Source organism: Cyprinodon tularosa, unplaced genomic scaffold (genome assembly GCF_016077235.1).
Source record: "Cyprinodon tularosa strain WSP-4 unplaced genomic scaffold, ASM1607723v1 ctg129, whole genome shotgun sequence".
NCBI classification, from domain to species: Eukaryota; Metazoa; Chordata; class Actinopteri; order Cyprinodontiformes; family Cyprinodontidae; genus Cyprinodon; species Cyprinodon tularosa.
Window position 1 is genome coordinate 795,566 of NW_024038103.1, and position 72,089 is coordinate 867,654.

Genomic DNA, 72,089 nt, shown 5'->3' on the forward strand with positions numbered 1-72,089 from the left:
ATGTCACAACTCTGATCATCAGGAACGCACATGAGGAGACTGGGCATGGAGGGAGGAACCACACCCTCGCTCGACTGAGAGAAAGAGTCTGGATATGCAAAGGGAATGCAGCAGTGAGAAGTGTGCTTTCAAGGTGCGTGAAATGCCGAAAGAGTCAAACTGCAGTTGGTGAACAGAAAATGGCAAATCTACCACCAGATCGTCTTCAGCCAGACCCACCATTCACCAACGTTGGCGTAGACTATTTCGGCCCCTTTGATGCCAGGCGTGGACGAGCGCGAGTCAAGCGCTACGGAGTCTTGTTCACTTGCCTTACAATCCGAGCTGTACACATCGAAATCGCACACTCACTGGACAGACTCATGTATAAATGCAGTGAGACGTTTCATTGCTAGACGAGGACAAGTGAAGATTATGAGATCAGATAATGGTACAAACCTTGTGGCTGCAGAGCACGAGCTCCGCAAGGCTTTGAAGGAATGGAACCAATCCCAGATTTCCGAAGCTCTGCTGCAAAGAGGAGTTACCTGGATTTTCAACCCGCCTGCTGGGTCGCACCACGGCGGAATCTGGGAGCGCCAAATAAGAACAGTGCGCAAGGTACTCAGCAGTGTCCTGAAGCTCCAGTGTCTAGACGACGAATGTCTTCACACCGTGATGTGCGAAGTGGAAGCAGTGATCAACAGCAGACCCCTTACCAAGTCATCTGATGATGTCGATGACCTCGAGCCACTGACACTGAATCATCTTCTTTTGCTCAAGGGAAGGCCAGCACTCCCTTCTGGCACGTTTCACAAAGAAGACCTGTACTGCAAACGAAGATGGAGGCAGGTGCAGTATATCTCAGACATCTTCTGGAAGCGTTGGTCTAGAGAATACTTGTCCCCTCCTACAAGAACGGCAGAAGTGGCTGGAGAAGAAGAGGAATGTGAAAGAGGGGGACGTCGTACTCATTGTGGATGAAAGGGCTCCAAGAGGGTCCTGGTTGATGGGAAAGGTGGAGAAGACCATTCCCGACGCCCAAGGATTTGTTCGTCGGGTCCTCGTGAAAACGAAGACCAACACCCTTGAGAGGCCCATTGACAAGTTGTGTCTCTTGTTAGAGACGGAAGAATCTCATGGACAGTGAAAGACATTTCATCCAGTTAATTGTCTGTTAACTACTGGAATTTAAGTTAGTTTATGTTTAGACTTCAGTACATTTAAGTAATGGGGATTTGAGTATAGAAAATGACTTTTCAGTTTATTTGTTTAGTGTAATTGTCATCCCCATGATGAGCAATTAGGGGCCGGAAATGTTGGTGCCATTTTCTATTTAGTAATTTACATTCATATTTAGTTATTATTTTTGAATATGTTCAGTATTTGCATATTATAGAATATTTCTGATTGCATTAGAAATAAGTTACTGCTTTACTATTTTCATAATTTCCTTTGGTTTCAATTTGCATTTGTTAATGCTTAGAATTATCTTAAATAATAGCTGATAGGATTTGACGTTGAGCGATGACGTTGCAAAGCTGTGCGTCTCTGGAAGAAAAAAAAAAACTTGTGTGCTTTGTTCTGACTGGAAATAAAGACGGGGCGAACACACTGTTTTCTACCGTCGTTCAAATATCAACAAGCGTAGACTCGTTCTTTCCGTCTGACTGAGTGGTTATTTGCATTCATGAGAAGAAATATTTAAGCACGGACATTTAGCCACTATACATGTGGTTTCTCAGCATGTGGCGCTGGCTGTTTACGTTTTTTTATACAGTACATATACACTGCTTGGCCAAAAAAAAAGGTCACTCATTCTAATACTTTTTTGGACCGCCTTTAGCTTTGATTATGGCACGCATTCGCTCTGGCATTGTTTCAATAAGCTTCTGCAATGTCAAAAGATTTATTTCCATCCAGTGTTGCATTAATTTTTCACCAAGATCTTGCATTGATGATGGTAGAGTCTGACCGCTGCGCAAAGCCCTCTTTAGCACATCCAAAAGATTCTCAATGGGGTTGAGGTCTGGACTCTGTAGTGGCCAATCCATGTGTGAAAATGATGTGTCATGCTCCCTGAACCAGTCTTTCACAATTTGAGCCTGATGAATCCTGGCATTATCATCTTGGAATATGCCTGTGCCATCAGGGGAAAAAAAAGTCCATTGATGGAATAACCTGGTCATTCAGTATATTCAGGTAGTCAGTTGACCTCATTCTTTGAGCACATACTGTTGCTGAACCTAGACCTGACCAACTGCAGCAACCCCAGATCATAACACCGCCCCCACAGGCTTGTACAGTAGACACTAGGCATGGTGGGTGCATCACTTCAACTGCCTCTTTTCTTACCCTGATTCGCCCATCACTCTGGAACAGGGTTAATCTGGACTCATCAGACCACATGACCTTCTTCCATTGCTCCAAAGTCCAATCTTTATGCTCACTAGCAAATTGAAGCCTTTTTTTCCGGTTTGCCTCACTGATTAGTGGTTTTCTTAAGGCTACACAGCTGTTCGGTCCCAATCCCTTGAGTTCCCTTCGCATTGTGTGTGTGGAAATGCTCTTACTTTCAGTATTAAACATAGCCCTGAGTTCTAGTGTTGTTTTTCTTCGATTTGATCTCACAACACGTTTAAGTGATCGCCGATCACGATCATTCAGGATTTTTTTCCGGCCACATATCTTCTTTGGAGATGATGGGTCCCCACTATCCTTCCAGTTTTTAATAATGTGTTGGACAGTTCTCAAATCAATTTTAGTAGTTTCTGCAATCTTTTTAGATGTTTTCTCTGCTTCATGCATGCCAATGATTTGACCCTTCTTATACAGACTAACATCGGGATGTGTATTTCCACATTGTTGTTTAGGAAATAAGAAGCAGGTCATTGCACCAGTTGGGGTTAAATAACTTGCTGCCAGCAGAAAGATAATGCTCATGGAGTAATTATCCAATAGGAGGCTCGTACCTAAAGGTTTTCTAAAATCTGTGAATGTTTCCTATGTACAGGCACAGCAGATAGAGTTACAGTAGGTGAAAACCCACTGAGCTGTGGCTCAGTGTTCTCCCGCAGATGAAGTCAGGACCAGCATCCTTACAGACGTAAGCCACGTCTCTGTAAAATCAAGCATTCAAATGTCCATAAATTCCCCTTTCTTCTTGTTCCTGATGGACTGAAAACAAATTGCTCAACCTTTAGCCAACTAGCCTTACTTGTTGCCTTGGCTAAAGGAATAATTCAGATGTTGATTCTCCAGTACCAGTGCTACAACAAAATCTGTGAACCATTGTGTATTGTAACCTAAAAGGGTTGCTTCACGTATTTTACTATAGACTTCTTAAGGTTTAGGTATTTATTTTGTGACCTAAGGTTCAGGTATGAATTCTGTGTAGTAAGGGTTAGAAAATAGCAGACAGGCGAGGAGACTCCATCATAGCAGACGTTTGGCTACAATTAATGATAGGTCACAGATTTTGTTGTAACACCAGCATAACTAATGTGAGACCAAGATGGGCCACTAACAGTCATCTTTTTTGCATGTGAGGAATGGACATGGACAGGGAAATACATGAATGCACTCTAAAGAGCACTTTCTAAAGCAATAAGAGAAAAGAGGTTTCTAGTCTAAAGCCACAAATGATTTTAAAATCACAAAAATTCTCATTATGTGGATGAAAAGGAAGGACAGACTGTACTGTGACAAAACTGAGTGCACCACTGTTTAGATTAATGTTTTTATCTTATTTTATATTGCAACAGAGCTCTAATAATTAATTTGATCTTTCATTTATTTTACTGTCTAATCAATCTTTTTTAGATCTTATTACATCTATTTGTACAAAAGTTAAGGATTTTTATCTGTGAAATGAAAGGGTACTTATTTAGCAAACATCCTTGGAAAGAATGTTTGTATGGGAATTTTTTCGTAATTTTCTACCTTGACTAAGTGGCAGCCATTTTAGATTTAGTTAGGAGAGAATAAGTTCCCTTACTTCAGTTTATTTGAATATGTTAAATAAAATCCTTGTGAGAAGAAGAACATTTATAGATATCATTAAGAATCCAAAAAAGTATAACAACCACAGAGAGGAAAAAAACGTATTCAGGCGGACATTCTGTGTCATAACAATGATGTTAGTCTAACGTGTCTTCAGAGGAGGTCTATTAGATTATTTAAATTCTTAATCTGTCAATGTGGAAAACACTCAATAACCAGCTGGATAAAGGGGCTACGGATGATTTAATTTGCAGAAGATTTTGCTATATCTACCTATCCTTTAAGAAAATATTGCAAAGACCTAATTATATGGCTGATATTTAAATGTTTGCACAATCTCAAATTCCATCAAGGGCCTATTGGACGCAGAAGAAACACATGATTCACCTTAAATAATAAATGGAAAAGAGAGAGAGAAAACAAACACACTGAGAAAAACACATTAAAAATACATTAAAGACCCTCATTGGGACTATTAGAAACTTAGTAATATTCAAGTCCAAACTGTTGGGTATTTCTAATTTATTGTACATCAGCTAGGTAACCATTTTGAAATCTGTCAATTTGAAAAATCCAAAGACTGGATAAAGGGGCTATAGATGATTTAAGTTAGAGAATATTTTGTTGTATCTGTTAACATGTTTTGAAAACTTTGCAAAGACCTAATTATGTTGCTGTCTGATATGTAAATGTTTGTGCAATCTCAAATTCCATCAAGGGCTTATTGCACACAGAAGCAACACATGATTCACCTTAAATAACAACCTTAAAAAACAGAGAGAAAAAAAAAACACTGAGAAAAACACATTAGGAATACATTAAAAACCCTCATGGGACTAATGGGAAGTAGGAACGTTCAAGTATCACAATTATCAACTGTTGGGTATGTCGAAATTATTGTACATCCGCTGGTTGACCAGTGGGGAAATTCTGGTGTTACAGCAGCAAAAACATTATAGCAAAAGTCACACAAACGTGGAAAAAAGAAACAAATAACTACAAACAAATAAAATACTATACTTTAAAGTGAATTTTACACTATAAATACTGTGCACCTGGAGAATAAATAACCAATATTGAGCTGTTGACATTTTTACAGTAATGAATAATTGAAAATAGCAACATCAGAGATGTGCAAAATGACAGCAGCATCTTATTTAAGACAAAAACTGCAAAAATCAGCTTGAATGTAACAACTTCTTGAGGTTGTTGGTTAAATGTTTTTTTTTTTTGTTAAAAACTAGAATAAATGTATTTTTTTTATAAAAAATCTTGGATTAAAAAAAAGCAACTACAATAGCAAGAGCAAGTTACACTTAGTGAAAGACTGTGGGCGCATTTTAAGCTCTGTTTGTCATTTCAAGGAGGAAGTCTAATTTAGTTTTCTAAAGATAACTCAGTGGTAAAAACTCCACTCCTGTGTAATATGACATTGATATGTTTAATTCCATCTCAGGACTTATCTTTAACACAGATATGTAGAGCTATTATACATTTTATTGACATACTCTGAAGTGTTTGACTTTCATTAGTTTAAATGTAATGAAACATGTTAACATGGTTTCGTAACTCTGCTTGGTGGTGTGATTGGCTCTTTTCCTCTGTAACAAGAATGTTCCTGTATTAATCTTTAGTAGAAGCAGTTTGCACTTCTTAGTCAGGCTTTTTAAAATGACTACTGTTTATATAAGAGGTTCAAAACATGTCAGGTATCCTTAGATATCCGTTACTGTGTGGATTCATCTTTATTTTATCCTTTCAATACAGAGATTAAGATATATTATAATACACAACATGTTTTCTCAAAATTTTCTAAAAATCAGCGAAAAGAATTTTTTAATTATTTGTCTATTTATTTAACCATATATAGAAATGAAAGTAATGGAGTAAATACAGAGGCATGGTTTAATGATGATAATGCTAAATTATTACATGAGAACAGACAGAGAAGCATCAAACTACATTCATCTGTAAGCTTTGAACAAATTACTATGGTGTTTCTCTTACAACTCTTATTTTGCAATCATGGTGGGATTTGTTTAAGGTGAGAATTCAGTGGAACCATTAAAACACAGGTCCCTGGATTCTCCATTGTTGGTGAGACATCAGGTTGTTCAGATTTTTCTAATTTCTTTTTCTTCCAAGTGAAATAAAGACAAAGTAGAATTATTGGAAGACTGACAGCAAAAGCACGCAATCCCAAAATGAGCCAAACAGATGGACCTGTTTAAAGAAAAAGATAACATTAGTTTATTGATGACTTTTCTGTAACTTTAATATTTTACTGTACATAATATTTTTAGGTTCAGGAGCTCAAAGATTTGTTAAATATTTATTTATACTTGTACTTTATAAAAATGCACCTAAGATTAAGTTAATTACTTAAATTGGTAACAAGTACTTCAATAAAGTTTGCCTAACTTCATTTATTTAAGTTTCCAACCTATAAACTTAATAAATTAAGTAAATCAATTGGATTCAATTACTTGTTACCGATTAAAGCAATACATTTAAGTTGGAGCTGCATTTTCCCTTTAGAGTGTCCTATTATATCAAAGTTGCATTTTTTTGTCAGGACTAAGAGGTAAAGTAATTGACTGTCTCCTTGCCCACACTATGATGTTTAACTGTTGGAGGGACAGTTGTTGGTTCAACACACAGGGTGTTATTTTCTTTATACACCCATTCAGCTATTGGTTTCCCATTGATGGTACAGTTAATGAATATGAAGCCAAGAATCAAACAGGATTATATGTCATGTAGGATCTTAATCATCAACTATTTTATTGTATTTTTTCTCACTCACCACAATCAGGAATGTTGATCTCGTTGGAGGATGAACTGACTTGATTCCTGACTGAGCAGAAAAGATGCCCTGATATATACGGTTTTAGAACGATGATGTCAGTCTGATGATTTCCAGAGAGGAGTTCAGAGTCTGTCAGTGTTTTTCCATCCAGAGTCCAGCTGTACTGAAGACTGTCCCCTTCAGAGAGACAGGACACCTTGATCTGTCCCTGGGACAAACATTGATGGACCTGCTGGACAGAACACACAGGAGCTGAGAGAGAAAAACACATTGATTAGATTAAATGTCTTCTTTACCTTTTGGTAGAAAACTGGAGAAATACAGAATTTATACTGAAGGCTGTTATAAGATGTTTGGATTTAGAATCAGTACAATGATTAACACAACATTTAAAGTGGTGGAACCAATACAAAAAGTATAAAATGTAAAAAGGTAGAAGGTAAACAGGGAATTACCTTGAACACAGAGCTGCACAGTTCTAGATCCTATTTCCTTTCCATCTTTACCAAACATTCTAAGTTCATATTCACCGCTGTCACTCATCTTCAGGTCATTGATCCTAAATGATCCATTATTTGAATAAAAGACAATTTTTCCATCTTTATAGCTTCGCATATGTGAAACTATAAACCTATAATATACACTGCCATTCTTTTTCAAATCAACACGGCGTAATTGTGAGAAGTCGTTCTCCAGTGGAAGCTCCACTGATCCTCCCAAAGCTCCATAATACTGAGCTCCATCTTGTCGGCCATCACAGGAAACAGCTGCACCTTAAAGAATAATATTAATCATTATCTTCAAGGAAAATAAATACCGTACTTAATCCTGAACAACATCACGGGCTTATTTGTCCACTATGTCTGTATTGTGCAACATCACAGTGACTTTAACTGTTTAATGTTCAACAGCTGAGCATGAAACACAGCTGTGATGGAAAAACAGCAAAGAGCTTCAAGCAGCAGCACTTTATCTTAAAACAGAATAAGATAGGGATTTAAAGAATTGTATTTATTTATTTCAGATTGAGAATCTGTTTCTGTGCCCAAAACTCACGTTATAAAAAAAACAAAAAAAAACCCTCTAGTAAATCAAACAAAAGGTTCTGCTGAGCTCTTTTCTGCTACATGGAGAGAAAAAATACACCTTTCTTTATATCTGATTACGAAAAAATAAACAGATACAACAATTAATTTTTAAATAAATGTGATTAAAATAAAATGAACAGCCTCAACATTTCAACACATGATTATTACTCCTAGAAATATTTAATATAATGTTCAATTGATTTTTTATTAAAGCTAAATATTTTAACTTAAACTTTACATGAAATGGAAGAGGATGAAAAAAGTAAAATTAAATTTGAAAAACATTTATGGCTTTTAAGTAAAGTACATTCTACTCATAAAATAATAATTTAAAAACAGAAAATCAAACTAGCCTTAATGATCTAATCTTATTAGACAAGTTTGGAACATTTACTTTTTATTTTTCTGTATTTTTCCCTACAAGAAGATTAATTTTAGCCTAGTAAACTAGCCGTACCCACCAGCGGCCAAAAAAATTTTTTCCTGCAAGTGGTCTAGCCTTGATCAATGAGTCAGGCCCTACAACTGGCAGGCCAATCATTACGCAGAGATGTGTTTTGAATTTTTGGATGCAAAGCGGCCGGGGTTTTAAGGGCGTGACGACAAAGCTGCGCGACACTGGAGAAAGCACAACAAGGAAGATGGCAACAACTATTGAACAGTAGCATGCAATGCAGCAGCAGCAGCTTTCAATGGAGCGCACCATTGAAGGCTATAAATTTCTGTTGCTGTTGTTCAATAAAAGTACGTTTTAAGACCATTTGAGGCGAGAATATTATACTTTAAAGCATCACTATATAGTCTATTTACCGATTTAATGTGTAATTAAAAAAAGAAAATTGAAAAAAATCCAAAGTTGAGAGGACCGCTGCTAATGGCAGCCAGGGCTAACCGCAGCCCGTCTGCAGCGGCTGTTTGAAGGACCGTTAGCTCTGATGGCGATTTTTGACTCAGCTTTGGAATCAGTTTTGGAAGGATTAGCCTTGGGGTTTACATTGAAACGTGAGCAGGAAGAAATATTTCTTTATTTTTTTCAAACAATTTAAGCTGTACTCATTAAATAATAATAAAGAAAGCAAATCAGACTAGCCTGAATGGTCATTGGACATTTCAATCCTATTAGAAGTTTGGATTTTGTTTATATAATTATTATTATCCTTTTATTTTTAGTTTCATATATTTTTCCCTGAAAGAATTTTAGTTTACAAAACTTTCAAAGTTTAACAGAAACTAAAAAATTTATATTTTAAAACATATTATTTAAATGGAAAGGAACGAATGTGGTGCTCGGTGAAAATAAAAACCTCACCATGAGAGACTCGGAGCAACATCAGTAAGACTCCAACGACGGCCTTCATCTCTGCTCTCTGGTTCACTCAGCTTCCCTCAGATGCAGGATTATTTTATCCAGAATTTAATGTTTGTATTTAGCTCTAAACAGCTTGCAGAGTTTCCTGTTAGTGATCTGAGGAGAACTTCTAAATACGCTGACCAAATAAAGAGCTGTAATGTTCATGTTTTTAACCTCATTGAGAGGAAGAAAGGAAGTGATAGGAGTCTAACTTCCCCTTTTAATCAACAGTAGAGTCTTAGAGTCGATTCTTTGCTGGACATTTTTAAACAGGTTAGAAGATAAGTGTTATAATATGCTTTTATAGTGAAGGAGTTGCATTTATGAAATTATTAAAATGCATTTTAAATATCAATTTATGTAATCAAAAATATATTAGGGCACAAAAATGTAAAATACATAGTAGCAGTATTTAAAAAAAATATGCTGAATGCAATGGACTGGTGACCTGTCCAGGGTGTACACCAGCACCCCTCGCGACCCCACTTGGGACAAGTGTGTCACATAACGTATGGATGGATGGATGGATGCTATAAGGTTTGATTATTTACAAAGATTACACTTAAACACAAAATGAGGTAAATGAAGCATTTTGTAAAAATTAAGATTTTTGAAAACACTATGGGCCGGATTTATCAAGATCCGATTTTGCGTGCAGTAATTTGCGCTTGCAAACTGGAATTTTGCGCGAGGGGCTGAACCATGGTTTGCGGGTGATTTAACAAGAGCGATTGCGTAACTGGTGGCAGGTGCAAATCTGTTGGAGACACCCTATTTAAATGATGGTTTTGCGTGTTTTGCGGTTTGCGGCAAAGTAGTTTGTAGTTTGTATAAACTAGTGCATTAAAAAATTTTTATCTTACAGTGACACCCCCTCCAAAAAAAAAAAAAAATGTATATATATATATATATATATACACTTTGGCAACCTTTATTCCCTAAGAGGTGGTATGTGGCTGAATTTCTACTTCACTGCAGTAAAAAAAAAAACAGGTGTTTTGTATTGGCCTGTAGAAAAATGCTCATACCAAATGGCTCACAAGAAGTGACTGTGGAAGTGATTACTGCGCGTACGCATCCCCGTAGCATTGGCATGTTGCTCCACAGGCGCAAGGGGGAGGTCGGGGTTCTCCGATAGGGCGTCAGGGCGACATGGCATTTAGAACGTCAGACAGCACTTCTGAAAAACGAGATTGGGAGATCCCAGACGCAAAAAAGTGCAATATTGCAAGGAGTTTTGTGATATCTGGTATTGCGTGGGTCCTCCTTGTGGCTGGCTCCAAATCCATTCGGAGTTCCCCCAACAGCTCCAAAATGGCAATGCTGGATAAACGATATGTTTTGATGATCGTTTCCTCGTTCATTCCAAAAATATTCACACTGAGTGAAAAAATGCGTTCTCTGCGTCTCCTTGCTTCATTCCGATGTCTCCTTCTTGCGACAATAACCGCTGCCATGTGTGCGCAATTACGCATACAGACCATTTGCACCTTCTTTTGAAACGTGTTAAATATAGAGTCAGATACCGTTAGCAAAATTGCTTTCAGGTTTGATAAATCACTTTGCGAGTGCTAAATTAATATATTTACATGTTCTCCTCCCACAAGACGCACTTTTGCGTGTAAACGCCCCATATTGCATATTCATTGCAGAAAAAGTACTAAATGGATAAGAGGCGCTATTTAGCACGTTTTAAAGACCAAATCCTTTTAGCACGCAACATCAGTTTGTACATTTTTTAGCGTGCGCAGTGAAATAGCTGACGTTTTTATACACGCAAACCTTTGATAGATCCGGCCCTATGATTTTGTAGTTTTCTGCATCAGATAACTGAAATTCTGCTGTATAAAACTGTAAACATAAACAAGGAGGTTAAATGCTGGGGCATCTTTCATTAAAGTGACTTGGTTTGGAAGCTAGGGGCCCATCCGACGAAGCGAGCTCAATATAGTGGGATTTTTTCCAGTCTATCCATTTTACCCAATCCACAACAAAGGTAATCTGGATCAGTGGTACCACAAAGCTGGTTGTCAAGTTGCTAACTATATTTGGTTTTGACTAATCTTGAATCTGTTAAACGAATAAAGGGGTGGGTTCACAGTTGCAGACCAACCACGATCATGAGTGTAGAATTTAAAGCACCATATTTCTCCTGTGATGAAAAGAAACTCATTTTTTAATGAAATATGAAGAGAAAAAACTCTCAATGAAAAGTCAAACATGATGGCAGAATAAGAAATACATAAAAGGACATGTCAAAGGTTTGGTGACTGTGTAAATGAGCAAGTTATGTACACATCAGGGAAATTTAACAAAGCCTGCATCCCAATTACTATACTGCATATTAATTGGATGGTCCTCTGGTTAGTGGGCAGTGTGAGGGCGTTTTCTAGTTTTTCTATTTTGTTTGTTTGTTTGTTCATTGTTGGTTTACTGTTGTTGAGATTTGTGATGACTGGTGAATACCAGTGACACCCGGTATTCACCGGGGTCATGTCGACTCAAGGAGTTGGGAATGTGGGTCTGGAGAAGCTCACATATCGACACAGAGTTAAACTTTTTGCCTGGTTTTAATTGCTCCGTGCAGGATTGCAGTTTAGCAATTGGAGAAATTGTTGGCTATTAAAGCATGGAATCTTTTTCCAGAATAAATAATGAGTCGTCATCTTTCTGGATAGGACGGACAAAGTCAGCGTGGTTGTAGAGTAAGATACGCTCATTCAGAACACCTTTGTTCAGCTGGTGCTGCTAGTTTGTACAGCAAAAAAGATCTTCTTATTCCAAGTTCCTCCGTTCATTAGTGATGAAAGTCTACAAAGAGAACTGGTGAGGCCAGGGCAGCTAATGTCACGGATTAAACTGATCCCTAAATCACAGCACCTTAAACATGTTGTTTCCTTTAGAAGCCAGGTCTTTATGGTTTTATTTAGCAGACTGTATAAAGCTCTATTATGCTCACTTAACTAGCAAAGACACTCAACATATGTAAAGTAAATATGCATCAAATGTTGAACATGTTTGCATGCCCACATGCACTGCAGTAACTAGTTTAGCTGTATAAGTTACAGCTAATACAGCTATTTCAGAAATATTTAGTAACATATCATAAATTACCATCTCTAAGAGGCAGAACTTACAAGTACTTCTCAAAATATTAGGGTATTGTGATAAAGCTCATTATTTTCCATAATGTAATGAGAACACTTGAAAATTCATATATTTTAGATTCATTGCACACTAACTGCAATATTTTAGGTCTTTTAGATTCTTAATACGGATGATTTTGGCATACAGCTCATGAAAACCCCAAACTCCTATCTCACAAAATTACCATATCATGAAAAAGGTCTCTAAAGGAGCTATGCACCTAATCACCTGAATCAACAAATTAACTCTAAACATCTGCAAAAGATTCCTGAGGCCTTTAAAACTCCCAGCCTGGTTCATCACTTAAAACCCCAATCATGGGTAAGACTGCCGACCTGACTGCTGTCCAGAAGGCCATCATTGATACCCTCAAGCAAGAGGGTATGACACAGAAAGAAATTTCTGAACCAATAGGCCGTTCCCAGAGCGCTGTATCAAAGCAAGGCAAGGCAAATATATTTGTATAGCACAAGTCAGTACAAAGACAATGCAAAGTGCTTTACGTGATTCAAATATAGGAAAATAAAACAGAATCACAGCAAGTAGGGGAAAAAAAGGCACCTCAGTGGGAACTCTGTGGGAAGGAAAAAGTGTGGCAGAAAATGCTACACTACGAGAAGAGGTGACCGGACCCTGAGGAAGATTGTGGAGAAGGGCCGATTCCAGACCTTGGGGGACCTGCGGAAGCAGTGGACTAAGTCTGGAGTAGAAACATCAAGAGCCACCGCGCACAGACGTGTGCAGGAAATGGGCTACAGGTGCTGCATTTCCCAGGTCAAGCCCCTTTTGAACCAGAAACAGTGTCAGAGGCACCTGACCTGGGCTACAGAGAAGCAGCGCTGGACTGTTGCTTAGTTCCGCCTGTCATTTGGAAATCAAGGTGCCAGAGTCTGGGGGAAGAGTGGGGAAAAGAAAATGCCAAAAGTCCAGTGTCAAGCACCATCAGTACGTGATGGTCTGGGGTGCCATGTCAGCTGCTGGTGTTGGTCCACTGTGTTTTATGAAGGGCAGGGTCAATGCAGATAGCTATCAGGAGATTTTGGAGCACTTCATTCTTCCATCTGCTGAAAAGCTTTATGGAGATAAAGATTTCATTTTTCAGCACGACCTGGCACCTGCTCACAGTGCCAAAACTCCTGGTAAATGGTTTACTGGCCAATTGGCCTGTCAACTGTCCTGAACAGTCATGGGCCTCCATAACACTTCAGCAGTGCCACAGGCCGATTGCCTCCATGCCACGTCGCCTTGAAGCAGTCATTTCTGCAAAAGGATTCCAGACCAAGTACTGAGTGCATAACATATTGGTCGGATGAAATATGCTAATTTTGTGAGTTTTGGGTTTTCATGAGCTGAATGCCAAAATCATCCGTATTAAGATAATAAAAGACCTGAAATTAGTTAGTGTCCAATGAATCTAAAATATATGAATGTTCAAGTTTTATCATTACATTGTGAAACATAATGAACTTTATCATAATATGCTAATATTTTGAGAAGGACCGGTACTTCAATCATGAGATGATCACACACCACTCTGAAAGTAATCCCACGTGGGCAGTCTCTGTCATTCACTGAGATAGACTGCCCTCTGCTGGTAAACACCAGTAACTGCTGGTACTGACTTCATCTGTGGGAGAACACTGTGCTGAACATCTCCGTGGGTTTTCACCCAATTCTACAGGCTGTGCCAGCACAGAAGATGCATACCCAGATTTTAGAAAACCTTTACCATTATCCCTTTGCCTAAATCAAACACAGCCAAAAGTATTACATTGATTAAGGCCCATTGACCTCACATGCTCTGTTGTAAAAAACTTCCTCAAAGAATTTATCTCTGGCCTCATTGAGGGCTAAATAAATCAACTACAGTTTGCAAATTAAACAGGAAAGTGAGTGGATGATGCCAAGATTTTCAACAAAATAAGATGCAGACTCATATTTTAACTGAGCACTTAGCATCTTATATTAACCTTTCTAATGAGACTGTACAGTGGCTTTTATTTTTTGTTTAAACAGATAGAGTTCAGCAGGAATGGTTTTATGTCTGATTGTATCATTTCTAGCGGTAGTTTACACCAGGGCTATGTCCTTCCACCTCTCTTGTCCATTATTCAAACCCATCCCTGCAGAGCTGGGGGGATAGCCACCTGGTCCACCTGGTCCAGATGATGAACACCATCCATCAATCAGATCCTGTTTTTAAAGCCCCATTAGTCTTGGTGCCCTCTGGGAGGTGCTATCCAGCTACCAGTAGTAGTATAATTTACAAATTTACAAATCAAAGTATATTGATTTGTAAATTATTTTCCCTCAGTTATTAGACTCTTGAATGCCAAAGACTGTGCAAAAAGTTTGTTTTTATGTTGCTTTCAAAGTTTAATTTACCATAACATTTAATTCTATTTACTATCTAGTTTTTGTCACTTTGCTTAAGATGAGAAAGTCATTGTTTGCTTACTGATTTAAATTATATTATTGCGTGTGTCTCTATCCATTTCTTGATTGCAAAGTTAATTGTAGTGTCTGCAGACTTGGGAGGAGAAGGTTGTGCTGTATGAAGGTAGATGCTCAAATAAAAGCAGGGATGTTTAGAAACAAATCTCTTCATATGCTATTCTTTTAAGAGAAGATGATGGGCAAGAGGAGAAGCAGTGGGTTCAATGATAATTTATACAAAAGCTTCTGTTCTGAACCAGGGGCATTTACTTGTGAATAAAGATTGCAAATTAGTGAAATATGTGTCTCCTGGATACCGAGGATACATCGGACCCGTCCTTCAAATCGGGCAAAAGGAAGGATGCATTTTAAGGCCGCGTAACGAGGATTCTTGGAATCCGAACAGACCTCAGTGCCGCACTATGACGTAATCGTCCTTCGAATCTGGCCTTCTAAGGACGCATCCAATGAATTCAAACAGGGCCTCTGTCTCTGAAAGGGGAGTCGTTAAAGTGAATTGTTGTCCTGGATGAATAGGCGGGTCTTCTGTTCCCTGCAAAGGGGTAGTGGTTGCGATGATAGCAGGAAGAGATCAACTCAATTGCTGCAATTTAAATCACAAATTACAAAATGAGTTTCCCATCAGCAGCAAAGTGACCAGTACTTAATAAGAAATAGAATAAATAGTTATATTAATTGAAACTTTAAAAACAACATAAAAACAACCCTTTGTTTTTCTTTTAGGAGCATTTAGGAGTTTAATTACAGAATGAAAAAAATGTCGACATGGATAGCGCCTCCCAGAGGGCATCAAGACTAATGGGTCTTTAAAAACAGGATCTGATTGATGGATGGTGTTCTTAGTTTCTGGAGTAAATGCCTACTCTATAGTAAGTTTTTCAAAATGATGGTCAAGCTATTTTTGTTCTCAACTGAAAAGTTAAAAGATTCTCAGTAAACAAATGATAAGAGATAAAATAGGTTTGGATAAATTAAAAGATTTCAGTTTACGCAGCAGATAAATAAGTTCTTGTCCTTTTTTTGTAATAGCCTCTGTTTCTTTGTCAAAGTTTAGTGAAGGGTTGAATTTTGAGACCAAATACTTATACATGTCCACAACTTCAACTTTTTCACCATGGAGGATACAGCTATCATGTTGTTCTGGAGATTTTTTTTTTTTTTTTTCCTGTAATCAGTTATGAGTTCTTTAGATTTTGTCACATTAAAGTCCAGATCATTTTCTCCAAACCGAGTGAAAACCTTAGACTCTCCTGTGGCCTGATTCATGGTCCTATAAAAGGTTTAGCAGACTGCTGCCATCAAAGAACTGGACCAGGTGGCTATCCCCCCAGCTCTGCAGGGTCGGGTGTGAATAATGTACAAGAGAGGTGGAAGGACATTGCCCTGGTGTAAACTGCTGCTGGAAATTATACATCTGACATAAAAGCATTCCAGCTGAACTCTATCAGTTAAAACAACAATTAAAAGCAACAATAAAATCTGATTAAAATCATTAAAATAAGATGCTAAATGTTCAGTTAATGAACATTTAGCAACATCCACTCACTTTCCTGTTTGCAAACTGTAGTGGATCTATTTAGCCCTCAATTAGGCCAGAGATGAATTCTTTGAGGAAGTTTTTTTTAGAACAGAGCATTTGAGGCTGATGGGCCTTAATCAGTTTAATACTTTTGGCTGTTTGGATTTAGGCAAAGGGATAATGGTGAAGGTTTTCTAAAATCTGTGATTCTATCCTCTGAAAAAGAATGTTCCTGTATTAATCTTTAGTAGAAGCAGTTTGTACTTCTTAGTCAGGCTTTTTAAAATGACTACTGTTTATTTAAGAGGTTCAAAACATGTCAGGTATCCTTAGATATCCGTTACTGTATGGATTCATCTTTATTTTATCCCTTTCAATACAGAGATTAAAGTATATTACAATACACAACATGTTTTCTAAAGAATTAACTCAAAGAAAACAATGAAATTATAGTTTTCTATTTAACCATAAGTAGAAATGAAAGACATGGAGTAAATACAGAGGCATGGTTTAATGATAATGGTAAATTATTATACGCGAACAGACAGAGAAGCATCAAACTACATTCATCTGTACCATATTTTCACGACCATAAGGCGCACCGTACTAAAAGCCGCAGTCTCAGTTATGTGTGCCATTTCTGTATTTAACACACACATAAGGCGCACCGGACTATAGGGCGCGGGTTTTATATACAGGTACATGTCCTCGATTACGATTAAATACCTCTACTGCGTATTCAAAAATAAAGCGGGAGCAAAACTGAGTATGTTTGTGCTTTATTTATGTATTTATTACAAAGTATTAATCAAACCTGGGAGCTGGCCGTGAGACAGACACATCGCTGATGACACAGAGCGCTGTGATCACTCCTCTGAAACAGCTTATTGACGCATAAATTAACTTAAAATGCAAAAATCTGCCGGCAGAATATGTTCGCTTTTATTATCCTGGTGCCTGCAGTTTGGATTATTTAGATGAAAAACACCTACCAGCTGCCGCAGTGAACCGCAAGGAGGAGACCCGGCCAGAGGCTGCCGCCGGTATGTGGAGGTCTGAGCGCCTCCGACTGAACAAATATTAGAAGGCAGGATCGTAATCTGGATGAACTGACTGCAATGATTACGTTTTCAGGTGGACTTTCTCACTTAACATATTAAAACTACTTTATTTCCCACTGATCACAACAAATATAGCTCTAAGGCAAAGAAAGGCTAGAGTAGCTCCGCCCAACGTGCGTCAGACACACTTTTGCACCGCGCAGCCAGAGCAGCAAAGCTGCTTCAGCCGCATGTCAGAACTAACTAGTACAAGCAGCAAAAATGAAGCAGCAGACGCGTGAACGTAGCATTACTTTGAACGGCCAGTTCACACCGATGTCGAGCGGTTGAAGTTCCTGCACCTGCTGCTCAAAACGCGCTGCGGGACCTTTTGCTGCACCTATACGCACGTCAACCATTTACTTTGCATGTAAACTCGCTGCTTCTGCTGCACCTGCTGGGTCCGGTTCACATCGATGTCGAGCGGTTGAACAGCGAGCACAGCGTTCATTTGTTTCACCATGCTTTTCACATCGGCTGTGAGATGGGCACGCATGGAGTCACAGATTAACAGCGATGGTGATGCGTGAAAAAAACCACCTGGTCTCCTTACATACAGCTCCCTCCGCAGCTCTTTTATCATCTCCTCAATGAGGAGATGAGTTCTGCATAAAGTGCATACCTGTTCTTTTATTCACAATCCACGCCCACACTTCCCCCTTTAACGTTCTCATGGTGGTCTCAACAACGTCCGCAGAAACACACATAGGGCGCACCGCACATTTTGAGGGAAAAAAAGACGTTTATATGCAGCTTATAGTCGTGAAAATACGGTAAGCTTTGAACAAATTACTATGGTGTTTCTCTTACAACTATCATTTTGCAATCATAGTGGGATTTGTTTAAGGCGAAGAATTCAGTGGAACCATTAAAACACAGGTCCCTGGATTCTCCATTGTTGGTGAGACATCAGGTTGTTCAGATTTTTCTAATTTCTTTTTCTTCCAAGTGAAATAAAGACAAAGTAGAATTATTGGAAGACTGACAGCAACAGCACACAATCCCAAAATGAGCCAAACAGATGGACCTGTTTAAAGAAAAAGATAACATTAGTTTACTGATGACTTTTCTCTAACTTTAGTTTCTTGCATAATATGTTTAGGTTGAGGAGCTCAAAGATTTGTTAAATATTTATTTATACTTGTACTCTAAAAAATGCACCTGAGATTAAGTTAATTACTTGAATTGGTAACAAGTACTTCAATTAAATTTGGCTAACTTCATTTATTTAAGTTTCCAACCTATAAACCTGATAAATTAAGTAGATCAATTGGATTCCATTACTTGTTACCGATTAAAGCAATACATTTAAGTTGGAGCTGCATTTTCCCTTTAGAGTGTCATATTATACCAAAGTTGCGTATTGTTGTCAGGACTAAGAGGTAAAGTCATTGACTGTGTCTCCTTACCCACACTATGATGTTTAACTGTTGGAGGGACAGTTGTTGGTTCAACACACAGGGTGTTATTTTCTTGATACACCCATTTAGCTATTGTTGTCCCATTGATGGTGCAGTTAATGAATATGAAGCCTAGAAACAAACTGGATTATATGTCATGTAGGGATCTTAATCATCAACTATTTTATCATATTTTTCTCCCTCACCACAGTCAGGAATGTTGATCTCGTTGGAGGATGAACTGACTTGATTCCTGACTGAGCAGAAAAGACGCCCTGATATATACGGTTTTAGAACGATGATGTTAGTCTGATTATTTCCAGAGAGGAGTTCAGAGTCTGTCAGTGTTTTTCCATCCAGAGTCCAGCTGTACTGAGGACTGTCCCCTTCAGAGAGACAGGACACCTTGATCTGTCCCTGGGCCAAACATTGATGGACCAGCTGGACAGAAGACACAGGAGCTGAGAGAGAAAAACACATTGATTAGATTAAATGTCTTCTTTACCTTTTGGTAGAAAACTGGAGAAATACAGAATTTAAACTGAACGCTGTTATAAAATGTTTGTATATAGTGTTAGTATAACGATTTCCACAACATTTAAAGGGGTGGAAGCAAAACAAAGAGCAAAAAATGTAAAAAGGTAAAAGATATACAGTGGATTACCTTGAACACAGAGCTGCATAGTTCTAGATCCTTTATCCTTTCCATCTTTACCAAACATTCTAAGTTCATATTCACCGCTGTCACTCATCTTCAGGTCATTGATCCTAAATGATCCATTATTTGAATAAAAGAGAATTCTTCCCTCTTTCCAGCTTTCTGTTGGTTTGTTGGTCAACCCCCTAAATACACTGATATTCTTTGTTAAATCAACACGGCGTAATTGTGAGACGTCGTTCTCCAGTGGAAGCTCCACTGATCCTCCCAAAGCTCCATAAAACTGAGCTCCATCTTGTCGTCCATCACAGGAAGCAGCTGCACCTTAAAGAATAATATTAATCATTAGCATTTAAAAAAAAAGCAAAATAAAACCTTTACAACATGATGGGTTTCTTGTGTCCTCTGTCACCTTTTTAAAATTAGGCTCTGTGTATTTTTCCAACATCACATTTGCTTTGATCTAACTAAAGGAGCGCTCAGCCCATCACTGAAAATTAATACAGATTACTTTATTTCGCATCAGGGTTTTATTGAGAGAACTAAATAATCTTTTTTAACCAAAAATTTAATAATGGAATTTTAGAAAAATCTGTCTTTCAAAATGCATTTTTGCCAAGCCCAAAAATGAAACAGACTCAATATTTCACTTTGAACTAATTGTGTTTACACTGACACATAATAAATACGAAGCATAGAAACAAACAGGATTATATGTCATGTAGGGATCTTAATCGTCAACTATTTTATTGTATTTTTTCTTACTCACCACAGTCAGGAATGTTGATCTTGTTGGAGGATGAACTGACTTTTCTCTAACTTTAGTTTCTTGCATAAAATGTTTAGGTTGAGGAGCTCAAAGATTTGTTAAATATTTATTTATACTTGTACTCTAAAAAATGCACCTAAGATTAAGTTAATTACTTGAATTGGTAACAAGTACTTCAATAAAGTTTGGCTAACTTCATTTATTTAAGTTTCCAACCTATAAACCTAATAAATTAAGTAGATCAATTGGATTCAATTACTTGTTACCGATTAAAGCAATACATTTAAGTTGGAGCTGCGTTTTCCTTTTAGAGCGTCCTATTATACCAAAGTTGCATATTGTTGTCAGGACTAAGAGTTAAAGTCATTGACTGTGTCTCCTTACCCACACTATGATGTTTACCTGCTGGAGGGACAGTTGTTGGTTCAACACACAGGGTGTTATTTTCTTTATACACCCATTTAGCTATTGTTGTCCCATTGATGGTGCAGTTAATGAATATGAAGCCTAGAAACAAACAGGATTATTTGTCATGTAGGATCATAACCATCAACTAGTTTATCATATTTTTCTCACTCACCACAGTCAGGAATGTTGATCTCGTTGGAGGATGAACTGACTTGATTCCTGACTGAGCAGAAAAGATGCCCTGATATATACGGTTTTAGAACGATGATGTTAGTCTGATTATTTCCAGAGAGGAGTTCAGAGTCTGTCAGTGTTTTTCCATCCAGAGTCCAGCTGTACTGAGGACTGTCCCCTTCAGAGAGACAGGACACCTTGATCTGTCCCTGGGACAAACATTGATGGACCAGCTGGACAGAAGACACGGGAGCTGAGAGAGAAAAACACATTGATTAGATTAAAAGTCTTCTTTACCTTTTGGTAGAAAACTGGAAAAATACAGAATTTAATATTAAAGGCTGTTATAAGATGTTTGGATTTAGAATCAGTACAATGATTACCACAACATTTAAAGTAGTGGAAACAAAACAAAGAGTAGAAAATGTAAAACAGTAGAAGATAAGCAGTGAATTACCTTGAACACAGAGCTGCCCAGTTCTAGATCCTGTTTCCTTTCCATTTTTACCAAACATTCTAAGTTTATATTCACCGCTGTCACTCATCTTCAGGTCGTTGATCCTAAATGATCCATTATTTGAATAAAAGACCATTTTTCCATCTATCCAGCTTTCTGTTGGTTTGTTGGTATACCCCTTAAATACACTGTAGTTCTTTGTTAAATCAACATGGCGTAATTGTGAGACGTCTTTCTCCAGTGGAAGCTCCACTGATCCTCCCAAAGCTCCATAATACTGAGCTCCATCTTGTCGGCCATCACAGGAATCAGCTGCACCTTAAAGAATAATATTAATCATTATCTTCAATCAAAATAAATAACATACTTAATCCTTCTTCATGGGCTTCTTTTGTCCACTGTCACTTATATTTGTGTATTTGTCCAACATCACAGTGACCTAAACCATGTAAACATGAAACACAGCTATGATGGAAAAAAAGGAAATAGCTTCTAGAAACAGCACTTTAACTTAAAACAGAAAAAGTTATATAGTTTAGATAGTTATATACAGAATTTGTATTTATTTATAGAATTGTAATTTCAGATTGAGAATCTGTTTTTGTGCCAAGAACTCACAATATTTTAAAAAAAGAAACCTGTAGTAAATTAAAGGTGCTGCTCAGCTCATTACTGCTACATGGAGAGAGAAAAAAATTCACCTTTCTTTATATCTGATTAGGAAAAAAAATAGATACAACGTTTCATTTTAAATAAATGTGATTTCAAGAAAAAATTCTGAATCTTTCTCAAAAATTCTATATACAGTCAATTAATAAAATGGGCAGCATCAAGATTTCAACAACGGAGTTTTACTCCTAGAAATATTTAATGTAATGTTCAATTGATTTGTATAATGCTAAATATTTTAACTTAAACTTTACAAGAAATGGAAGAGGATGAAAAACTTAACAAGAAATTTGACAAACATATTTTTTCAAACAATTTTAGCTGTACTCATTAAATAATAATAAAGAAAGCAAATTAGACTAGCCTGAATGGTCACATGACATTTCAATCCTATTAGAAGTTTGGATTTTCTTTCCTTTTTATTTTTTTTCATATATTTTTCCCTGAAATAATGTTAGTTTACAAAACTGTCAAAGTTTAACAGAAACTAAAAAAAAAAAATCAATATTTTAAAACATATTATTTAAATGGAAAGGAACGAATGTGGTGCTCGGTGAAAATAAAAACCTCACGATGAGAGACTCGGAGCAACATCAGTAAGACTCCAACGACGGCCTTCATCTCTGCTCTCTGATTCCCTCAGCTGCCCTCAGATGCAGGATTATTTTATCCAGAATTTAATATTTGTATTTAGCTCTAAACAGCTTGCAGAGTTTCCTGTTAGTGATCAGAGCAGAACTTTAAAATACGCTGACCGAATAAAGAGCTTTAATTTTCATGTTTTTAACTTCACTGAGAGGAAGAAAGGAAGTGATGTGACTCTAACTTTCCCTTGTAACCAACAGCAGAGTCTTACAGTAGATTGTTTGCTGGACTGAGAGGAAGAAATGGAAAACATTTTTAATCAGGTTAGAAGATAATTGTTATAATATGCTTTTGTAGTGAAGGAGTTGCATTTCTGAAATTAATAAAACACATTTTAAATATCAATTTATGTAATCAAAAATATATAAGGGCACAAAAATATAAAATACATAGCAGCAGTATTTAAAAAAAACAAGCTAAAAGGTTTGATTATTTACAAAGATTACACTTAAACACAAAATGAGGTAAATACAGTATTTTGTAAAAAATTAAGCTTATTTAAAATACTATGATTTTGTAGTTTTCTGCATCAGATAACTAAAATTCTGCTGTATAAAATTGTAAACATAAACAAGGGGGTTAAATGCTGGGGCATCTTTCATAAAAGTGACTTGATTTGGAAGCTAGAGGGTTAATGCAGCTTGCTATCAGAAGATTTTGGAGCACTTCATGCTTCCATCTGCTGAAAAGCTTTATGGAGATGAAGATTTCATTTTTCAGCACGACCTGGCACCTGCTCACAGTGCCAAAACCACTGGTAAATAGTTTACTGACCATGGTATCACTGTGCTCTATTGGCCTGCCGACTTTCCTGACCTGAACCCCATAGAGAATCTGTGGGATATTGTGAAGAGAAAGTTGAGAGAAGCAAGACCCAACACTGTGGATGAGCTAAAGGCCGCTATCGAAGCATCGTGGGCCTCCATAACACCTCAGCAGTGCCATAGGCTGATTGCCTCCATGCCACGTCGCCTTGAAGCAGTCATTTCTGCAAAAGGATCCCGACCAAGTACCGAGTGCATAACTGTAAATAATTATTTGAAGGTTGACTTTTTTGTATTGCGAACACTTTTCTTTTATTGGTCGGATTAAATTTGCTAATGATCTCAGATAGGAATTTTGGGTTTTCATGAGCTGAATGCCAAAATCATCCGTATTAAGACAATAAAAGACCTGAAATTACTTAGTGTGCATGAATCTAAAATATATAAATGTTCAAGTTTCATCATTACATTATTGAAAATAATGAAGTTTATCACAGTATGCTAATATTTTGAGAAGGACCTGTTCTTCAATCATGATGAACCCACACCACTCTGAAAGTAATCCCACATGGACACAGTCTCTGTCATTCACTGGGATAGACTGCCCTCTGCTGGTAAACACCAGTAACTGCTAATAATGAAACCATACAGTGTGTAAAGGCACAACACCAACACAGCATTTTGTACATTAATAATGAAGTTTAGAGTGGATGACTTTGTTTAGTTTACAGGAGAGAAACTCACAGAGTACACAACAGGCTGGTTCTGTTAATGGTTTTCCAGGTCCTGATGGTCCGGAACTGATTTTTCAGGCCCTGATGGTTTGGTATGTGCTGGGTTAGTTTCTGATGGCCCCCAGATTCCTAGTCTGGATGCCAGAGACTTTGTTGCTGTTGGTTCTGATGCTGTTTATACTGGTTCAGTAGTCAGTGAGCATTCACACACTGATGGCATTAACACACAGATTAAACAGAGGAGGCAGGTTGTTCTCTGGAGATTTTTCTAAAAAATAAAAAGAGGAAACCGAATGAAGAGTGTGAGTCTTTTTTGAGTGTCATGTTCCTGCTGCTGATGGTTGGGGTTTCTTCCTTTGATCCTGCTTACCTGTCTAACTGGTCCAGCGGCTGATAAACGCAGATAATTTCCACCTGGTTCCTCTGTTATTTATGTTTTTTTTTTTTTGTTTGCCTTCCATCAGCGGCAGGTTAACTCTGGCGTTCTAAATGTTGTTCTGTTTTCCTGGTTGGAATCTGTTTCTGCCCTGTGGATGCCGGGTTTTGCTTTGCCTCTGCCTGCTCTGTTAGTCTGATCCAGTGGTTCTCAAACTTTTTCTGTCATTCCCCACTTTGGACAAGGGGGAATTTTCAAGCCCCGCCTGTCCCCATCGCCCCAACACAATGCTAATGAAATATGAAACAATCTTAAAATGTTCCAATTTTATTGAAGTAACAAGTAGTATCTAAATACAAACTATCTACATCAAATAACAGCAAGCTCAAAAATAAAGAAAATAAAAACAAAAATAAAGAAAATAAAAATGCAGCTCAAAGATAGAAAAAATTAAAGTGCAACTCTGCAATCTGTTAATAAAAGAAAAGAAGTGAAATCCATCTGGCAAGACAGGTCTATTTATCCCTGCATTAGTGGCTGCAATGAGCCTGTTTTGCATTGCACAGTTTATCAAAACGGGGTTGCAGGCTTGATACTGCCACTCTCAAGTCATGCTTTGTTTTCAGTGAAGCAACAGCTGAAAAGCCCATCTCACAGAGATATGATGTGGCAAAGGGAAGACGAATGCACACAGCCCTCTGCCCGATGAGTGGATACTCCCTCTCCACTCCAAACCAGAATTCACTAAATAAATTCAGTTATTTATGATCAACCTGCACCGTCAATCCCGGCGCATGTGCGCTTTATTTGCAGTCTGGACGCTGAGGGTAAACATGCTGTGACTCTGACTGCAGCGCTGAGAGGGACTCCTGTGATAGCGGGGGAGAACGGGGTTGGGATTGGATAGGCGCCCCACAGCAGCACCTGCCGCTGGAGGACAAGAAAAGGAACGATATGTGCTTTCACGTAAGAGCCTCCAAAAGTCGCTAGATTTGTCGCTAGTCGTTTTTTTGAAAAAGAGTCGCTGAAGGGGTCTGAAATATAGCGACAAAGTCGCTGAGTTGGCAACACCGGGGCGCGAAAGTTTATTCCGTTACAAATAATATGCCGTTGTGACAGATCAACTGGGGAGGAGATCAACTGGTTAGAATCTATGCGCACCGCAGATGTTACTGAAGCTAAGGTGGCTGTGTTGATGCCTGGCGAAAAAATATTCCTAACGTAACAAAACTGTTCGCCCAAAAAAATCAACCGACATATCTAATGAATTAATTTCTGTTTTGTTTTGTTTTTTCAGATTAGAACGATGTGGTAAAGAACTTGTATACTCAGCAAAGCAGATAGTGCAAAGAATCCCACACAGAGAACAGCGTCGCTCACAATTAAGAAAAAATACAAATTAAAGTCTGTCTCACACTGGAGTGTAATTTCTCCTGTTGAACGATAAGCTATAAATGAAAACCTGTAGCTTGGAAAATAAAGTCTGCCCACTTTATAAATTCCTGAATGTAAAAATAAATCCTTTAATGAGGCCTGTCATTCCGAATGCACGTGTGTAAGCAGCACATTTTCAAGAAAAACTGACTGCAAACGGAACAACTGGGCTTCTCATCCTTCCAACTATTCCCACTTTATTTTTTGAATATTGACAAAAAGTAATTTTCTTAGATTCAATGCTCTCATATTTCCTTTATTCTCCTGTCTGGACACAAATACAAGTCTCTACTGCGGTGTTGTTTTTTTTAGTGGATCCCTAAACTTTGTTCCGTATGATGAACTGTATCAGGTCAAACACCTTTATTTTTATTGCTATTGTGTTCAGTCTGTTCATAACATCCAGTTATGAGACCATAGCGGGCTGCTGCTGAGCTGATTTTACTGCCCCATATGTAAAAGGGGGTAAAATGTATTTACTTAGGCGCATTGCAGCTAATAGAATCTGAATCACATACCTGTTGATGCGGAAACTTTACTTTTTCTGTTTTCACAGTAGAATTTAAATCCCAGAGTTAGCAGCTACCACTATGGTGTGGGTATGAGTCGCCATGACTGCTTTATGTTTTATCTAGTAGAAAAATGCAGATTTTCTTAAACGAAGAGCTAGATTAATTTGTGACGGGGTCCACAGCACAGCTGTTTGGAGAGATTAGTTAGCTGCGTGGTTGCCAGATCAAAATGCCGCAAATGTAAACAAACGGGTCAGAATAAAGGTTTTAATTGATCCTGGCCTAATATCTATCCAACACACGTCTGTAGTCTGTGGATAATGTGAAATATTATGAGTAATTTAAGTTTGGGGATCAAATAAACGCATCGTGAGGATCTGAAAGCGTCAGAATCTGCAGTGTGTCACAGATTAACTTGTGATCCAGCGGGATCTGGAGGAATATGGGCTGTAAAACACTCCATCTCCTGGGATGTTTGGATGTTATTAACTTATCCTCAATTAGGGTTGTAGCAGGCTACTTTAAATTTTTAACTGTTATTGTTGATTATTTTTCTTACCGCAATTACGAACCTGTCATGATGTGTGACCATGTTCATGCTGTCAGCTGTCATCTTATTCCCTTCTGTTGTTTTGAGGACGCCACATTCTTTGGTTTGCATGCAGAACAACTTTAAATCATTCACGTTTTTCAAGTTACTGGCAATAGAGTATTGTTTTGTCTACTTTTTACTATTAGTCTAAATTGTTTGCTTCACTGGTACAATTAGAAGGACAAAAAGCAACTCAGCACAAAACGTTGATTGCGAGGAAATGTTTGTCATTTCAGAGTTAGGAGATAATATTATTTTGCCCATCTGTGGAAAATCTGTTAAAATAAAATGAGGGATTAAGAGTTCGCGTGGGATCGAACCCGCGCGGCCGAAACTGTCTAAATTTCCAGGGCGTCTGGTTACCCGCTGAGCTATTGATAGGAACACTACATATGACCCCACCTGTGATAATGAACCTGTTGCGTGTGTCTGCTCTGCCTGTTGAAGAGCTGGTCTTAGATCAACTGGTGACAGTTAATGTTTCAGAGTCCGCTGTTCGCTTAAAACATGTTTGAATTCCAGAATATCAGATATTATTACTATTTTTTCCTTCTTTACTCTTAGAACAGAATGGGGCCTCCCCGTTAAGAGATAGTTAGACAGTAGGTTATGCTATGCTATTAAAAGAAAAAATAATAACCAGATCTTTTTTTTTTCCGATCAGATATCTACCGTAAAATCTCCCTGTTTTATTTCTTCATTGTTTGGCAGCAGTTAGCCTGGAGGCTGTGCTGCTTCTTTTAATGCTTTAGTACAGTAGGTTCTGCATTTGTTCGCCCCGATGCCCAAAATATCACATATATTCACACAATATATAAAATGAATTCAGAGATTTCACTCTTCCCTGCAGCAGTTATGTTATTTTGCTTTGTTCCTGCAGCACATCTTCAACTTTAAAGACATTTATAACTCCTCTGGGAACGAGTTGGGCTGTAAGTAATTAGTCTCCCTCCATATAAACAGTCGGCGCTTTTCAGAAAAAAAGAGGAAATTTTTATTTTCGTTCGTTTTAATTTACAAGACATACAGGACGACAAAAACATGGAAGAATTACACCGTTAGTTGTTCCATTGACCTTTTATTGCACTGACTGTTTTTACTTCTCATACAGCTTTCTGTGGTTTTTCTACTCGGTTCTTTCTCTCATCGCTGAGGCTCTGAAACAAACAGATAAACAACAGCAGGACAAGTTCCTCAAATCTCTGTGTGCGGGTTCAGAGAAAACCCTAAAACATGCTATATGCTTTCTTAATGCAATTAAATACCTTTGTGATGGTGACTTCTTAAAATCTCAACGTATTTCGTATCGATCAGATAACAAAATAATTTGTAGTTCTTGGAGTCTACACGCAGTTTACTTCCTGTTTGAGGCGAGGGGTCCTGAATAGCCCCGCCCACAGACACATCTGCAAAAATCAGCGGTTTTCCAGCTGCCGTCACCAGTTGATCTCCTCCCCAGTTGATCTGTCACACCGTCACGTCAATCATTATTTTGGCACTTCAGTTCCAGGTGAAATTTTTCTCATATCTAATGTTCTTTTAATTAGACTGCATGTAGGCTAGTAATGGTTACTTTGTGGGTTTGATTGGTCTAAACAGCGGCAACATACAGCTATAAGGACAGTTTGCTCTCACATGTTCTACATTTATAGTCACACAAAACACACACACACACCGGAACTTGGCGCGCCCCACCTGTCACGTCTCAATTCCCCACCAGTGGGTCGCGCCACACACTTTGAGAACCGCGGGTCTGATCTGTTCTGAAATGATTCCTGGATTTATCTTCTGAACCTGGACCTGTCTTTAAATATGGATTTCCCCTTAAATCGGGCAAGTGGTCGTTTTTGGTAACTTGCGTTCCACTAACAAATGAATAACTCCTGCTCTCCTGTTAATTCTATGGTTTATATCCATCCAATCAGCAAAGATCTAACTACGTGGTCGTGCTCATCCTTTTGGCATTTGACCAATCAGATGAGATCTTGGATGCAGCAAACTTCCTTATTCTGGAGAAGCAGGTCTTGGCTTGGAAACCGTCCAAATTTACGGTGATAAATAAACAAACCATTGTCAGTCACTGCAACTCACACATTTCAGAGTCTAATTGTTGTGTAAAGTGATGACATGTTTGTTATATGCTGAGGAATGGAAGAAATTAGTGAAATTACAGCATTGAAATTGTAGGCGCCCTCTTACGCCCTCTTGTGGTAAACACAGGAGTTGATATGTCATTACTCCTTTTGGACATATACCTTATGCAAGTACTTACTGCATCTTCTTAAAAAATGAAGCAGTGGCACTTAACATATAATAATAGAATGTTGCCAATAGTGTGTATAATACATTAAATTATTCAATTAGAAGTCCAGAATATTGGGGGATTTTGGAGGGATATTTTTATTTTCCAATCGTAGTTGTTTTATCAGTTATTATAATAAATAAGTGTGATTTCAGTCAGTTGTATGAATTTATAACAGTTTTTTAAAAATATTTTATGTATTATTGAAGTGAAAAGTGGCAATTATTTTTTTAGTTTAATATCCTAAAAAAAGACTATGTTGTTGCAGTGAATATGGTTAATCTTTGTCAGTTTTATGACCTAATAACAGTTGTTTGATTTTGACAATCTCCTCCACCATAACGTCTGCCATCTTTGCAGACAACTTCTTCACCAGTCTCGAGCTTGTGAGGTACTTCCGAGACTAGAACTACAGGTACTGTTGACTGTACTATACGCACTGTATGCTAATAAAGAAAGCTTCTCTTTTCTTTCCTTCTCTAGGTACACGGGGACAACAGGATTCAAAACCCTCCAATCAAGTCATCCAAGGAGATGAAGAAAAATGTGCCTCGTGGTACATATGACTATGTCGGCAGTGACGGTGGAATCTTGGTCGTCAGATGGAAGGACAACAAAACGGTGACTCTGCTGTCAACAGACATAGGGGTGGAGCCTAAATCCTCAGTCATGAGGTACTGCCATGAGACAGAGAGGAAGGAGTCTGTGAGCTGTCCAGCTGTCATTAAGAGTTACAATGCCAACATGGGGGGCATTGATAAGAATATGTTGTTCTACCTTTACCGTACCCCCATGAAGTCCAAGAGGTGGTACCTGCCATACACCATTGATCTTAGCCTCTCAAATGCCTGTATTGTCTACAAGCGGGACTGCAAGGCCCTTGATATGAATGCCATGTCTCTGAAAGATTTAAGAATCAACATGTTCATGAGTGCCATTAGCCTAAGGTCAATATATCCCGGAGAAGCTCATCATGTTCTTCTGACCACCAATTACTATATTCCCCCTCCAGTCCGAGTACACCACAGCAACACCCAAATTATGCAGTGTGATCTGATCTGTCCCTCTTCCATGTCCCTGTCCATGCCAAACGCCAGACCTGCAAGTTTTGCAGCAAACAAGGAAACATCGTGAGGTCAAATGTGGTCTGCAAGGTCCACCTCTGTCTGAAAGCTGTGCGTAACTGCTTCAAAGACTACCACTAGTAATCTAATGTTTCCTGCTGTCGCGGGATATGTTATCTGGTATACATTAAGTTAAAAGAATTATTAAGTTATTAAGTTAAAAAGTTTATAATTTAAATAAAAACCCTAATAAGCCAAGTGGAAATACTGAAAAGTACACACATTTTAGTGCACATGTTAAAACTAATGTTCGGGGTTGTATATTGCTGCAAAATATGTATTTATTTCACTCCGGTTTGCATGATTTTTCTTATAGAAGAACAATTTGTAATATCTTTTTACCATATCATGGCAAGTGACTGTTTTTGGTAATGTTTGGCATGAAAATTATTATTATTATTATTATTTTTTTATTGCTATAGAAGTAATATCTTGTTCTGTCCTCCTACAACTCTCTTGGCTTAAAACCTTTAATTTCAAAGTATTTCAATGAGTGCCCTATATAGGGTTAAGGACACTGTTGCTGCTCGGTATCGGCTGGCGCCTTCTCTGCTCTCTGTCTCTAGGAACTCTTGTGGGGCGTCGCCCACCACAAACTGGAGATTTACCTCCTGTTTGGATTCAACACTTTCCTTCTGGATCGGACTGAACTTTACATCAGGTCAATGACTTTTGCTCCAAGTCGTGATCAGCCCGACAAACCAGTCACTGACCTGTATTTCCTATTTCTGCAGAGATTCGCCCCACAGCTCTTGTTTTGTTTAATAAATGCTTTGAACTTTCCCACTGCCTGTCTTGCCTTTAATTCTGGGTCCAACGTTCTGAGTTCATTACTGTTTCAGCAGTTAGGTGACAGTGAAGGTAATGAGGAGAGTGATGTGGATTATCTGGCCTCTGTACAGACTCACAAGAAGAGTGGATACTAGTTAAAAAGTATTAGGAGTTTTCTCCTCTGAGAACCAAGGGAGTCTAAAATGTTAAGTGGAGAAAGTGTTTGCAGCTTAAAATTACAGATCATCATGACCTACAACACAACAGACTTAGTTGAAAAAGCTCCCTTTGAAAGAGCTTGGTGACTATTTAGCCATGTGGCAAAAACTCAAAGTAGCTGCCAGAAGAAAAAGTGGTAAAAAAAAAAAAAGCTAGGATCAAGTTGACCCTTTATGGGTATTTGTCTCTAATAAATTAATTTATTAAATGCTGTCTTTTTGAACCCTTACTGCCACATATGTTTTTTGAGGATGGAATTTTTCATATTGACAAAATTTACAGTTTTTCTGAATTCTGTTTATGACCAAACATTTAACTTAAGTTGGCTTTGGGCCATACGTTTCTAAAGTCAAACATATCATACTTGCCCCTAAACAGGATTTCATTAGAGCTAATTAGAAAACCTAGATTAAGAAGCTTTTATAATGGCGATAAAATTAAAGAAAGTTCTAGTATTAAAGTATGAGATGGGTACATATCCAATTTCAGGTATTGGGATAACATCAGAAAAAATGAGTCTACACATCTTTAAGAATTTTTTTATGGTTACTTTTAGTGAACTAAACATTGTTTTTCTTTGAAAAGTACACATAGGGAAGTTGTTTTTTCTGACATGACATTGCAGCAGAAAAAAGTCAAAGAAACATATTTGTTTTCACCCAGGACTGTTTCATAGAAGTCCAAATTTATTTATTTTTTCTTAAGTCCCCCTCTTGGAGTTTCACTTAAGAGTGGAAACACTGTATAATTCTGTGTGGTTTAAAAATACAACAACAAGAGACCACGTTTTAAAGATATTTACACTAAGATATACTTTCAGATGAACATTAAACTGCACATACAAAATATAAAATGAACACGGGTAGGTACATCAGCAGTGTGTATTATAATGAAAATGCCAACGCACAAACGCCACCTAAACAGACAAAATATTATACATTATGTATTAAAAGCCACTTAACCAAGGAAATGTTTCAAAATATCTTGAAAATTTAGCTTTTTTTAATTGCACTTCCAAAATCTATTGTCACATAAATGTAAGTTTTCATTGCTCAAAACTTTTCATTTCGATCATGAGAGCAGAGCTCTCTGGATCCTCAGTTATTTGTGAGAACGCTGATTCTTTGGCTTTTTCAATTTTCTTCCTCCTCCAAGTGAAATATTGCGATACACCAATTACTGGTAGAATTACAACAGTGGCGCGCAGTCCTAAAACGAGCAAAGTGGACAGACCTGTTTGAAGACACAAAATAACACCTTAACTGGTTTGGAGAGTGAAAGTTTTACAGACTTGTAAAGGGCAAACATGACATTTTAGGGTTAGAAGACCTAAAAAAAAAAAATATATATATATATATATATATATTTGTTTCAGATAAAGAAAAGCCTCATTACAATTTTATTTTGTATGATGACAGTCTATAAGGCTTAAATATTCACTTTCTGGTGGACTTTTGCTGAAGCAGCTACATTTTAGCAAAAACATACCCAATGGATATATTGGTAATAATTACAGAAAGAGATCAAAGCATTCATACTGTATCGAGCCAACTCTAAAACAAGCGCTTGTGAGATTTTTATATAAGTAAAGCAAATCTCTTCTTCACTAATTTCTTATATTGATTTAAATCTAGATTGATACAGAGCGATAAATATTGACCATCTGGTTGTCTTATTGTATATTATGATTTTACTCACCACAGCCAGATATGTTTATCTGATTGAAGGAACTGCTAATCTGATTTTTGACAAAGCAGGCCAAATTTCCTGAGATGTTTCCTCCCAGAATAATGATGTTACTCTCATTATTTCTTGAGAAAATTTCTGAGTCTGTCAGCGGATATCCATCCAGCATCCAGCTGTACTGGGGACTGTCCCCTTCACAGAGACAGGACACATTCCTCTGTCCTTGGGACAAACACTTCAAGACCAGCTGGACAGATGACACAGGAGCTGAGAGAAAGACCCAAGAAAGATTAGAAGATTATTCAAATATCAAAACAGGATTCAAGCTATTTTTGCATATCTGGTGAAAAGATTTTGAAAAGTGCAAACTACACAAGCTGTGACATATTGGAAATAGAAGAGGTAAGCCTAGGTTTTGAGGTTTTAATGTGTAAACAAAAACCCCCCTCAAAAACCAGTACATTACCTTGAACATAGAACTGAAGGGTTCTCTGTCCTATTTGTCTTCCACCTTTATCAAACATTTCAAGTTTATATTGACCACTGTCCGTCCTGCTCAGGTTCTTAATCCTAACTGTTCCATTGTTAGGAAAAAAGAGAACTTTGCTCTCTTTCGCACGAAATAAAATGTTGTTATTTATCCACCTGAGTATTACTGACTGGTCCTTTGTCCAATGGAATCTGGGGATTGTAGAGACATTTTCCACCAGTTGAATGTCCACTTTACTTCCAAAAGCTTCATAACACTGTGCTCCATCCTGTCTCCCATCACAGATCATTTTCACACCTAAAATTGACATTTATCACAATACTGAGAACAGCAATAACAAAATGTTACATTCATCTTAAACAAGTCATCACTCTGTACAGTTTCAGCAAGCATTTACCATCAAACAGTTGACCTTGAAACTGAGCTATGATGGGAAAAACAGCTGGAACCTTGTCGGAGACAAACGGCGGGGGACGTCGGAAAATAATGGAGGATCATACTTACTGTATATGAGGCTCTAAATCTGTTGACTCACTTCCAGTGTTGGGAAAGTTCTCTTTCTACGTGAACTAGTTCAAAGTTCAGTTCACACATTTTAAAATGAACTAGTTCAGTTCATAGTTCATAATTCAAAACCAAAAAATGAACTAGTTCATAGTTATTTTTTTTTTTTTTCATATATTGCTCAATTACACCATAGCCTACTGTAGAACCACAGACAGCAATTATTTTATCAGTTGTAACTCTGAAACTGCGTCAGATTTCATCTTCATATCCAGTTTTGAATCCTTATCCAACCAGGGTTTACATTAGCATTGAGGGGACAGATTTCCCCATTGTTGCTTTAACGCTTTGTTGCTGTCCATTCACTTCACATTGGTAGCAGCTGCAGCTTTCACCCCTACAGTATATTCTCAAAAACATCAGGAAAAATGTGCTGCTTGAATGGTCTTTTTTATGAGTAATTATTAAAAGAAAAATGTGCAAATGTTTTTTTTTTTATTTTAATAATTTTTTCCATTTGAAATTCCATTTCAATACATACTAAAAAGGAATACTGGAATCCTGGAAAATTTTACCAGGCAGGTTTAACAAACAAGTTACATGGATAGTAAAACCCTCAAGAACAGGGGTCTTCTATGTTTTCCAGACCAAGGACCCCCAAACTGATGGCGAGATGGAGCGGGGACCCCCTAACTATATATATTGTATGAAATTGTGTCCTATAGTCACTCTATTACAGATGGAGTAATGTAAAGAAATTAATTTCTCCCTGGGATTATTAAAGTTTTTCTGATTCTGATTCCTGGTTGTTGTGAAGGAAACGGTGCCCAGCTTGAAAGAGCTCCTGTGTGTCGCTGAATGTGTGCATTGATGACTGAAAGACATCTTTTGTCTCCATTTATCTGTTTACTACAGTGTGTTGATTTCATGTTAATGAGTATTTAAAGACATTTCAATTAGTGGGGGGAAAAATTGCAGGGGGGGAATATAAAAATATCAACTAACCATGCAGACCCTCATGCAGTACCTCCGTAGACCCCCTAGGGGTCGCGGATCCCCTGTTGAAGACCTCCGCTCAAGAAGATTTTACTAACACAAACTGAGGGACCAGGCTGAGGTAGGAATTTAAGGTTACTGAAGTGCGGATTTTTTTACTGAAAGCCGGCGGGCAAACTTGTTGCCATCATCCTCACCGACCACCTGGTCATAAAACTGTTTTAAGTGATCATACTGCTGCTTTGTCGCCTCCACGCTGCTGTGGCTTTCACGCGGCATTTTGTTTAGATGACGCATGCGGCTGTAGGCTACGACACTGGTAGCTGGTGTTGCCAGATTGGGTGTTTTTCCCGCTACATATTAAGGCCTGTTTACGGTTTGATTTAGCCGGGGTTTCGCCTGGAGGACTCTATAGAAATCTGGCAACCTATTGAACGGAGCTGAACTGAGAGAGCGTGCCGTTCACAGACACCAGAATGAACGAGTTCACAATAACGTTCATCAGGCAAGAATGCAGTACGTTCAGTTCACGTTCGCCCAAAATATGAACGAGTTCATGAACTTTCGTTCAATGAACGCGTTCAGGCACAACACTGCTCACTTCACCCTGTGATGCAGGTTCTAAGACAGCCATTTCTAGCATCTCGCAACCAAAGATAACCCTAATTATATATCTAGGTCTGATATTTAAGATTCAACATTTCTTTATTTGTCACCCAGTCTAAAGTGGCACTCCAGTTGGGCAAAATTTCAGTTTCGGTACAGCCAAGAAAAGACTAAACACACAGACATTATACAGACATGGGTGGCCAAGGCCTTGCTGCCATAAAAAGGTGAAAGACTATCTAACAGTGTGACAGATGCTCTGATCAACCAATAGGAATGCAACTGCTAGTGCATATGCACTTCTTAAAATTTTATAGAGAAGATGAAAGCAAGATGTTATGTTTCTAGGATTTTTATAGAAGAGAAGCATGAGTTAGCCAGAATGTCAGATATCAGTAAAAAAAAAAAAAAAAGAGTAGTAGCCCTCCATGTATAATGTAAATATAAGGATGTATAAGATGAGTATTATTTTTTTTAGTATGAGAATCATCTAACATACTGAGCTGCAACAAGGGTTAGGGTGGATGGATGAGGGGCAGAAGAGACTACAGGTTCCAAGTGGTGCTGCCGTACAAATAAAGTGGCAAGTAATATGTTTTTAATTTCTGAAATGATTCATGTCACAGAGAGCCTGTCCTGTCTGCTACTATCATACAAACTTGTGTCATTATAGCAAAAAGCATGACAACGTAGAGCATCGGCCAGAGCTGCAAAAGAAAACCATCTTCATCAGCTGGTTCCTTTGCAGATTGCAGACCAATAATAAACCGGTGAAAGTCTTGATCGTATTCCCCTCATTGGGGCAGTGTTATGGTTCTTCCCTTTTGGACGTTTTGAGTTCCTTTTTGAGTTTTAAGTTTTTTTTTTTTTGTCATTCTTTTTTGTTGGTCATTGGTTTCTTTTCTATTTTGTGTTATATTTAAGCTGTGTTGCATTTTTTGAGTTACTCTCTGTTGCCCCCTAGTGCCAGTCTCTTTTTTCCTTAGCTCATTCTAGTTGCTTCTGTCTACACCTACTCCCTATCAGATAATCAGTCCTCTCATTATTTATCCCATATGTACACCTCCTGATCAGTTACTGGTTGCTGGTTTCTCATTGTTAACTTGGCTCCTGATGTGTTTTCCCCCTGTTGTCTCTTGGTTTTTTGGTTTTCTGCATTCTGTTCTTGGATTATTTTCCTGTTTATCATTAAATAGGTAAATACTCATCTGTGCCTCCTCATCTCTGCATGTGGGTCCTAAACCAGCCTCCACCCTACGCTGACAGGCTGCCTTTACCTAAATTAATCATTTTGGCTTGCAACTTGGATTGCATTTGCTAGTATATACTGATAAAGTTGCTTATTGTCATTCATCATAGGCTATTTTATAGTGAATGGTGAATGCACAACATGCACCCATTAGACTTGACATTGTACAAAATATTATTAAACCCACATCACCGTGCCAGGGAATACTGTTATAAAACTGCAAAAATGATACAGTGTTGGGACCTTAACAGTCTGAATGAGAACAAAGCACAGAAAGGTCCAGAATCAGACCTTCTAACTGTGATATGACAGTCTAAGGACTGTGAATCCAGTGATGGTCCAGTATCCTTAAAATATTACAGTACTTGATATGTTTTTAAACTAAGAATCACATAACAAAAAAGTCTCTCTTGTGATAGGTGTGTGGAAAATCTATTTATTCCTCAACATATATTACCTTTACTAAAGTCCTTCCTTTTAATAATACAGTCATTCAGTTATGTTCTATATAAAGTGAAACTGCAACGCTTTGGTCTGAGAGCAACTTATTTTGGTGCGGTGTCGAAATACCAATGAGACCTTTTTCACCTTCCACCCGCACAATTTGCACATATCCAGCTGTAGCTTCTGCATTGAGCTTGGAATAATTTTTCTCTATGACAATTAATAATGCAGAAATCCAAGATGTTGTGTAACAATAGCACAGCTGTGACTTTATGAAAAAAAAACAAATAAACAAACAAACACGTAAAAGGGAATTGAGGAAACTATGAATTGAAAAAAAAAAAGACCCCTGTGAATTTACAAACATGGACGGAATTTTTAGAGCCCCTTATTTTATAAAAGGAAAATCCACAATGGTCACAGAAATAACCTGAATCTGAATAATAAAGTCAAACCTTGCTTTTCCACCTTGTTTTTGAATAATAAACAAATGAAACTGGCCGGGTCAAAATAACTTAATATTTTGTTGCACAGCATTTTGAGGTAATCGCTGTAATCAAACAACTGATGTAACTGTCAACTGGACTTCTGCTCCTCTCAGCAGGTAATGTGATCTACTACTCATGAAAAAACTATTCCAGCTGTCTGAGTTTTGAAGAGTGCCTTAATCAGATGTTATTTTTGGCTCTGAAATGTTCAATAGGATCATGGAAAGTCACTTCAGAAAAGTCCAGTGTTTTCCTCTTAGCCATTCATGGGTGTTTTTTACCTCTGTCTTTTGGGTCATTATCCTTTTGCAAGACATATGTAAACAAATGTAAGTCCCTTTATTGCCCCACAATGGAGACATCCATTCTCTGTACAGTATTTTGACCCATTCCCTTGGGGAGCAGTGGGCTGCCATTGTGTTGCGCCCAGGGAGCAGTGTAGGGGCCATGGTTTTGCTCAGATACCCAAGGTGGAGGCTGTGGGGATCAAACCGGGTACTTGCAACCTTCTCACTGCTCTAACCACTGGCCAACACTCCCCCCATGCAAACAACATGCAAATAAGAGTGGGCACCATATCTCATCCTAGAATCCCTAAATAATGTTAAGATTTCATTGTACCATGCAGATTTAAGATGTCCATAGGACATTTTCTCCCAGAAGCTTTGTGGTTGTTGACATAGTTTGGCAAATTATCGTCTATCCTTTTTATGATTTGTGTTTTAAAAAATAAGTCTACAAACACTCAGCTAAGGAAGCTCTAGTGATGGATGTTTGTTTTTGAGTTAGGAGTATGGTTGATGACTTCATACCCGCCAACGTACATTTACCCCTCCTTGCTTATCGTGCTTTTTGGCACCCTGTAATTATGGTTGATTTTTGCCAATGACCTGCTGTCACAACACTGGAAAAACAATCTATGAATAAATAAAAATTTCTTAAATAAAGTGTATTTACCCTTAATTTGAGTAGGTAAATGAAATGATTTGCCAATGGAATGAGTATTTTTACTCGTAGAATAAGATATTTAGATAAAATGCACTTGAAATAAGACAATATAATTGCGTTTTCTTATTTTAAATGTAAATTGTCTTGTTCCATGGGCAAAATGTCTCTTTAACCTTCTCAATTCAAGAAAAAATGCACTTATTTTAAGAAGAAATAACTTATATAGATTTAGATTTTTTCCAGTGAATGTTTTAGCAGATCAATAGAGCCCAGCTTATAGGTCATGAAATTAAAAACACTCAGAGTAGCTTCAGGCTCTGATGGACTTGCTTGCCAGACTCAGGTCTGCTGCTTTACATAATTTCCACAACCAGTGTTTTGTCAGGTAGGAGGGATAATCAGAACCCCAACGGCCAAACTGCCTCTTCTCTCCTTACTATGGCTCAGGTCATACGGTAAATCGGCTCACAAGCATAAGCAATGTGATTTAGATGATTGAGTGTCACTTCAGCTTTGTCTTCCATCATATTAAATTTTATCAATATATTAAACTGCTAGCTAAACCATTAACCAATCTCATGACATGACCGCTTAAAGTAGTGCAAAATTGATGTAAAACACAATCTTGTGAATTAAGTTAGTTTGGTTATCCCTTTCATTTCTACTTTCCCTTTCTTGCCTATATATTTTTTTTCTGATCTCAATAGACAAGTCTTTCTTTTGCATCCTCTGGTCCATGCTAAAGGTATTGTGGAGGATGTTAACAAATTTTTTGCACGAGCCCATTTCTCCTCGTGCACACTTTGTTTAAAAGTTGCTTATCTCATAGCTAATACAGGCTTACTGTGCCCGAACGTCCGCTCTAACCCCTGAATCCCTCAATCACTATATAGAGTGCTTTTTGCTGCATTGGTCACATAACTTGTCCTTCACTGCGCAGTGCCTGCAACATCTTTGTTATTGGTTGCCACAGTGGGCCACTGGGAATGCAAATCCCATAGTGCTTTGCAAGGCAATATGGGCTATATCTGCCTCCTCTGAGGCCTTTTTTTCTTTTTTTACACTTCGTAGACAATTTTTCTCTAACGACCCACAGCCAATTTCAAAGCACCCTGGTGAGAAAGTTGAGCTGTCTGAAACCGTAGCTCACCACAGATATGCGCCTGAAAGTGTGCATGCGCAGAAAAAGATAGCTAACAGGACGAGCATGTAGGGCGGCCTTACGTAAAACATATCACCAGAATGATTAACAATTAGGAGGACCACTTATCTAGATGATCCACCCGTAAATAAAAGATTGTCCTCTTTACCTTAAAGTGTGGTACACACCATGTCTGTAACAGCACAGTGACGACGTCTAGCCCTATATATGGGCCCCCTGACTGATTACAACATTGTAGAAACCTATATTGCTAATTAGTAGAAATGCATATCGCTTTGGTCACACTGTTTTAATTCTTTTCTGGGGGTACCAGGATTTTTATCCAAACCTGTTTTATGCCAGATTCAATATACTTCTTTGACTATTGTGTTTTTAGTTATTTTTTTAAATCAAATGAGGGACTCCAACAATTTTGTCCATGTGTGTATAAAGCAACCGGAGAGACTAAATATAACTTATCTTAAATCCTTGAGACTCCAAGTATGCAACAAAATGTAATTAAGGGCTAAAAATGTTTGCAATTAAATTTCATGTTCCATGTACAAAACATGTTTTTGTTACCCAAGTTAAGCTCTTACTACAGTAACGCATCCACTTAGATGTGTGAAGTTCATAAGCAAAGTCATTTTGTATAATGTTCTCACTTACCACAGCCAGAGAGGTTTATCTGTTTGAAGGAATGACTGATCTGATTTCTGACTGAGCAGGCCAGAATTCCTGAGATATTTTGTCTTAGAATAATTATGTTATTCTCGTTATTTCCAGAGAGGAGCTCAGAATCTGGGAGTGTGTGTCCATCCAGTGTCCAGCTGTAATGAGGACTGTCCCCTTCAGACAGACAGGAGACCTTCATTTTTCCCTGGAACCAACACTCAGGGACCAGCTGGGCAGAAATGACAGGAGCTGAGAGAAATAAAACCCACAAAGAATAGTCAAATATTAAATCCAAGCATAGGCTATTTTTGACCACTTGGTGGACATTTGGAAAGTTATTGAATACACATATAGCTTATTTTATGTACAGTAGATGTTTAAATGAGTGACCTTTGACAGTTTATTTTATAAGAAGGAAAGATAAAGAACTTAGAAAATAAAAGTTGATTACCCTGAACAAACAGCTGCAGCGTTCTAAATCCTGTTTCCTTCCCATATTTATCAAACATGTCAAGTTTATATTGACCACTATCAGTCCTACCCAGGACATGAATCCTAAGTGTTCCGTTCCGGGGAAAAAAGAAAAATCTGCTCTTTTCTATGCTAAATATAATGTTGTTGTTTCTCCATATGAGTATCACTGAGTTGTTCTTTTTCAACTGGAATCCGGGAATATTTGAGGGGCTGTCCACCAATGTGAGGTCCACCTTACTTCCCAGAGCTCCAAAACACTGAGCTCCATCCTTTCTCCCATCACAGGAAGGTTTCACACCTTAAATGACAATAATAATAATACCAGTTATGATTATTATTCAAATAACAAAAAATATCTTGTATTTGTTTCAAGAAGTTGTCAGCATGCATTTACTGTCAAACAGTTGAGGTTAAAACTGATAATGGGTTACACAGCTAGGATCTTAAAACAGCAGATAACTGTTTAGCTTATTTATTCAAGACAGAAAGGACAGATATACTGTAGTTGAAGGGGTAATGTGATGCTTATCTTAGTAAAGGTTTGTGAACACCTCATGTCACCAGTTCTTACATGACCACAACAGAAACACACAAGGAAACATTTACTAGTATCTGTCATTATAAAAAAAAGTTTAATAGTAAATTTTATGAAATCTTTCATATATATAATTCAGTGGTTATTTAAAATAGTGGACGATAGGGAAAATTCAAGATATTCCTCACATACAGACTACCATTTACACAGTGTCACACCCACTAAGATGCATCACATGAAAAATATCAAAAGGTTTTATCACATTCTCACTCACCACAGTTAAATAAGCTCATCTGCTTGAAGGATTGACTGATCTGATTTCTGACTAAACAGGCCAGAAGTCCTGAGATGGTACTTCTAAGAATAATGATATTATTCACATTATTTCTAGAGAAGATTTCAGAGTCTGTCAGTGTGTGTCCATCGAGCGTCCAGCTGTACTGAGGACTGTCCCCTTTCTCAGAGAGACAGGAAACCTTCATCTGGCCCTGGGACAAACACTCAGAGACCAGCTGGACAGAAGTCACAGGAGCTGAGAAAAACCCAGAAAGATAAATTTAAATTCGAAAATATTGGCTAAGTTTTACTATCTGTTAGGAGTTGGGAAAAGTACAGAATGCACATACAATTACATAAGCACAAAGATTTTATAGAATATACAAGGAGTACAATTTTAGATTTCTTACAACACAACATTTATAAGGAGAAAAACAAAACAAAAAAAAATATTAAGGTTCAACCTTCAACACACAGATGTAGAGTTTTAAAAAGTATATGGTTAATAAAGTAAGGATTTGTTGAATATTTTCTCTGATCCAAATGGATTTGAAAATATAAAATCTAATTAAAAAATATAGTTATAGATCCTTATTAAATCTTGGAATTAAACCGTTGAATGTCATGCAGATAATTAAAAAAAAGCTACATGTTTTTTTTTTTTTCACGCATTATCAAGATAAAAAAAAAATGGACTGTTTGAAAAAAAGAAACCATTATATCATAAATGATGCAAGTCTTTTAAACTGGTTGAATAGTAATTAAAAATACCTAGTTTGAAAGTGATGTCCAAAATTTTTCTATAAAGTTTAGAGCAATTCAGGAATCTGTGTTTTTTTGTCTAGTATATCCTTTTCAAAGCCATTTTTGCTGTGTACCTCATACCTATGTTCACACCTAACGCGATTTGAGCAGCAGAAAGGCAACAAGCACCTGTTGCTTCATTTTTTATGCTTATTCACATTAAGTTCAGACGCACCTCAAGAGCATCTTTGATGCTCCTGAAGGGAATCCAGTAAGGTGTGTACAAATGCATCTTATGCTTGTGCTGCCCCTGTAATCAATGGCAGAGAGCTGCTTTGCTATACTATGATAAGTGGGTAAAAAGTAGTTTTGATATGTTTTTAAGTGAGACATTACACCTCGTAAATCGTCTGCGCAGTCTGTTCATCGAGTTATGATCCTGCCTTAAAATATTATTTCTCTGCCGGAGCTGTGCAGACTCCAACATACCGGTGATGCATTGTCACAGGAAATCCCCAGCAACATCTACCTCAGGCCACGTCGCCTCTTGGGGGATTTCTGCTACTGTTTGTGGCGGGTGGAAGTAGATGTTAGCATTTTTCATCTACGTAATACAAATTGCACACACCAGAATAATTAGAAGCATATAACATACTTTCCTGATAAGTTTAATCATTTTAAGTTTAAGTTTTCAACATTAATAAAGTTTCAGACGAGTGATATTAGTTATCCGCATCAGCAGTACTGTATCCGTCTCCCTGCCATCTGCCAGATCAGTTTCTCTGAATCCTAGATGTGGCGCGTCAAGCAGCAAAAGTTAAATTTTTCATGCATCTCAGATGCTCAAATGCATCAAGAAGCTATTTGAGCTCATTTAACGAGGACATTTCTCCACTGTGAGATCAATAAAGTCAATCGATCAATCAATGTGCTGCTCAACACGTGCTGCAGGGCCTTTTGAGGAGCCTCGATGCTCGTTAACCACAGCCTTTGCATGTAAACCTGCTGCTTCTGCTGCTCAAAGCGGCTGCGGTGTGAATGCAGCATTTGAGTATGTAGAGCAAAATGCTGCTTACACTGCAAAAACAATCCAGAAATAAGTAAAAAATGGCTTAAATTAAGTATATTTAGCCTTAATTTGAGCAGGTAAATAAGATGATTTGCCAATGGAATGAGTATTTTCACTCTTAAAATAAGATAGTTAGATAATATTTACTTGAAATAAGACGATAAAATAGTTTTTTCTTATTTTAAAAGGAAATTGTCTTGTTCCATTGGCAAAGTGTCTTACTTACCTCCTCAAATCAAGAAAAAACACACTTATTTTAAGAAAAAATAACTTATTGAGATTTATATTTTTTGCAGTGTACTAATGAAAGAAAAGTGTGACTGTGTGGGGAAAGATCTCAAATAGTTATACTATTTTTTTGTAAACAGAAACATTTTACTCCAGTAAGAGTATCATTGCATCTAAGCATTTTAAAATACATTAATATGAAAAAAATACTATTTGGTTCAAATTAATTTCTCTCAGGAAAGACAGAAGGGATATTTTGCCATGTCCTCTTACCCATTGTAGTATGTTTGATTGTTGGATAGACTGTTGTTACTTCAACATCCTGGGTGTTGTTTACTTTATCCACCAATATATCTGTTTGTGTCCTATTGGAGGTGCAGTTGATTTTAAAGCCTGGAAGAAAATAAGTTATAAGTCTGGTAGAGGTCATATAATCAATCGGTTAATTGTCTGTTTCTAACTCACCACTGTCAGATATTTTAAAGTAGTTCGAGGAGGAACTAACTTGATTCCTAACTGAGCAGACGAGACGCCCTGAGATATTCTGTCTCACAACGATGATGCTAGTCTGATAATTTCCAGAGAGGAGTTCAGAGTCTTTCAGTGTTTTTCCATCCAGAGTCCAGTTGTACTGAGGACTGTCCCCTTCAGAGAGACAGGACACCTTGATCTGTCCCGGGGACAAACATTGATGGACCAGCTGGACAGAGGATACAGGAGCTAAAAGAAAAAGATGCGGCTGAATAAATTCCATTAATTTTTATAATAATCTTTGAAATATTAAACTAAATATTTATTATTATTTACTCATTGTTTTAAAGTTGTGGTGATGCAGAACACTCAGAAACGTGTTGTGTAATTATCTACATTTGTATGTAAGTAGAATATTAAACATACCTTACTGTAATATCGTCAAAGTATACAAAATGGAAGCTAAAGTGGATTACCTTGAACACATAGATGAAGAGTTCTATTTCCTGTTTCTTTTCCACTTGCATCAAATATTTCAAGTCTGTATTCACCACTGTCCCCCGTTTTTAGGTCATCAATCCTAAATGTTCCATCACTAGGCAAAAAAAGAAATCGACTCTCTTTTAGACTAAATACAGTGTTGTTTTTTCTCCACCTTAATATCACCGAGTTGTTCTTTGTCAGCTGGAAACGTGAAATCTGAGAGATGCTTTTGACCAGGGAAAGTTCCATATTTTCTCCTAAAGCTCTATAATATTGAGCTTTATCTTGTCTGCCATTGCAGGAAGGTTCCACTGCTTAAAAAAGAAAGAAAAAAAATCAATGAGTGCTTAAAGTCCACAAGAGGGAGAATAACAAGTCATGTCATATATAAATAACCTCCTTTCTCTTGTTTTCATGGTTTCAAATTGAAAAATTAAGGAACAAATAACACAGATTAAACCAGTCAACTCTTCATTTAAATAGTGACTACGGATGAGTTGCAGGGTTCCATTTTAGTTTTAATTCTGCTTGCATGTGAAAAAAGTCCATAAAAATATTACTGATGCACAACATTTTATGCTGATGACACGGTTACCATTGTGGCTTGGTGTCTGGTTTGGTCTGGTCTGACTTGCTTCAGCTGAGACTAGTCCTAAATGCTCTTAAAATTAAGGCTTACGTTTTATAAGATTTTACTCTTATAGAAACATGGACAGATACACTCTAGAAGGGACTTTGGTATTTAAAAATATACAAGTACCTTGGTATAAAAAATGACAATATGCCCTACTTCGAATCGTGCTGAAAATAAAAAATTCTTTGACAAGTTACAGTAGCATATACAACTAAAGACTGCCTACCTTTGGTTACATGTACCAAACTTTTACTATAAAAAATTAAACAACAGTCATTATGTGTCACAGAAAAAGAAAAAAACCCAAAATGAAAAAGTGCTATGTCAAAAAATGAGAAGAGCTCACCACCACAGATGCCTATCAGCATCAACTGCAGTCCAATGATAGCATTCATGTCTCTTTACAGCTGAGTTGTTTAGTTGTTTAGTACATGTTAAAAGTATAAACATCTACTAAAGTACATATTGTGCTCTACTACTGATTACCCTCAGAAGATCAACAGCACAAATGGCTTTTGTTAAGAGGAGACATAAAGGAAGGAAACTCAGTAAAACCAAACCTAAAAAAGGCCCCTTGCTGAAGATACCTTCCTCCTTTAAAGTTCTGCATTTCTCTCTGATCATATCACACTATGGTGTGATCAAAAGGTTTATGATCAAAAGTAGCCTTATAAACTTAAGCAGTCTGTGGTATATTTCCCATTAATAGAAATTACTGTTAACCTGCAGAAATAACAGAAAAGTTTTTAGAAAAAGGCTGACATTAATTGTTGAATTGTAGTTTAAAATCTAATCTTATTGAGCAGGTTGAATGCTTTAATGATGTTGCAACACATCAGCCAGCTTGATTCACGAGAGGCAATCTGTTTTTATTTTGATGTGGAAACTTCATCATCTGAAAAAATTAAGCTATGGTCCGGCTCAATGCACTATTTATATAAACTTAATATCTGTTAGGAACACACTGTTATATCAATTGTGTAGGAAGCAATAGCAAGAGATCATTTTGGCAACCATGCAAAATGCCAGGAGGCAAGTGTATCAAACTAATTTCCATCTCACTCATGGGGCAATAGAGCATACCAAATGGTCCTAAGCGTCATGGGAACAAGAGGCAGGTCATTCCTATTGACTGGTACATTACCAGAAGGATAGATCTCCCAGCAACTGAAATTAATACAGATATAAATTGAACAAACACTTTGCGACTAGAAGAAAACCAGAGACAGACCTTAACTATTGCAGATCAACTATAAATCCTTTATAGAATTTCTGTCCGCACAGAGTCTGTGCTGAGGGGCATGGAAGCCCAAAAGCCAATGATTTGGCAGCACAGACCTTGTAGACGCATCAAGCATAAAACAAGCTTAAAGGTATAGAGGACAAGCTTTTATTTCTGGCTGGATCATCTAAATAAGTGGTACTCCTAATCGTCAATCATTCTGTTGATGTGTTTACGTAAGGCCGTCCTACATGCCCATCCGATTAGCTATCTCTTTCTGTGCATGTGCACTTTCAGGCGTTTATCTGTGGTGAGCTACAGTTTTAGACAGTCATTGAATCTCACCTTTCTCACTGAGCTTCTTTGAAAATGGCCTAAGGTCGTAAGGGAAAAAGTGTCCTCGTTTTTGCCTGTGTAAAAGTGTATGAGAAGAAAAGAAAGGCCTCAAAAGAGGGAGATATATCCCAGGATGCTTTGCAGAGTTCTCCTCTCAAAGTGCTATTGGATTTTCTGTCACAGCAGCCCACTGTCACTATAGGCTGTCACTAGCTGACAGTGGGGAGTAATAACAATGCTGGTGCAGGCACTGCACGGAGGAAGAGGAGTTATGTGACCAACGGAGCAAAAAGCAGTGATCATCTGTCCAAACGGTCAGTTAACTGAGTTTGCTATAAAGTCCACTATATAGTCCCTGCTGTATGTGCACACAGTAAGGGCTGGTTTATACTCAGAAACCAGGGTGTCTGCGTGTGTGCCACAGTGAACACAAATGTGCCCCCGCCCCTCTCGCAGACACTATGGTGCACCTCTCCAAAATTGCACAATGCTGCAGACAGTAGACATCTGATTGGTCAAATCTACATCCGCTAGTTTGTGATTGTTTCTCTTGGAATAACATAGCGCAGACCACACTTTAATATTGGGCATAAATCAGAAATATCTGCGACAAGCTCAGTGCGACACGCTGCTGCAGGAGTATAACCTGCCTATAAGCTTGTGTGAGCTATGAGGACAGCACATTTTAAATAGGGCTTCCACGCAGAGAAATGGGCTCATGCATTATCTTGCACACAAATTGTTTTGTTAAGTGGAGATGGTAGGTCTTTTAAAAAATCCTCCACCATACCTTTAAAGAGTCTCTGTAACATCACACATGGTCCATTCAACTGACTATTAAGCTTTGGGGTGAGTCTTTTTTTTTTGCTCAGGGCAGGAGACTGAAACCTTGTCCCCAGATACAAATACCTGTTCATGGCAACGGGAGCCATTGGCCCATTTCTGATTCCTTCTACAGCTAGGCCCTCTCAAGCCAACCTGGAGAAGTTCTTTCAAAACGCTGGCCCAGCTGACTTCTCTGTTTCTTGAGGCGACCGAAACACTAAGTCCACTGGAGTATGCATACGTATGTCATGGGCAAACACCACAAGGGCATGGCTGCAGCGAGTGGCCTCTTGACCTACGGTCCGGTTAGCCCATAGGATTAAGAGCAGGTGCTGATCCATGTCCCGCTGCTTTTAATCTACTAGAATGGAAAGCTGAGTGGATATAGTCTGGTTGAAATGTTTAACCAGCCCATCACTTTGGAGATGAAATGGAGTCGTTTGTGTCTTGTTTATGCTAAAATACTGGCACACCTCACTGAAAACCTCTGCTACAAATGTCCAACCCTGATCACTGTGTAGCTCTTCAGAAGCACCAAACCGGCAGAACATAGCATCACAGCAGTGAACATGGAGCTCTACATGTTGGCAGCAGCCAGCCAATAAAATCTTGATCTGAGGAGATGCAGTTTCCTAAGGATGGCAAAATTGTCCACCCCCACAGAACCATGGATCATCGTAGGCACCTTGACTCACAGCTGTCGGGAACCAGTAGCTGGAAAATGTTGCATTGTGTTCTTGGAGCCCATGTAAGGTTGCCAACCGTCCCCTAAAAAACTGAATTGTTCCATATTTTGAGATAGAAGTACCTGTCCCGTGTTTAGTGGAAAAAGAATGCACTTTGTCCCATTTACTGTGAGAGTGAAAAAAATAGTCAGTAAAAAGCTAAAGGAAAATGAAGAACAAGGGCACTTTTGATACAAAACTTACAGTAAACTTGTTCCCGGGCCCTATCCTGCGTTGTGACCAATGAGCTGACAACATATATGTAACGATCCAGAATACCCTCATCCCATTGGTCGAACCAAGTGCTGCTCATGGAGAAGATATCGTGAGACAACAGATCAGTATGGGTGATGAACAGAGTATTTTAAAGTAAAAAGGAATCCTGGCAGTCCAAAGAAACAGCAGAGAGGTGGATGGAGTTTCTTAAGTAAGCTAACCCTCCCAATATACAAGCTGCTGTGTCCTTTGTCCTCAGCATCCCATTTTCCACTTGTTTTGTGGAGAGGTTTTTTCATTAATGAAGAACAAGCAGACTGATGATTTGAGCTGAAAGTTTAGAGGGACGGCTGGTTTTCATAGATTTGCCATTTGCCTGTGTAAATTCTCAGTCATCTGGGTCATGGCAACCACAAAGCGGCTTAAACTGGAATAAGAGCCACCTTTCTCTTAGTTTATTGAAGACGTTCCAACACCTATCCAGGAGTTTTTGCTTTGAATCAAAATGGTAAGCATCCAACTTACAATCAAGGGCATATTTTGGACTTAGTCATCAGAAAAGGTCTAAATATTTCTAATGTACTGTAGGTGATTTTGCCCTATCAGACCATTTTTTTGTTTACTTTGAAACCCTTTTTCCCAATGATCTAATCACCAAAAACTATGTTGTAAGAAAATGTATGTAATGTGTGTAATGGACAGTACAATTGAAAACTTTACCTAGGCTTATCCTTCTGCTTCCACCATACCATGTAACTCAGTAGATGAGCTTATTGATAATGTCCATTCTAAAGCTGCGGACATCATTGATTAAAGGACTAATGTCCAGGCAGGATCTAGAGAAGATAATTCATGCATCTTTAGTAGGATAGATTACTGCAACAGTGTGTTCATAGGTTTGTCTATAAGGTCTGCCAGACATCTGCAGCTGAGCCAAAACACTGCTGCCTCTGTTTTCATTATAACTAAGAAGGTTCTTAGTCCTGACACGGGCTCCGTGTAGAACAGAGAATAGACCTTAAAATCCTTCTGTTAGTCAATAAGTCACTGATGAAATAATGCTAGATGAAGTATTATTTCAGCTTTACAGAAGTTAATGATCTATCTCCATCATGGCTGCCGCACATTACGAAAGACTCATTGAAGCTAAAGCTCTTCATTCGAACCTGGGTCATGCCGCGTTGAGGACTAAGAGCTCCATACATGGGTTGTGCGCACTAACCACTGCGCTGCCGAAGCACGCCCCACTACGACAGGTCTATGCCTGCATAATCATCACAGGGCATTGCCGCTGTGCATGTCATAGATTTTCAAGTATGCAAAGCTCCACGCTAGCCATCGCAACAAGACCTTAAGGTGTTTAGTCTTGTGGGACTAATCAGATGGCTCCCATTAACATGGCATAATTTACTCCGTTAACCAATTCATTTCTTACGGTTGTAGCTCCATCCTCGTCTTGGGAGATATTTCTTGCATCCGCACCTACCCTCCTTAAACATTCAATGTTCTCTTTGCCTATAAGTTGGCCTGATCAGCAGTGACTGGTGATGGTAAGCTTTATTTTACTTCTCTCCATATTGCGCTTAGTTTTCTTTTCTCAATGTCTCCAGTATTAGTAATCCTTCCTAATGTGCAATAAACCGCTTTCCCCTTTTTTCTCGATCAGTCTCTCTCCGTTTCCCCATCTCTAACACTGCGTCCCACCGCATCATCTCTTTTCATCTGCCTCTATAACTGCGCTGCATTTCCCTTTCATCAGTGTGACCAACTGCACTACTCAGCATCACTGCACATGACTGCACATCTCTGCCTCTCTTGTAGTTTATATAAAAAAACAATCTGATAACGGCAGAACACTTTTTTCTAACAATATAAACTCCCCCTCGTTATGATGCTCTCTTCCACACAGCCCAATGTAGTAAATGCTGTTCTTTAATTGTTTAACTAAGCTAATGAGAATCAAAAAAAGGCTGCTGATATCAAAGTGATGTACCTGCATACCTGTTGTTAAAGAGGCCTTACCATTTTCTAGATTGTTTTTCATTCTGAGTTGTCCTATAATTCTGTCAGATATGTTTACAAGCCCTCTCGAAGTAGTTCAGCAAAGATCAGGAGGAGTGTATGCCTCAGTATATGGTCATTCTCTAAACAGTTATAAGTCTTTGGTTCAGTATATTTTAATTAGAGGTTTGTGTTTGTTTCTGCACTTGTACTGACCTGATATCAACAACAAGATATTTCTGAAACAGATACTGAAACCAAGTGAGCTTTTTTTAAAAATATACAGGTTCATCTCAGTCATGGTCAACATTTTTAAATACCCATTTATGTACATCCATTGAGAAACTAAAACCTTCGTGCTGGGCAGTAAACAGAGTAGTTTGTTTAAGATTTTTGTATTTGATCATTTAGATGGTTATGGCTCGCAGACCAGGAAAAGCAGCATTCTGGTTTACAGAAATCTGTAAATTAAATAAGACCAACAGAAAAAACATTCTGTATGGATATGTAATTTTAATGAAAAGGAAAGCGTACAACTAATTTGAATGAATAACTACATCAAGGCAGTACTGCATGAAAACAGTCACGCTTGTCTCTGTTGAGGTGCTATAGACATCTAGGTTACTTAAATATAATTCTGGTGTCATCCATCCTCATTTTGGTGATACTTAACAACCTCTGCCAAAGAGGTTATGTTTTTAGGCAAGTTTGTGTGTTTGCCTGTCTTTTTTGTTGAGGATCAAATGTCAGTGACATAGGCAGCAGCGACTCCCTCTGACATTACAACCCGGCAACAGAGGTTACTTAAGCGGCCGATCCCCATCCCATTGTCTCTTGCCTGTGGATTTTGGGCCTCGTGTGGGGAGACATTTGCTGGTTTTTAGCTGAGGCTACATACGTAGCGACCAAATCCCCTCCGGAGAAAAGTCTGTGTCCTCCAGCAGACTGAGACTACTTGCTGCCTGTGGTTCAGAAGAGCGGAATATAGTTTCTGTTCAGTTTTTCCTGCATTTCAAACCAAGTTGAACTCAGTATTTTGTGAGTTCAACTCAGATTAGAGAACGACCCAGTTTGTCTGGTTGACCCTTGGTTTCTGTTCTGTGAGAAGCCACATAAGATGCTGAGCCAAGCAACTATTTATGCTGTAGGGCGGAGGTCTTCGACAGGGTGTCTGCGACCCCTAGGGGGTCCACGGAGGTACTGCATTGGGGTCGCAAAAGTTTTGGTTGATTAGATTTTTTTTAATATTCCCCCCCTGCAATTTTTTTCCACTAATTGAAATGCCTTTAAATACACATTAGCGGTAATTCAACACACTGCAGTAAACAGATAAATGGAGTTATCAATGCACACATTCAGCGAAACACAGGAGCTCTTTCAAGCTGGGCACCATTTCACCTGTCCCATCAACCAGGAATCAGAATCAAAAATACTTTAATAATCTCAGGGTGAAATTACTTTCATTACATTACTCCATCTGTAATAGAGTGACTATAGGACCAGTTTGATAAAACACAATTTGATACAATATATATAATTAGGGGTCCCCACTCCATCTCACCATCAGTTTGGGGGTCCTTGGCCTGGAAAACATTGTCATAAAACAGGACAGATGGACCCAGTATTCAACGTGAAACAGTCAGTAGGAAAGTTTAAAACATGTATTAAATGAAAACAAACAAAACTAAAGGGGTGCTGCTAGTATCTGCGGCTCGCGGATGTTGCAGGAGGGGGGTGGGGCCCCGGGCCCCGCCCAATCACAGACACTCTGGTTCAACAGTCCAGTCTGTGACCCTTGAAGGGGATGCGATCCAGCCAATGGGCTGACAGCTGACACAGCACACGTCACCCAGAGTGCAGGAGCACCTGAGGACTTGCAGGAAGCTGATTCTGGTCAGGGATTCAGAACAGACAGGAACAGGAACAGACAGAACAGGCAGGATCCAGGCTTCCAGGCATCGTAGAGCTCCCAGGCAGGTTCAGCATCCAAACAGAGTCCCGAAGCATGACCAGGCGGTATATACAATCCCCTGCTTACCAGTATATTTTTTGCAAAAGTTGGTGTGTTTAAAAAGTTAGCGTACTTAAACTACTGAAAAAATTTTTTCACTAACTCTCTCAAGTAAATATAACATAGCAAATGTAACTAAAGACTGCCTACCTTTGGTTACATATACCAAACTTTTACTACATGTCAGGGTTCTGGCCTCTGTTTAGGTTTATTTTTAGTTTCTTTGTGTTCTTTGTCTTTGTAGTTCTTCCAGTGCTGAGTTCTTTAGTTCTTGTGCTGCTCTCTGTTGCCCTCTTGTGTTCGTTTTCTTCTCACTTGGTGCCTTCTTGTTAGTCCACTCCCACCTGCTCCATATCTGCTGATTAGCTTGTCTTGTTTCAGTCTTCCAATATATACCTCACCTCTGCAGTCACTCAGTGCTGGTTTGTTGTGTTTTGTCGTTTCCCTGGTCTCTGGCTTCCTATGTGAATTTCCCCTGACGTTTCTGTTTTGTATTTTTCCTCAGTTGCTCCATTAAACCAACAAAATCCCCCACTGCCTCTCTGTCTCTGCATTTGGGTCGCCAAACCTCTACCCAACTGTGACACTGTACTGTTTTTGCACAAATGTTTCTTATCTCTTACCAAAAAAAAAGAAAACGGCAAGCTAATGAAGTGTTAAAGTAACAAAAAATGTGTAGAGCTCACCACCACAGACACTGATCCACATTAACTGCAGTCCAATCACATCATTTATGTCTCTTTACAGCTGATTTTTTTTGTTTGTTTAGTACATGTCAAATGTGTAAACATCTAAGGTGCAAATTCTGCTCTGCTCCTGATTAGCCTCTAGAGATTAACAGTGCAAATGGCTTTTAATAGGAGTTGATATTAGGAAGGAAACTCAGTAAAATCATATCAAAGGCCTCTTGTTGAAGACACCTTCCTCTTTATTGCTGTTTCATTTGCTTTACGTTGGAAAGGTTTATGATCAAAAGTATACTTAGACAAATAAGCAGTCTGTGATAAATTACAGAAATGACCTGCAGAAATAAGAAAAAAAGTTATAAAAAAGGCTAAGAATAATTGTTGAATTGTAGTTTAAAATGTAATCTTAAGCAGAGTTAATACTAGGATAATGTTGCGTCAGCCACCAGCTTGATTCACAGAGTTGAAAATATGTCTTTATTTGAATGTGGCCACTTGAAATAATCTAAAGAACCAAAGATCTGGTCATGCTTAATGATTTTGTTAGTGAACTAATGATCTGTTTAGAACATACAAAATTTACAATGTGCAATAATTGCTGTATCTTCACAACCTAATAGGTACTATTAAATCTTTCTTTGACCAATGCTAAGCAAATGGAGTCTCACTGGAAAAAAATTTAATATTCATGTTGGTCCAGAAGGAAAATGTGACACTATCACAATTTTACTCAATTCCATGTTTTAGACTTAGGCTGTTTACCTACATTTGCTTGCAACAAAAGTATTTGCTCACCTGCTTGACTCATATGATCTTAAGCGATTTCCCACTCCTAATCCATAGTACAATATTCACCATATCCAATTATGGATTCAGGTCAATTCAATATGACGTCAGTGCGCCCTTTCAGCTAACAGAGCTTCAATTCTTCTGGCTGTCCACAAGGTTTAAGCATATTTGTGAGGTCATACAAGGATTTTGGGTGAGAAGACCTGGCTCTTAGTCTCTATTTTATTCTAAAGTTGTTCTATTCGGGTTTAGGTAATGACTCTACGCAGTTCAATGAAGTTCATCCACACTAGACTCTGTCATCCATATCTTCATGGACCTTACTTTGTGCTCTGGTGCACAGTCATTTTGGAAGACGAATGGAGCAAGCTCCAAGTATGGAGGTGTGTTGTGATTGATTCTGCAGAAAGTTGGCCACCTCTTTGCTCTATGTTCCTCAGCATCCAATGGCCCCACTTAGTTTACAGTGCCTAACACTGAGTGGCTGAGTTGCTCTCATTTCAAACACTTCCATTGACTTATGATACAGCTGACAGTTAACTATGGAATATTAAAGTCGTAAGGAAATTGCTGTTGCAACCGTTGCATATCCGTATTCTCCCGAGTGGTGCCTAGCTTTACACAAGTGAATAAAGTGAATGTGATTGGTTGTTTATCAAGGGGGTGGGATTGTTGTGGCAGAAGGTTCGCAAGCAGTTTGTTTGTGGACCAAGTAGCACTTAGCAACGACACTGTCAAGGAAAGCTATGGACAGTGGAAACATGCAAGAGGAGGAGGGTTTTGTGTTGGAGGTCGTGGATGAGTCTCCTCCATTATACATTTTTTATTTAGAGGAGAAAGTGGGGACTAAGATTTTGTGGAAGAGGATGTCAGGGCGGCAGAAGCTTCGTTTGATGTAGAAGGCTTACAGCCGTACCTGTTTGAGCCCTTGCCTCGCAACGCTGCCAGTTCTGTTAGCTCTATACCTGCAGAAGACACAGACATCCATTCCCGTGAACCCTGGGACATAACTCAATGGTAGAGTAAATGATTCTTATTTCTTATTTCAACCGTTAGCTGCGCAATATGAATCAGGATGATATGAATGAAAAAATTTGATTGACAGATGACCGCTGATATACGATTGGCCGAATTTCGGTGTACAAGCTGACGTATAACTAACTGGCCTGCATAAAGTAACGGGAGAAAAAAGAAAAACTGATTATAAGACAGGCATAGGCGGATCTACTGGGGTGGCATAGGGTGGCAAATGCCACCCTAAATGACAGCCTTGCCACCCCAGCTGCCACCCCAGTTGGCGGTAGGGGTGGCGAGGCTTATAAATTATGGATCATTTGAGAATTACGACCGCTAATTTCCAATGTCGGACTGCAGTGAATGCAGCACGAGATGACGCGAGAGCGACTGAGACTGATTGTTTTGAAAACCGAATGGGGCAAAGCGAGGGAGCCAGGGGTGATGAGGAGAGGAGACACGGGATGAAACAGGTAAAAACTGATTAACTATCTATCGAGAAATGAAATCATAATGAAAGCACAATGTTGCTAGCATAGCTGCAATGCTGATTTTGAGATGATAAAAATCAGGTTGCAGATCGTTATTTCTCTAACTATGATGTTAGTTAGGCCTGACGTCTCAGGCTCATAAAGACATATTTGCGGTCAACTATGACAGAAAAGAGACTATCAAGTTTGGTTGTACTCAAATCAAAACGCACAAAGGCATTGGATCTAAATAAAGTTGTGAAGCGTTTTGCTGAGCAACATGGAAATCACTGCATTCAGCTGTTATAGTCATGTTAACTTTATGTTCTGCTCTCTGGTGAACCTTTACAGAGCTGTTACATTTTGTTTTGGCACCTGAGAAAATCTGATATTTCCTTTAATAAAACCAAAAGTGTTAAAAGTTAAAAATGTGATACTGGTGTGAATCCTGCTTAATATGAAGCAGTGTTGTTGTTTCTTTTTTGTATATATAATATGAAACTATCCAGAAATGACCTGTATGAACCTACTCACAAGCAAAATGTATTTTTATGTTGCTTCTTTTCAGATTTGTGGAGATTTTGACGTAACATACAGAACCCGCCTTTTTGTTGATTTGTTGATACAGTAGTTCAATCTGAAAAACTCACACAGAGAGAAAAGATAATTAGAAGAATTTATTGATAAGAAAGTATAGTCTTTGGCGCTCAGACCTCGGCAGGAACATTCATGCTGAATTATGCTTTAACATGCATGAGTAGATGAATGTGAATAGGGATGTTCCCCCAAAAAGCCGAGGTCGAGGCCGGAGAGTCCGTATGCTCGTAGGGCATACACTAGGGACAAAATAAAGAATGCGTAATGAAATGCTGAGAAGGTTTGCAAACAACTTACTGAGCCAGGTTGTTGATGAGGATGGCGACCACGGTTGACGCCGAAAACTTACCGATGATGATGATGATGATGATGACGATGATGACGGTGATAACGATGAATCTTGCGGATGACGATGATGGTGATGATGAATCCTGCGAATGACGATGATGAATCCTGCGGATGACGATGATGATGACGACGACGATGATGAATCCTGCGGATGACGATGATGAATCCTGCGGATGATGATGATGACGACGACGGTGAATCCTGCGGATGACGATGACGACGACAACGATGATGATGATGAATCCTGCGGATAACGACGATGTTGATGATGACGATGAATCCTGCGGATGACGATGAATCCTGCGGATGACGATGAATCCTGCGGATGACGATGATGACGACGATGATGATGACGATGATGAATCCTGCGGATGACGATGATGAATCCTGCGGATGACGATGATGGTGATAATGAATCCTGCGAATGACGATGATGAATCCTGCGGATGACGATGATGATGATGACGACGACGACGGTGAATCCTGCGGATGACGATGATGACGACGACGATGATGATGATGACAATGATGAATCCTGCAGATGACGACAATGATGATGATGACGATGAATCCTGCGGATGACGATGAATCCTGTGGATGACGATGATGACGACGACGACGATGATGAATCCTGCGGATGACGATGAATCCTGTGGATGACGATGATGACGACGACGACGATGATGAATCCTGCGGATGACGATGATGATGATGATGATGACGATGATGAATCCTGCGGATGACAATGAATCCTGCGGATGACGATGATGATGATGATGACGATGAATCGGGTGACGATAATGACGATGAATCCTGCGGATGACGATGATGATGATGATGACGATGAATCGGATGACGATAATGATGATGAATCCTGCGGATGACGATAATGATGATGACGATGATGATGATGAATCCTGCAGATGATGATGATGATGATGATGAAACTTGCGGATGACGATAATGATGATGAATCCTGCGGATGATGAGGATGATGATGAATCCTGCGGATGATGATGATGACGATGATGGTGATGACGATGATGAATCCCATTATGATGACGATGATGAATCTTGCGGATGAGTCTGATAATGATCTTGCGGATGAGTCTGATAATGATCTTGCGGATGAGTCTGATAATGATCTTGCGGATGAACAATGACATGACGAGACACAGACATGGTGCATATTGATGCATTAGGGAATGCATGCTAAATGGCGTAAAGGATGCATGACGAGACACAGACCAGACGTGACGTGACACACAGGAGAATGCATGTAAATGCCTGACATAAAGGTGAGATTGCATGAATGCGAGCCAGAATGAAGACGGCATGAATATAGCAAGGAGACAGCATGGAAGACTGCATGAAGCAGGGAATAATGAAGAAAACTGATAAGGAGTGGGAGTAGAAAAATGAGTTAGAGGATGGTCGTGATTAGGTCAGAAAATTATGAGAATGAGTAGAACCACCACCGGTATTTGTAATAGAGTTAATTAGAGGCAGAGAGAGCGCTGAGCTGCTGGAATTGATGAGAGTTCTGGGCGGATGAATGAGGTATAGGCTGATGAACCATCGGCCCAGAGCTGACGGAAGCCTCAGAACCCCGCGAGTAGCTGCGATGCAGCTGCTCAGTCCAGAACGAATGCCCAGATTACCTATTAGAGGGAAGCCACATGATTCTAAGAGTATCCTGAGGTGGTGAAGGAACCATGAGTGGACGTAGGGTTACCCTTGGGCGAAATGAAAGTGCTTAGAATGCCTGAAACATGACGCGCCGAGATGATGAAAAGTTAGTGACTGCTGCCAGTGATGCTTCTGATGAAGGGCATGAGAGACTGGGAGGAGGAGTGACCTTATTAGTGGCTTCAACTACTACGATGTTATCGCAGTGGGCGGACGCGATTCCTTCCCAAAGCCCCACGATGGCAAGCTAGCTAAGGGTAGACCTCACACGAGCAGATAATTGGGTGTGAATAAAAGAGGCCATGAACCCGCGAACCACCTGTCCTGAAGACCCCCCAAAACCTACGGATGCAGCATCCGTAAAATTTTAGAGCATGTCAGGAGATAGATAATGTCAACGTAGAAAAGAAAAGATTCCGTTCCAATTTAGAAGCAGTCTGGACCAGGAGATCCGAACGGATCTCCTGGCTTTTTTTTTTTTAACGTTAGATGATGAAGAAGACAGAACGATAATCAGAAGTAATAATAAGGGGTGGTAAGATGACGGGCTGCTAAGACTCAGGTACGATATATATGAAGGGTGCATGGCGGGGACAGACTGATTCGGATGGGCCTCCTGCAGAAGCTCTGAGTAATCGCGATAGATGCTGAATGCGTCCAAAATGGCCAATAGAAAGATCTCTGGTAGACGGAGATCGGATGATTTAAGAAAACTGTGACGTCACCTGCTGATCGACTTCAGGGGAGGGAAGAATAAGAGAGACTAAATTAACATATTTCCCCTGAATAATTTAGAACGAGGCTAGTGGAAATATTAGCATGCATGTTAATATAAGGTATGCCTGAATAAGAGGCAGACGAAGCATAAGAGCGAACTCAAATAGATAGAAAATTATGAATGAAAACATGGTTGAATACGTCTTACCTCTAAGGCTGGCCCGGCGGGCGTTCCCTAATGTGAATGAGGGGAGGGGGAGGTCCGTCTGAGCAGACAGCGGCAGGGATGACGTGGCAGTGCAGGGATTTCCAAGTTTGGAGCGTTCGGACAGCGTCAAACGGATTGAGTGAGAGAGTCCGGTGGAGCGGAGGGAGGCTGAGAGCTGTTAAACGCCAGAAGGACTAGACGGGGGAGCTGCTATGAATCAGGAAGCTGAAGAAGGTCCAAGGCTGCAGCAGAGTCTAGGTCGGAGCCTGGAGTGTGACGCGGAAGAAGGAGATGTGAGCGGCTAGACGGGAGCTTCTCCGAGCAGGGAAAATTGAATTGTCGTCTGAATCGATATCCAACATTGCGATTGCAGGATAGCGGCTGGGGTGAGATTTGAGGGAGTTTATAAAGTGGTAGCAGGACGCTGATTGGGCTTCGTGGTGGAGTAGTTCGAAGCTGATTGGCTCGCTTCGGAGACGGATCAGCTTCTGATTGATGGAGGTAAGTCAGAGTTTCTTCAATTGAACTTCCGCTAGAGCTTCATTATGGAGGACCAACTCTGCCATATTTAAAAATAAATACAGAAATAAATAAATGCTTAATAAATAAATAAGCATACAATTAATTGCCACCAAAAATACAAACAACAAATAAATGTAAGTAGAAATTAAATTATACAGCTAGTCATAAAGGTATATAACTCTTTTAATTGGCTTCTTTATTTCTTTGCCTTTTTAATATTTACCTTATTTATTTTTTTTGTCATTTATTATCTTCAACTTCATTTTTTAATTACTTATATTTTTAAGTATTTATTTATGTGCATGTTATCATATTTTTGTCTGTTTTATTCTTCCTTTGTATTTTTTTACCCTAGTTATTTCTTCGCCGCTATTTCTTTCTGCCTGCCCTTTTAATATTTCTGCCTGCCATTATAATAGAATTTCTAATTACATTTATTTGTTGATTGTATTTTTGGTGGCAATTAATTGTATGCTTATTTATTTATTGAGCATTTATTTATTTCCGTATTTATTTTTAAATATGGCGGAGTTGGTCCTCCATATACAGCTCTATCTACAGCATATCTACATGCATAAAATGTCCCTTTCATGTTGCCTTCACTGCTGTATGTCACGTTACTGAGGAACAAATGGGGTAAATGTGTGTTCAGAGTAAACATTACATAGATGTCCAGTACCTTGTTTGGGTGCCTTGACCCATTTATTTCTACTGTGTAGTTCTGCTCACTTTAGTACAGCTCAGTCCATAGATCTCTGATGGGTAACTTTTTCTTTCTATCGTTTCTTGTTGTGCAAATGCTGCAAAGCTGCCTCTCTGACAGTCAATTTCACACATCTGCCCCTCTAGAAGTAGTGTTATCATTCTTCTATCTCCTATTAAGTGAGATCACATTGTACGATGTATTATTAATATGAACTGTTTCACATGAAACACTAGTACTGTACATACTATTCTCACCAAACTGTGATAACTGTGATTAAATTCAGTGTAAACAAATGCCATATGTTGCCACCCCTAAACAATTCCTGCCCCCCTCTTGCCACCCCATAAATATTTTTCTAGATCCGCCCCTGAAGACAGGATTTCTTTTTAAATAGAAATTTTCTAACTTTTGGGACAATATCGTCTGATAAAGTGCACATGTACATACATGTTTAAGTCAGAATGATTTGACATTTAAATATGACTTCCCTACAACTTTTAGGAGCAAGAAAATATCAAGACTGGATTTGTTGCTAAGGTGGAATTCTGTCACAGTTCAACACTGTAATTCACTGATCTCCTGAGGGTGACAAATTCTTTCACAAGTGTTGCAACAACAGTCTGCAAGACTAGCAGCTTGATTTCATATACCTATGATTTTGGAAGTGATTGGACCGCCTGAGTCCAACATCTTATCTGAGCAAATACAATGTTTCATGCATATGTTTCATAAGAAATTCCACAAGAAATAATAAATGTAGAGGCTTTCCTTAAAATGTTGCCTCTTCCACATCAACAGAGGATTATAGCACAGGTCAGTAATCTTACAATTCTGTATAAGTGTAAAGTTCTCAATGTATCTTAAACTTAGGAAATATTTTGCATGTAATTGCATACCGTCAGAGGAACCCTTTGTTTGGTTAACTGTTACATACTGTGAATCTCTGGTCTTATGTCTCATGCAGGCAGAAAACCATCATAGTTCTTTTAATAGTAAAAACAAGAAATTAATGGTCTCTTCAGTCAATCTTGTGACTGCAGTTTTTCTGTCTGCTTTGCAACTTCCCGTTTCTCAAAGTATCAAACTCATTGCAAAAACAGCATTATCATGCAGACTAATTACAATCTGTTGTTTTTGAAATAGATTTAGATATTTGAAATGTAAGATATGACCCACTTTGCATGATAAGATTATATTATGGTATCCATAAAACCTTGCTTCATTGTAGCTGAAATCTTCACTGTTATGGTTACAGAAAAGCACTGTTGCATTATTGGCCAACCTCACATGCTTTAAATAGTACAGCCTGTTTTAGACTGGAGAGTATTGAGCCTCAACAGACTTACTTCCACCCCTTTCACCATGGTTAAGTCAGTCTGGCTGGCCAGGCTATTAGTAGACAGTAGTTTGTTCAACATGATATAAACCTTCCATAGTTTCATTAGTTTAACATAGAATTATTCTTTACATGAACATAGGGAATAATTCAAATAAAAAGTTTAAGCAAACTTGTACACATAAATATACAGACAAATAGAAAGATAAGCAGTGTTTACCGCTGTAAGTCGTAGAAACTGTGATTTAGGAATAACATTGACAAGGTAAGGCAATAGACTTTATATTGTGATGTTATTCACCTCAGTGCACCTTCCACTTTAATGAGCTGAAACAATTATATGTTATAAGGTTTGCAATTCAACCTCTCTAAAATGTATCTATTGAAGCACATCTGTACCAGTAATTCAGTTAATCTGTTTAGTATGACAATTAAAAACATGCCACTTTGTTTCAGTGACTGTTTGATTTTATTCTCTTCAAATACATTTACCTAAAGGTTACACAAAGAACCAGCTGTCGGTTTCATATCTGAGGTTTCAGTGAGCTTTGGTAACAGGTCTTTAAGAAGAGAATGTCTGGTTCAGGGTTTCATCTTTACCTTTTTAGGATTAAATGCATCTTTTAATATGTTCAAGCCATGACCTTCAGCCTCTGCCAGTGTGGTTTAGATCTGAGCTTGATGCAGCCTGGTCAAGTCAGCTTCTCTCTCTTAATCCTGGTTTTTTTTAGTATTTTAATGCCTGGTTGGCAAGTGTTGGTGGGATGGACATCAAGGTGGAAGTGACATTGGACCCTATTTTAAGCCTCTCTGATCTGCCAAGAAAGGGGTAAGCCAAAAAAGTGGAAAACTCTTGATATACCAGACCATCTACATTCCATCTTTCAGTTTTGGTCATGAGCAAAAGAACTAACTCCTGCAAGCAAGCAGAATAAATTAACCACAAATCAGGGGAAGGAGCTCAAATTAGAACTGCTGATCCGTCTCTCTGAAAGATGTTTGTTTTAGATTTATCAGCGGTTAAATCCAAATCCTTCCTGGCAGAACACTTGCAGTGTAAACTCTGAACCATGAACACAGAAAGTTTGAGGAGAAGGGTATCTGGTTTTCTGTAATTGACATGATAGTATATTTTGGAGCTGGCTGGCTGGCTACACAGTGTGGATAAACACTCATTGTAAGAAAATGCTAGGTCAGGTATTTTTGATAGCATTTAGCTTTACAGTAGCAAGGAAGTAGAGATTAGAACCAATTCAGTTCAGTTTATTTATATTGCACCAATTCACAACACATGTCATCTTAAGGCACTTTACAGTTCACCAGATCATACAGTCAAATTTATTCAAAGTTTTCTATCTAAGTAAAACCAGTTAATTGAATCGACTCGTTGACTCAAAGGCAATCCCTCACACTAAGCATGCTTGTAGCGAAAGTGGAGAGGAAAAACTCCCTTTTAGCAGGAAGAAACCTCCAGCAGAACCAGGCTCAGTGTGAGGAGCCATCTGCCAAGGCCGACTGGGTTCAAGTAGACAGAAGCAAAGAAAATGCAACAAAATGCAACTGTAAAAGGCAGCCTCGTCCAGGAAGCACACAGCCAGCTTCCATGTCAGAGGGGGAAGAGCGCATATCCAGCCAGTCACAGTCAGAGAAACAGGAATACACTAGAAAAACAGGCCAATATCCAATATCTATAAACAAAGGTGGTGATGGTAGCAGCACAACTGATATTACTCTTTAGGATGGTGTCACAGCCAAAAAGATACGGACGAGGCGAAGCTACTATGAGAAAAAAACAAAATACAGAGAGAGCATAAGATATTGACCTAAAAGATTCTGCAGAGTGGGAGAATAGAGATAGAATGAAGCAGAATGATGAAAAAGGGGTCCCTATGTCCTCCAGCAGTCTAAGCCTATAGCAGCATAACTATAGAGATAACTCAGGATAACCTGAGCCACTCTACTATAAGCTTTATCAAAAAGGAAACTTTTAAGCCTACCATCAAAAGAAGACAGGGTGTCTGTCTACCAGAGACCTTTGTTGCACAATCGAACAAAGTGACGTCAAGACATGCGGTGGTTGTAAATTTCCTTTACTTTCCCATTTCTTCTGAAAATACAAACAGCATTCATATATCCGATGTGGGTCACACTATGGCTGCTATGAACTACTGAGCTTCTTCAACAGCAGAAAACTTTGGACCCAAGGCCGCCCTAAATGCTTATTCAAAACAAATCCCTTTCTAAACTTTCTTCACTCTGCCAAAAGAGTTACCATCATACTTTAATAAATATTCAGCTTAATGTAAACAATGAAACACAGTGCTTTTTAATAACAAAACAACATGAAATATTAATAGGAAAGAGAACAGAATATTTTCGTTAACTAAAGTCCCCACACCTTCCTTGTGTAAGAATATTTTAAAAACCTTTTTTGGTTTACAAAATCGGCCTCCTACATTCCATTTGTGGCAGTCCAATAATAATTTTATGTGACTATACAAACAGTACTTACCAAATACAGTTTCCCAATGTATTTGCCTTGTTTCTTAAGATGTATTGAAGTTCAGCTAATATTTTAGATGACATTTATGCAGAAGATTACAAAAGAAAACATGGTTATGAAATACATTCACAGCAAAAGCAGACATGTATTTTTGAGCTTTAATAGCTTTAAGTACTCTAATATTCACAATGAATTCTATTTGTCCCTGGGGCCCACTACAGTCTTTGAATCGAGTGTCAGCTCTAATGTGGGTTCTGAACAGCATAACTTGATTTCGCCGTACTCCACCTCTTCTTCCTCTATCATCTTCACCTGCTTCCTCTCTGACTGCAGCACGATTTCGACATCAGCATAGATTGGGTCAGCAGGATCTTCCTCAGTTGCGAATAAGTAGTCAGTGATCACTTTAATAAATATAGACATGTTAATGTTACAGCTACATTTTACCATGTACTAATAGATTTCAGGTATCAACCGTTGATGTCTTATTTGTACCTTTGCATTGTGGTTTAATCCTCAGCACGCGGAAGACAATTAAACCGATGAAGCAAAAAACAACACAAAGCACGGCAGCAATAACTCCTCCTTTTACTGGGAGATCCCCTGCTCCAAAACACAATGAACAAAATTAGAGATAGAACATCACAGATGTAAAAATGTTCTAGAAAAGTTTTGACTATTAAAACTTTGCTGCCCCGAGTAAAAATTTGTTTGTAAGTTCTGATTATTAAAGTAAGGTTACACCATGTTGCTCACTTAAGTGAGTACAGCACACACCATTTTCAACCATTGCTCACTGCCACAACGCAATTTGTGTGAATCATTTGCAGGGTTCAGAAGTTCACTGCTTTAGATGTATGTCCTCACACTGTATGAACAGATTCTGGGATGTGAGCTGACCACTCACACTGAACATCCTCAAAGACAAGTCTGGGTTTTGAAAAATCCCGACATGACAATAAATAGAGGTAGCTAGTAATAGAAGAAGATAAAGAAACATCAATTTTTGTTTCGTGCATGCATAATTGAAAAATTCCAGAGGAAAGACTTCTCAATCATCTCACCACTTCAACATGCCATTTACTTATGAGCCACGACCAAAATATCAAACAGGTCTGTTTTTTTTTTTTTTTACGACCCATGATCACTGATCAGGAGCTCGTCATGAGGTGCCAGTCACCTCTCGTAACCCCCTTGTACACTGAATTGGCCTGATACTCCAGCTTGTTGCACAACTGGAAAATAGTCTAAAAAAAAATAAAAATAAACGCAGTGTATGCCTGGGCTTTATGGTGATTAATGTTGATAAAAATATTTGCAACTTGTTAAACTAAAAAAAAATACATATACCCATTTTGACTTAAATCTCCTAAACTTGGAACCAACTTTCCGTATGAATCAAAAATCCATGAATTTTTATTTTTTAATCTTGTACTCACTGGCTTTTAATAAGGCCAGAAAGTTTCCTTTTTGAAATCATTATATATTTATGTTATTGTGTTTTCCCTCTTATTACATTTTGTATTCCGGTTGTAATTAGTTGTTTCTGTGTACAACACATTAGCCAGACAGCAGTTGATATAAGATGTTCTTCAGTATAGTAGTATATTTTAGTTGATTTATTATTTTAAAAAGCTTTTATTGAAATAAAGACCTATACACGTGCCCAAAACCAAAAAGGAGGAGACAGGATATGTCCTCTATGCCCGTCAGCTTTGAAGGCAACTTTCTGAAAAATTGTGATGTGCAGTAAACAGTGACTTCTTTGAACCCAAAATTTGTTTACTGCTGTTTTTTTTTTTTTTTTTTTTTAACACAGCCTCTATATTTTAGATTTGAAAGCCAAATTATCTATATACTGTCAAGAAGATCTTTCTGTTTGATATAATTTCTTTTTTACCTTCAACAGATAAATGAAGAGTCCGATTTTCGGTCAGCTTTCCATTTTTATCAAAGACTTCGAGTTGGTATTCACCGCTGTCACTCTGCCTCAAGTCATTAATCCTAAATGTTCCATTACTGGGAATGAATACAAATCTGTCTTGTATTGTAGTCACTGTTCCAGGTGACCTCCATTTTAATAAGGTTACTTGTTTTGATTTTAGCTCGAATCTTGGTATCCCTGAAGCGTCCTTAAACAGCTGTATAGACAAAGTCTCTCCCACAGTCACAGTACACCAGTTTTCATTGTTTCTGCCATCACAGGGAACTTCCAAACCTGAAACACATTAAATGAAAATCAAACACTTTTCTTACAATTTAAAAAGATTATTTTTAAACACAAAAAAACTATCTGATAATAGCAAAATGGATTTACTAAGAATATAAACTGACACTCATTATGTTGCTCCCTGCCAAACTGACCCTTGTATTAAATTTTGTTATGTCATTTAATTGTTAAACTAAGCTAATGAGAATGAAAAAACATGCTGCTGATATCAAAGTGCTTGTACCTTCATACCTGTTGTTGAAGGAGGTTTACCTTTTTTCTAGATAATTTTTCATTTTGACTTAGCTTATATTTTTCTACGTTTCAGTTGTATAATTTAAGATTAACTTCAGGTACACACCGCTCGATCACAATAAAGATCTACAGCCACATGTTATGTTCATAAGTCATCAAGAAGTACGTCATTAATGGTCAGTGTGTTTCAGTATATGGTCATTCTCTAAATAGTTATGTCTGTGGTTCAGTTTATTTCTATTAGGGTTTTTTGTTTGTTTCTCCACTTGTACTGAGCTCATACCAACAACAAGATATTTCTGAAATAGAGACTGAAACCACATGAGCTTTTTTAAAAATATACAGGTTCATCTCAGTCATGGTCTACCTTATTAAATACCTACTTCTGTACATCCATTCAGAAGCTACAACCTTCACGATGGACAGTAAACAGAGAGTAGTATGTTTATTTCTGATAATTTAGATGGTTATGGCTTGCAGACCAGGATAACCATAATTCCACTTCTAAGTAATCTGTATGTTACATTAGACCAAGAAAAAAATTTTTTTTGAATAGAAATGTTATCTTACTGAAAGGTAAATTAGTTTACTACTTATTTGCATCTGTTACTGCATAAATCCAGTCACCCCTGTCTCTGTTGAGGTGCTATAGACATCTCAGTTACTTTAATATGATTCTGGTGTCATCCATCCTCATTCACATTACTTTATGTTCTAGATAGATTAAGGTTACAGTATGTCAGCAAGTTAATTGAATTCAGTTTATTTATAAAGTGCCAACTCACACGCATGTCATATCAAGGGACTTTACAAAGACAATTAAATCAGATCATAGATTCAGGTTTCTATCTGAGGAAATTCATGCCTGCAGCACTGGTTATGGAACCATGGTTTAAAAATGATAGATACATATATTTATCTAAAAGGAGCGAGTGGGACCATTGAAGAACCGCTAAGGCAAACTTCAGTAAACTCTTGAGAGAAACGTATATATAATCAGCCCTTGTTCCTTCTGCACTTTATGTTCCACTCATTCTATTTTATCACTGCACTAAGATTAAGCATTTTACAACACAACCCGCATTTTTACAAGTACCTTACTCTCAGGTACTTTGAAATGCATCACTTCAGTTTGTTCCACGACTGAGTACAGAATGATCTATCTATCTATCTATCTATCTATCTATCTATCTATCTATCTATCTATCTATCTATCTATCTATCTATCTATCTATCTATCTATCTATCTATCTATCTATCTATCTATCTATCTATCTATCTATAGATATATATTTTACCTTTGTATTTATCTGCATGCTACTACTTTCCTGTACTGCTTTGCAGCTGAATTTCTATGCTATTGCATTATATTCTATTGTATTGCACTTTATCAAACTGTATTTTATTCATCTAATGGTTTTTACCATACAAACAATTTAATGACGAGAAATGAAGAGGAAAGAAATGCAAAAAAAAAAGGTGATAAAACCTTTTTAGTTTAGCTGCTTTGTACAAATAGATTAGACAAATTTTAGTCACAAAATATAGGCTTTTTATAAACAGTACATTTAATTTTAAACAATACTTGGTATAAATAAATAGAGCCACTGATTTTAAAATGTATTCAACATTGTAATTAAATGCAATTGATGGTATCTCATGTGATAAGGATTTCCAACTCACCACGTGAGACTCCCAGTAGCAGAAACAAAAGTCCAAGAGATGCTACCATCGTTCTTTATCATATCAAGTTGATAAGCAGCTCTCAATAATCTTTGACAAGACGGACCTCTATGAGCATGAGCAGCGAACTGTTGTTTGTAATTAGTCTAAGAGAGAAACGCGTGAGAGAAAGGTGTATGACAAGAGGTGTAAAAGGAAGTGAACATATGAGGGTTGATAGACTACTTAGACAGATTAAGAAGCTCACAATATCCACGTCCACACGCTACGACTACAACAGCTCTCTAGATAAAAAACACCCAAGATTTTGACATTAAAATGATTAACGTACATAAAAAGTACATAAAAGTAACATAAAAAACATGATAGCCTATATTGCTGTGTTTTGAAATCTAAAAAAAAATTGCTGAAAGCCTTGATGCAAAGGACTGTAGTTGATGTATTCCTGTCCTTTTTTGTGAAGTCCAGAAAACTACCTTAACAATTGTAAGCATTTTTCAAAGTCACAGTTTAACATTGGCATGACTTTTTAAAACTTAAAAAGATCATCAAAAGCTGGCACAAAACTTATTTCATCAATGCGTATATCCTATTCTGGATTGTGTCACTTCGGAAGAAATTACAACACAAGTATCCGTTTTTCAGGCCTTTTTCGTCAGGCCTGTCTTAAAAAAAATCACAAAAGGGGAGGACATTTTGGAGAAATTAAGGTTTTACTTATCTAAAAAAGTTCAACAATTTTAAGGCCTAAAGAGAAGTTTTAATATTAACATACTGAAAGGGTTTTCTAAAACTAGACCAGAGAGACAATTGAGCAGCAGTTTAAGCAAACTTACTGTGTGGTAACTCATTTTACAGTAACCTAATGAAATATATCCTGGACTTTAAAATTTTAGAGCAGGCGCTGTCCTACCTACAGAAACACAAGATGTAGATCAGACTTACACTTTTAACCAATGTTGTTGAAAAACATGTGACATCAACAAGTGGTTACTACTATTATGTTTGACACGACCGCTTCTGTCATTGGAGCTTAGTTAAGCCAAGCTGGCTCTCTGTGCTGTAACAAGATTGTATAGCCATAGAACTGTCATCTAGGGTGCTTCATGCTTCCAGTCTCTGATATCTCCAAGTTATTCCTGTAAACTCAGAAGTAAAAGGTATTGTGGAAGATTTTCGTAAATCTTTTAAAAGAACCGCGCTCTCCATTAAAAAAAAAAACGCACGAGCGAGAACATACACAAGCCCATTTCTCCTTGTGCATGCTCTGTTTAAAAGTTGCTGTTCTCATAGCTCATACAATCTTACAGTGTCCACACATCAGCCCTAACCCCTAAATCCCTCAATCACTATATAGAACGAGGACTATATGGTGGAATATATAGCAAACTCAGTTAACTGACCTTTCGGACAGATGATCACTGCTTTTTGCTCTGTTGGTCATGTAACTCCTCCTCTGCCGAGCGGTGCCTGCCCCATCTTTGTTATTAGTCGCCATTGTTGGGTAGCGACAGCCTGTGGCAACAGAGGGCTGCTCTGACAGCAAAGTGTACAGCCGACTCTTCCCTAGATCTACTTGCTCCAACATGCTGTGCCATGCGTTTATAAAAATGTTATTTGGTTTCTCCAGTAGTACTACACAATGCCACTCAGCTTAGGTTTGGGTGTTCTGTCTTTTGGACAAACCAGTTTGTTGTTGGGTTTGAAATTTAAGTAATTTGTTGGTGATCTGACTCAAAATGAAGGTATTGATCTCTATGTGTAGGTTTCCGGTAAACCTCAGTATTAAGACTTCCAAATGTCCTCAATGTGCACACCGCAGTCCAGAAAAGGAAACATGTTGTTGGCATCCTCTTTAGTGCTATGTATGGTAGAGTTAATGTACCTTGGCATTTTTGTCTCATCTGTCCATAGGACATGCTTTGTAGCTTTGTGGCTTTTGTAGCTTGACACATTTTTATCTGGCTTTTTTATGATTAATCTCCAATAAGTTCACCTTTAAACTCTATAGAGCAGGGGTCACCCTATATGTAGGCCCAATGACTGGTTACGACATTGTAGACACCAGCGATGCTAATTAGTGGACACCCCTTAATTTAAAATTTCTCATTAGTCACATTACTTTCAATTTCATGAATTTATTTTTTTAGCATTCTGTTGAAGCATGGGTGAAATACAATTTCTAACTCTAACTTTGTTCGTTTTCATAGAATTTAAAAAAATTTTCTTTTGACAGTTCACGTTATTTCATTAATTATTGTGGTTTTTCAATAAATGACAGATACCAACAATTTTGTCCAAAGGATAAAGAACATTCAGTGACAAAGCTACTTTATATTCACCTTATCTTGAATAGTTCAAGTTATTCCTGGTGAGTTGCATAGCCAGAAATTTTACTCACATAAGATCAGAAATACTCGTACAAGAGTATTAGCTACTGAAATTTAATTAAAAAGAAGAGTAAAGTCAAACTACTTCTAAAAGTGATTTTTTTCTTTAAAGGTTCCTCAGCTAAATTTGACCAAGAACTACTGGTTACCTATTTACATCACATGTCTGATTATAGTAAATCTGAAAAAAATTATCTGGGAGTCTTAGCCTAGTGGTTAGAGCAGTGCAAGCAGTGCACGCTGAGAACGTTGCAAGTACCTGTTACGAGCCCCGAAGCCTGCACTATGGGTTCCTGAGCAAAACCCTTAACCCTACACTGCTCCCCAGGCGCCACACAATGGCAGCCCACTGCTCCCCAAGGGGATGGGTTAAAATGCAGACAGTGAATTTCCCCATTGTGGGACAATAAAAGGATTTACAAAACCAAAAAGGTTGTACCGTATCTGTTTAAATTAGGACATGTTGAAGTTAATGGGGCTGCACAAAATACTTATGATTCTTCACAACTGTTACTCTGACTGTCTGATCAAAATAGACTAGAAGTCTAACTATGGTCAAATATACCAGAGATCTTTTTTTGGTCAGACCTACCCAGCTATTCTGGTGGTACCCACAGTTTTATGTACAGGGCCTTGTGAAAGTATTTGGCCACCTTGAACTTTACCAACTTCTGTCAAATTTCAGGGTTCAATCATATTGATATCAAATTTTATTTTTTTTTATGAAGAAGCAACAAGTGGGACTCAGGGGGGAGTTTATTGACGATTTTAAAGTTCTTTAAGAAATAATAAAACAAACTGAAGTATGGGGTTTAAAAAATTATGGAAAGATGGATGGACCCAAATACAGGACCATTCTGGAAGAAAACCTGTTGGAGTCTGCAAAAGGCCTTGAGACTGGGGTGGAGGTTTATCCTTCAAAAAGATAATGATCCTAAAAATACAGTAAAACAAAATTTACAATGGAACGGTTCACAAATAAACAAAGTCCAGTAGGGCTGCAACAACGAATCGATAAAATCGCTAAAAA

The 72,089-nt window shown here is 38.2% G+C and overlaps 4 protein-coding genes and 2 long non-coding RNA genes across 6 annotated transcripts; 1 reads left to right on the forward strand and 5 right to left on the reverse strand.

The window, feature by feature from the left end:
• Window positions 1-6,779: 6,779 nt before the first annotated feature.
• On the reverse strand, window positions 6,780-21,657 carry LOC119777934. The gene is made up of 8 exons (XM_038276945.1): window positions 21,319-21,657; window positions 20,860-21,114; window positions 20,664-20,786; window positions 19,517-19,834; window positions 19,059-19,313; window positions 18,862-18,984; window positions 7,433-7,563; window positions 6,780-7,019 (listed from the first exon to the last, which is right to left on the reverse strand). Exons 1-8 carry the CDS (start codon window positions 21,452-21,454, stop codon window positions 6,780-6,782), a joined length of 1,581 nt encoding a protein of 526 aa, XP_038132873.1. The 5' UTR covers window positions 21,455-21,657.
• A 912-nt stretch (window positions 21,658-22,569) lies between these two features.
• On the reverse strand, window positions 22,570-24,701 carry LOC119777915. Its single transcript, XR_005279994.1, has 3 exons — window positions 24,501-24,701; window positions 24,141-24,398; window positions 22,570-22,704 (listed from the first exon to the last, which is right to left on the reverse strand). It is a non-coding gene; the product is annotated as an uncharacterized LOC119777915 (long non-coding RNA).
• Window positions 24,702-28,143: 3,442 nt separating this feature from the next.
• Window positions 28,144-28,517, reverse strand: LOC119777914. The gene is made up of 2 exons (XR_005279993.1): window positions 28,310-28,517; window positions 28,144-28,201 (listed from the first exon to the last, which is right to left on the reverse strand). It is a non-coding gene; the product is annotated as an uncharacterized LOC119777914 (long non-coding RNA).
• Window positions 28,518-29,068: 551 nt separating this feature from the next.
• On the forward strand, window positions 29,069-31,204 carry LOC119777916 (piggyBac transposable element-derived protein 3-like). The gene is made up of 2 exons (XM_038276923.1): window positions 29,069-29,095; window positions 29,830-31,204. Exon 2 carries the CDS (start codon window positions 29,881-29,883, stop codon window positions 30,478-30,480), a length of 600 nt encoding a protein of 199 aa, XP_038132851.1. The 5' UTR covers window positions 29,069-29,095; window positions 29,830-29,880; the 3' UTR covers window positions 30,481-31,204.
• Window positions 31,205-32,248: 1,044 nt separating this feature from the next.
• On the reverse strand, window positions 32,249-42,221 carry LOC119777892 (contactin-4-like). Its single transcript, XM_038276895.1, has 6 exons — window positions 41,971-42,221; window positions 41,139-41,459; window positions 40,682-40,936; window positions 33,613-33,933; window positions 33,159-33,413; window positions 32,249-32,693 (listed from the first exon to the last, which is right to left on the reverse strand). Exons 1-6 carry the CDS (start codon window positions 42,176-42,178, stop codon window positions 32,506-32,508), a joined length of 1,548 nt encoding a protein of 515 aa, XP_038132823.1. The 5' UTR covers window positions 42,179-42,221; the 3' UTR covers window positions 32,249-32,505.
• A 210-nt stretch (window positions 42,222-42,431) lies between these two features.
• Window positions 42,432-46,089, reverse strand: LOC119777935. The gene is made up of 5 exons (XM_038276946.1): window positions 45,948-46,089; window positions 44,961-45,281; window positions 44,479-44,733; window positions 44,287-44,406; window positions 42,432-42,436 (listed from the first exon to the last, which is right to left on the reverse strand). Exons 1-5 carry the CDS (start codon window positions 45,994-45,996, stop codon window positions 42,432-42,434), a joined length of 750 nt encoding a protein of 249 aa, XP_038132874.1. The 5' UTR covers window positions 45,997-46,089.
• Between the last annotated feature and the right edge of the window lie 26,000 nt (window positions 46,090-72,089).

Excerpts from the sequence above, each read along its gene's own strand:
- LOC119777892 (XM_038276895.1), bottom strand. The coding sequence starts at position 42,178 with ATGAAGGTTTCCTGTCTCTCTGAGAAAGGGGACAGTCCTCAGTACAGC. Across the intron at positions 41,460-41,970 it reads GATGAGCTTATTTAACTGTG|GTGTGAAACCTTCCTGTGAT; the intron begins GTGAGTGAGAAT and ends TTGTCATTTAAG. Across the intron at positions 40,937-41,138 it reads GCTGCAGCTGTTTGTTCAGG|CTCCTGTCATTTCTGCCCAG; the intron begins GTAATCAACTTT and ends TATTTCTCTCAG.
- LOC119777916 (XM_038276923.1), top strand. The coding sequence starts at position 29,881 with ATGAAGAAAAATGTGCCTCGTGGTACATATGACTATGTCGGCAGTGAC.
- LOC119777935 (XM_038276946.1), bottom strand. The coding sequence starts at position 45,996 with ATGAATGCTATCATTGGACTGCAGTTGATGCTGATAGGCATCTGTGGT. Across the intron at positions 45,282-45,947 it reads GCTGATAGGCATCTGTGGTG|CAGTGGAACCTTCCTGCAAT; the intron begins GTGAGCTCTTCT and ends TTCTTTTTTAAG. Across the intron at positions 44,734-44,960 it reads TCTTCATCTATGTGTTCAAG|CTCCTGTATCCTCTGTCCAG; the intron begins GTAATCCACTTT and ends TTTTTCTTTTAG.
- LOC119777934 (XM_038276945.1), bottom strand. The coding sequence starts at position 21,454 with ATGGTCTTTTATTCAAATAATGGATCATTTAGGATCAACGACCTGAAG. Across the intron at positions 18,985-19,058 it reads GATCAACATTCCTGACTGTG|GCTTCATATTCATTAACTGC; the intron begins GTGAGGGAGAAA and ends GTTTGTTTCTAG. Across the intron at positions 7,564-18,861 it reads AGTTAAACATCATAGTGTGG|GTGCAGCTGTTTCCTGTGAT; the intron begins GTAAGGAGACAC and ends TTATTCTTTAAG.